Source organism: Cannabis sativa, chromosome 9 (genome assembly GCF_029168945.1).
Source record: "Cannabis sativa cultivar Pink pepper isolate KNU-18-1 chromosome 9, ASM2916894v1, whole genome shotgun sequence".
In the NCBI taxonomy this organism is placed as follows: Eukaryota; Viridiplantae; Streptophyta; class Magnoliopsida; order Rosales; family Cannabaceae; genus Cannabis; species Cannabis sativa.
The window spans coordinates 18,539,261-18,611,349 of record NC_083609.1 but is presented as its reverse complement, the minus strand read 5'-3'; the positions used below and the strand labels follow the sequence as shown (position 1 = coordinate 18,611,349).

General features: G+C 34.5%; 2 protein-coding genes, 1 long non-coding RNA gene and 1 other non-coding gene across 5 annotated transcripts; 2 read left to right on the top strand and 2 right to left on the bottom strand.

Moving 5' to 3' along the window:
* Window positions 1-13,137: 13,137 nt before the first annotated feature.
* Window positions 13,138-14,490, top strand: LOC133030930 (uncharacterized). The gene is made up of 2 exons (XR_009684462.1): window positions 13,138-13,539; window positions 14,332-14,490. It is a non-coding gene; the product is annotated as an uncharacterized LOC133030930 (long non-coding RNA).
* A 15,814-nt stretch (window positions 14,491-30,304) lies between these two features.
* Window positions 30,305-51,309, bottom strand: LOC115722027 (fanconi-associated nuclease 1 homolog). Of its 2 annotated transcripts, none has more exons than XM_030651143.2 (15): window positions 51,044-51,309; window positions 50,753-50,963; window positions 49,929-50,434; window positions 49,725-49,829; window positions 48,938-49,202; window positions 48,788-48,850; window positions 48,564-48,638; window positions 48,353-48,471; window positions 34,636-34,709; window positions 34,443-34,530; window positions 34,209-34,349; window positions 33,887-34,107; window positions 33,307-33,580; window positions 32,976-33,209; window positions 30,305-31,183 (listed from the first exon to the last, which is right to left on the bottom strand). In XM_030651143.2, exons 1-15 carry the CDS (start codon window positions 51,134-51,136, stop codon window positions 30,737-30,739), a joined length of 2,916 nt encoding a protein of 971 aa, XP_030507003.2. In that variant the 5' UTR covers window positions 51,137-51,309; the 3' UTR covers window positions 30,305-30,736. The 2 variants fall into 2 exon arrangements, with proteins under 2 accessions (XP_030507003.2, XP_060959834.1); XM_061103851.1 differs by having other exon boundaries at window positions 48,353-48,465.
* Window positions 51,310-62,287: 10,978 nt separating this feature from the next.
* LOC133031280 (uncharacterized) lies at window positions 62,288-64,030 on the top strand. The gene has a single exon (XM_061104752.1). The coding sequence runs from the start codon at window positions 62,288-62,290 to the stop codon at window positions 64,028-64,030; it is 1,743 nt and encodes a 580-aa protein (XP_060960735.1).
* Window positions 62,861-62,967, bottom strand: LOC115711852 (small nucleolar RNA R71). The gene has a single exon (XR_004010720.2). It is a non-coding gene; the product is annotated as a small nucleolar RNA R71 (small nucleolar RNA).
* Window positions 64,031-72,089: the final 8,059 nt, after the last annotated feature.

The window sequence follows — 72,089 nt, the reverse complement described above, 5'->3', positions numbered from 1 at the left end:
CCCAAGAGTAAACACCATCCCAGATGTAGATTTCCTGTCTTCAAGACATGCCTGGAAATCTGAATCAGTATAGCCTATGGGATTTAAAGCACCACCCTTGTAGACTAACACAAGATTCCTTGTACTCTTTAAGTATTTCAGAATATACTTAACTGCATTCCAATGTTGTTGTCCTAGATTTGATTGATATCTGCTCACGATTCCAACTGCATAGCAGATGTCAGGTCTAGTGCATAACATTGCATACATTAGACTTCCAACTGGAGAAGCATAAGGAAGCCATGTCCTCTATCTCTTGAGGATCACTAGGAGACTGTTCCTTAGATAGACGGATACCATATCTAGAAGGCATATTCGCCCCATTGGTGTTGTTCATGGAGAATCTCTCTAAAACTTTGTCAATATAGGTTGATTGAGAGAGAACAAGAGATTTGTTCTTCCGGTTTCTGATAATCTGAATACCAAGAACATAGGCTGCCTCACCCAAATCTTTCATATCGAATTGAGTGTTAAGCCATTCCTTGATGTTAGTCATTTTCTTGATATTGTTTCCAATAATCAAAATGTCGTCAACATAAAGGACCAGGAATACTACTACTTGGTCTTCCTTGAGTTGGTAAACACAAGGTTCATCTTCATTCTGAAGAAAGCCGTAGGTCTTGATGATTTCATCAAACCTTTTATTCCAAGAGCGAGAAGCTTGCTTAAGTCCATAGATAGACTTATTTAATTTGCAAACTTTCTTTTCTTGCCTTGGAAGAACATAGCCTTCTGGTTGCTCTATATAGATGGTTTCTTCAAGTACCCCATTAAGGAAGGCAGTCTTGACATCCATTTGCCAGATTTCATAATCGAAACCAGCAGCTATGGAGAGAAGAATTCGGATGGATTTAAGCATGGCAACAGGACTAAAAGTTTCCTCATAGTCCACACCTTCTCTTTGGGTATAACCCTTGGCTACAAGTCTAGCTTTAAAAGTTTCGACTTCGCCTTCAGCTCCTCTTTTCTTCTTGTAAACCCACTTACATCCAATTGGATGATAGTCATCAGGTGCGTCTACATATTCCCAGACTTTGTTCTTTTTCATGGAATCCATTTCTGAATCCATGCCGGCTGACCATCGTTTCCGTTGCGGACTAGCCATTACCTGTTTATAGGTTAATGGGTCGTCTTCAATACCGTCACTAACGACCATATTGATTTCACCATCCAAGCCATAACGAGCTGGTTTTGTTGAAACCCTCCCACTACGACGAGGAGCGGTGATCTTCTGAACAGGAACTTTGGTAGTAGTTTTCTCAGTAGGTTCGACTGAGGGAGTGGGATTGTCCTCTTCTCAACTGGAAGAGGACAGAACATTGGAAGGACTTATATCTTAAAGCATTTCCTCCAACACTACTTTACTTTGTGGTTTGAAATTCTTAATATAGTCATCTTCAAGGAAAGTGGCATTTGTGGAAACAAACACTTTATCATCCTTGCGACTATAAAATAGTCCACCCCTAGTCTCTTTAAAATTTCCGACAAACATGCAAACTTCAGTTCATGATTCAAGTTTGCCTTCTTTCTTTCTTAAGACATGAGCAGGGCACCCCCAGATTCTGTAATGGCGTAAACTAGGTGTACGACCATTCCATAGTTCTAAAGGTGTCTTAGGGATTGATTTAGATGGAACCATTTAAAATGTCGGTTTCCATCTGAATTGCATATCCCAAGAAGGACGTAGGTAGAGTTGAATAACTAAGCATGGACCTAACCATTTCCAAAAGTGTGCAATTCCGTCTTTCTGCGACTCCATTTTGCTATGGAGTGCTAGGGGCGGTTAATTGGGATTCAATTCCAAGTTCAATTAAATGATCTTTGAACTGCATATCCATATATTCACCACCCCTATCAGTTCGCAAGATCTTTAATGTTTTACCCAATTGGTTTTGAGCCAATGCGTGAAATTCCTGAAACTTTTCAAATGTTTCAGATTTCTTGTGCATAAGGTAAATATGTCCATATCTAGAGTAATCGTCAATGAAAGTGACAAAGTACTCATAACCACCTCGGGCTTTTACATTCAAAGGTCCGCAAACATCTGAATGCACTAACCCTAGGGGTTGTTTGGCACGCTCTCCCTTTGCAGAGAAAGAACGTTTGGTCATCTTTCCTTCTAGGCAAGACTCGCAAACAGGTAATTCACCTAAGACGACATTTTTCAATGGACCATCTTTGGTTAGCCTATTTAGTCTGTCATAGCCTATGTGACCCAAACGTAAATGCCATAGATATGTTTCATTATCATCATCGATCTTTTGCTTTTTGTGGTTTCTAGGTTTAGCTACTTTAAAAAGTTCGTTATGTAGGGCAAATGGTGTTTCTAGTCTAAGAACATAAAGCCCCTATTCCATGGATGCAACACAAATATGAATGTCATTTTGAGAAATGGTAGAACCAGAACTCGAAAAATCTAACTTGTATTGTTGCAATTGTAAGCATGAAACAGAAACCAAGTTTCTACTGAAATTTGGAATGTGTAAGACATTGTCTAATTCCAAAATTTTGTTTTGAAACTTGAGTTTGGCTTTTCCTCTAGCTCTAACCGAAACCATTTCGCCATTACCAACCTTAAGTTTCAACTCTCCGGATTTCAAATAATTCCATTTCTCAAGCAATTGCAATGAACAACTTACATGGTTTGTAGACCCAAAATCAAGAATCCAAATGGATTTATCATTCTCTAAAACACATGATTCGAAGACTAAAGCATCACTGCTTATTCGTTTGTGAATTGTTGTTCTTGCTAGTTCATTTTGCTGTGAAGTATAACTCGAGGAAGTGGAATCACTTTCTCTTATCTTCTCAACTAAGCTTGAAATAGTAGGATTTATGGAGTTATGAACTATTTGCTCTTTAGAGTGAACAATTCCCAGCTTACCTGCTTTATGGAATTTCATGTTCATCGTGAGCATATGTGAAGTATTACTCTGACAAGGAGTTTATAACTTCAAGTTCATTTGCTAAGATATTAACTAGGAGTGGAATGGGATGAGGGTTATTGGCACTACAACACATCAATAAAACAGAAGTAAGGTTTTGGTTCAAATTCATACACAAGTTCAGAAAATAACGAATAATCACATATGTTATAAAAATACTAAATCTAACATAGTTTATTTTCCAAGGTTTCCAACATAATGAAATACAGTGTCCCGGTAGGCGAGAGTCAAAGATAACATTATTTGAATAGAGTAGTCAGCTCATCTAAAATAAAACTATTTTAGCAACCTTTTATTCGATCAAAATGAGAATCCAACGTTGTCCCGGTAGGCGAGAGTCAAGGTTATTCTCACTTTATGAGCTTCCACCATTGTTTCATGTTTTATGAGTTTATCTCTAAGTAGTCACCGTAGGGGAGAGTCTAATAGAGACGAAAACTCACAAAACACTTATCAAATGAAATCTTACGGTGTTAAAGCTTTTCAACGAATAACTATCCATAGGGGAACGAAGTCTAGCGTCTCGAGGTTATATTGAAAAAATTTAACTATTGTAAGACCAACAATGGAGATCGAATATCTTTTGATTAAAGCTCATTATTTAAACAAAATATGTATTTTATTTAATCATCTGTTCCATATTTTAATAATGAAAAATTACAAATTAAAGTTGGTTTAAATAAAAAATCAACTTTAATTAAATTTCAATTATTATTTAAATTCGAAATACAAATTCGAAAATAATAGAACAAATTTGAAAATATCTTGTTTAAGTTGTTTAGAAGAATCTAAAAAATCAACTTAAATATCTTTCAAATTAGATTTAATTAAATATAAAATTAAGTTGTAACCACTTAATTTAAAATATTCTATTTTAAGTTAATATTTGAAAAAATATCAACTTAAAAAATATCTAAAGAATCTTAATAACCAATTCTTAAAATTCCTCATCTTAATTTTGAAATTTGAAATTCAAAAGATATTCAGATTTAAGTTGATTAGTTAGAGATAACTAATTTTTAACTTAAATAGGAATATTTAATGAAAAATTTAAATTAAGCTTCAGAAAGAATCTAGTTGGTTATAATTCTATATTTAATTAAATACAAGAAAATACATATAGTTTAGCTTAGAATATAATTCTTTAAACTATGTTTTTCTTAAATTAATTTCAAAATAAATGAAATTAATTATGTTGCTAATCAATTTTATTAGGTTAAACTAATTTAATTAACCTAGTACAGTTATCCAAATCAGGCAAATGGACCTTCACAATTGGGGTAGTTCATGTGAGGGGGAGCTGGGTTCAGTATGTCGTACCCACTTCTATTGGTTTCCAACTCTCACACAAGGCCCAAAAGAGAGGAATTTAACCTTAAAATGAACAACTGTTATTAATTGAATAGGCCCAAAAACTAAATGGGCCTAAATAAAATCTATCAAAAACTATGATATTTTATTTAGCAACAACAACCTATATGCATCTATAATGAAATTAAACACATAGGCTCACACAGGCACACAATTTGGATGGATCCTATCATGTTGCTAGGTCATACACAGATGAAAGAAGATTGTAAAATTTACCTGTTACAAATTATTTACTTGACTAATTGAACCATGAGTTAAAATCAGATCATTGGATCTGTCAACAAGTTAACCATGGCAATTTAGATCAAGCAACAATAGGTTTTATAAAACTTACAAACAAGCTAAAACACATACTCCTGCAACAAGTAGAATTGGATAGTTGGATGTAGGATTTAATTAATTTTAAATAATTATTTTCGAAAATATTTAAATAATTAAAAAATTTCGGTATTTTAAAAATAATAATAAAAAAAAATTTAAAATTAAACCTACAATTTTTGAAAAATTAGGTTTCAACTGACCTAAATATCATTTCAAAAATAATTGTTAACTACCTTTTAAATTTTTAAAGTTATTTTATAAATTAAATATAAAATAAAAAAAATATTTTTCAGATTTTATAATTTAATTTAAATAAAAATCACAAAATTTAAAAGTTAGCAAAATATCTTACTTCTATTTAAAATTACATGATTATAGTTATCTTATTTTGAATTTAAATAAGGTCAAATAATTTAAAAAAAAAAATAATTTTAAAAAATATTTAATATCTGACCTTTAAATTTTTAAAAATAAGATAAAATAATCAAATTTAAAAATAAGATATAAAATCAAGCAAAAAAAATAAATTTTTACTTGTTTTCAAATTCAAATTACACTAATATCTAAAATTAAATTTAAAAAATTCAAATTAATTTATTTCTGATATTAGATTTGAAAATTGAAAAGTAAAAATCAAAATACAAAACTACACAAAAAATCGGAAGTTAAATCCATGAAATAGCATGAAAAATCGAAGGAAAACGAAAAAATTGTGATACTGTCCGCGCGCGCAAGACAGGGTGCACGGCCGAGAAACCTCGGCGCAGGAGGCTGCATGCAGCCTCTCCGCGCGCGCGAGGCTTGGTTTCAGACAAAAAATTGTCTGTGCGCATGCTGTCCGAGGGATGCCCCTCATCCGCGCGCATGTGTAGTTGCACCACCCTGATATTTTTCGAAACTTCAAAAAATCATAACTAATTCAAATTAAATCGAAATTTAGTTCTGTAAAAAAGTAAATTGCTTAATTTTTTCCATACTATCCAATAAAAATAATTCCAGAAACAGATATTCAATTATTTTTCACGAAAATTCACAAACATCAATCAATCATCATACAACACACAAAACAACATGATACCATCCAAAACACAAACAAATCGTTTTCAGTCCAAATTTCTTGCAAGAAAATCAATTACCATGGCTCTGAGGCCAGTTGTTGGAAATTATTTTACCAGGATCTTAGATCTACTCATAAGTATGTTGATTAACATCCTAAATATGAACTTCTAAAACGATTATAAAAATAAACACATATAAAGTATGAGAAACCTTACATTGGGTGCAGCGGAATAAAATGTCTCATTCCGTTCAGATCTCTAACCCTTGTATCCTTTCTATCGAAGAGTATTATCAAGATTTGAACCTGGATCTCTTTCTCTCCTTTCTTTAGTGCTAAAACTCCTTCTTGTTGAATGTCTTTCTTCACGATCTTCCTCACTATGATTGAAGTATCACTTGCTGTGTGTGGGCACTACTATAACACTAAGTGGTTCGAAATTATTCAAGGAAGAAGAAGAGTATGAAGGTGGCGACTAGGGTTTAGAAAGAGAAGGCTCAGGTTTTTCTCTGAAGGAAATCAGAAGTAAAAGTGTTAATTTCCTTAAGACTTCACTATTTATTTATAGCATTCCACATAGGGTTAGGTTTGAATTATTTGGCATTAAAATAATAAAAATATCAGATGATAAAGCCTATAAAAGTGGCCGGCCATGGCTATGTGGATTTGGGCCTCACTTTTTGCAATTTTACAGTTTTATCATTTCTGCATCTCATTTTCTCAAAAACGCCAATTTTCAAATTCAACCATTTAAATGCCAATTCTAACTATTTAATAACTATAAATAATTATTAAATAATATTGTCATTTATCATATTTATTAATTGAACCATACAAAGTATCATAATTAACAAATATGCCCTAAAAACTCTTTCTTTACAATTTCGCCCTTACTTAGTGAAAAATTCACAAATAGACATAGTCTAATTTGAGAATTATAATTGATTAATCAAAACCAATTAAATGAGTCTTACAAGTAATATTATCTCAACTAGTGGGGGACCATGGGTCTATATAACCGAGCTTCCAATAAGCAGATCAAGAATTTATAACCTAAATTCATTGACTTATTAATTCTTCGTTGAATCCACGCATAGAACTTAGAATTGCACTCTCAGTATATAGAACGCTCTATATGTTCCACCATATAAACACATCATTAGTTATCCATTGTTATAATCCTAATTTGATCAATGATCCTCTATATGAATGATCTGCACTATAAAGGGATTAGATTACCGTTACACCCTACAATGTATTTTATCCTTAAAACACTTAACCCCGTATAAATGATATTTCAGCTTATGTGAAATGAGTACTCCACCATATATTTTCGTTTGGTCAAGCTCGAAGGAGATCATCCTTTACTTACTATTCGCCAGATAGAAGCTATAGATTCCATGTTTATGTTAGCGCTCCCACTCAATTGCACTACCGTGTGCCCAAAATGTACGTATCACCCTGACCCAAAAGTAGGCTTAACTAACAAATCAAAGAACACGAATAACACTCTTGAGATTGAGCCTAATTATAACAGGATTTAGATCATTTGATCTAGGATCAACTAGGCGATATTGACTTGAATAGATATTACGGTAAGTTTGATAAACCTATGTCAAAGTTCAATATCGGTCCCTTCCAATGCATACTCCATGCACCCAACCTGAGCTTTACTTTAACCAATGCTCTGGAAAGAACATAGCATTTCTCCAAATGCAAGTAAACTCTGTTGTAGATTATCATATCAGTAAAACCCTATGTCTGATAAATCTAGGAATCTTTATTCACATAGTCATGTTTACTTTCCATTGTGTTGACAACACAATAAACAGGATCAAGTATGTGAAAAGGGTTTCAGCTGAATTTATAAATCAAATAGACAAGCAATTGATAAGATGAACCAAAACATACACAAATGAATGAAAAATACTTCTGTTTCGTTATTGATGTTGAATAAAATGGATTACATTTAAATAGAGTTTTATTTAGGGCATAAAACCCAACAGATCTTAGGTCTATGGATCTTAATCCTGATATGGTTAGATTCAACTTAGTTGTATTATTTATATTCTTCAAGCTGTTTGTGGATGCTAACCTATGGTTTTGGCGGATATTTACATCTTGGGAACATGGTAGTTCAATTGAGTGGGAGCGCTAAACATGAAAAAATTGAAGAACTACGTAGGAAATAAAGCACGTCCTGAAGGGTCGATAGTGAAAAGTTACGTTGTAGATGAGGCTTTGACATTTTGTTCAATGTATTTCAAGGGGGTTGAAACAAGATTTAACCATCTTGATCACAATGAAGATGAGGTTGTCCCATGAAAGCTTTTTGTGTTTCAATCTCAATGTCATCCTATTACAAAAGCCAATCTTTGGGCTCTTGATCGCGCAACTCGTGAACAAGTAGAGTGGTATATATTTAACAATTCACCTGAAATTCAAGCTTACTTAGAGTAAGTTTCCCTTTTTTTGAATTTTTTTCACCTGAATTTTCAATCAATTAATTCAAAACTATTTGATTTTACAGTGAACACTTGGAAGTGATTAGACAAAAATACCCGAATGGGGATCATAATGTTCTACACACAAAAAAATTGGTCGTGGTTTCACAAGAAGGTGAATATGAATGTAGTAAAAGTTTATTATCTTAAGTGGTGTTTGTCATTCTCTAATGAGGTATTTATTTTTATAGATATATGACTTGCAATTCATTATGAGAAGAAGCTATTTATTTAGTTGACCTTTGTGAAGATGATGTGAACGATAATTTAATTAATAGTGATAGTGATAAGGATGATTAATTTTCAGACACTTTATTTTGTAATACATACAATTATTAATTTCAAGTTAACATTATTAATTTCAAATCATTGTTACTATAACTAATAAATAGTGTATTTTTTTTTAAAAAAATAGTTATGTCAGCTGACATATCAACTTATCATGGTGGAGACGGTGGTGTTACCGTCGACATGTGAGTCAGCTCCACTGCCAAGAAGAAAGGGATGTGCCCTTGCTACTAACCTTAATGTTGAACAACAAAGGCGGGATGCAAAAACCATTATCACTAAAACTTGATGAAGTGACAGGCAAAGTGGTTGGTACGGAGAACAAAGCTTTTGTACGTCAAATGGGTGTTGAAGTCACGATGATGTTGCCAGGACACTACTTGAATTTTAAAGATGTACCTCAACACTTTAAAGACAAAATTGTACAAAAAATGAAGGTAAAACACATTAACAAGTTTAATGTTGCAAATTTTTAATTTCAATGAATACAAAATTCTTTAACAAATGCTATTTGTTTGTAGTATTTGTACGATATTGATGGTCATCCGAAGCCTGAAAAGGTGATGCAAACTCTCTATCATGAGATGAAGAGAAAGTGTTATGAGAGAAAGAATATCAGGCACACTCACTTTCAGGAACATTATTCTGGGGATCCAAATGATTTGGAAAGTGTTATCAATGTTGTACCTGATCACTGCTCTACAAAGAGCTGGAAGCAAATTATTGAATTATTTTTTAGCCCCAAGTTTATTGCCCAATCTAATCAAAACAAGAAAAATAGAAAGGAAATGAAGTATTTTTCCATGCAAGGTACAAAGTCGATGGCAGCGTCTCATAATGAATTTATAAGTAAAATTATTAACTTTCTATTTGCAAATTTTTTTACAAATTACACAAACTAACCCTATTTTTGATTAGGACGTCCCTGAAGACTATGTAATTCATAGTTGGAAAAAAAACCACCTTAAAAAAGGAACAAAGGACACTTGGATTAGTGAGACGTGCAGAGAACTATAAGTAAGTTTCAAATTTTTGCTGAGTTTTATAATATTTTTAAAATGAATGAATGAAGGTAATATTTTATTTGATGAGGAGCAAATGCTTGAAGAGGTTTCCAGCATGACGGGAACAGAAATGATTCCCGAGATGGATCTTCCACCAAATACAAGCAATTTCAAGCTATGATTAAAGTTCTTGGGAATCGATCAGACTATCAAAGAGGAGTGGGTTATAAATTGAAATACAAATCGGTAACAAGTTCCCGAACTCAAAGTTAAGCTCAATCACAAGGCCCTTCTCCATCCATTAGTCGGAAGATATGGGAGCCTTTGCTGAGTTTATGTTAAAAATGCGTGATAAGATTGATCAGTCTGGCACCTCTAGTGACCCTTCTCTACATGACCCACAGTTTGAAATTTTTTTACAAAAAATTTTACCATCACAATAGAAAGGTAGTGCATCCACTTCAATCCCACGTCCAATGTCAATGCCACAACAACAAGTTTTTCAACAACCATAATCGCCTCAAATGCCTCAGTTCTTTCAACAACAACAACACAATTCTCTCAACATGTTTGCTGGCTCCTCACAGTCGCCTCAATTACATTACATGTTCGGGCATCTCTCACAGTCTCCTCCTATATTTTTTCTGGATGCCACAGGAGGATCTCTGACACAACAACCTATGGTTGGCCATTTTGGAGGCTCATCGCAACAACAACAATACCATATGTACGGACAATTTGGGTCACCACAACCACAACCTGTGTACGGTCAATTTGGGTCATTGTTGCAGCAACAACCTGTGTATGGTCAAATAGGAAGATCTCCACAACAACCTATGTATGGTCAGATTTTCAGTGCACAAAGTCAGCAACAACAACAACCTACTTTGGTTCGTCTGCAGACTCGACAATTTGTGGAGATCTTACCTACGCAATAATCTGAACAACCTTATTACCCTACCCCGCCGGCTCCTCAATCTCGTGATAATCGTGATGGTTCAAGACTTAGCTCGAATGCAGATGACTTTATAGAAATCACTTATCTGAACAATGATAATTAGATTTTTTAATTAAGTAAATTTACATGTTTTAAAGTTTTTTTAAGACAATTTTATAATTTTATTTAAGATAATAGTGTATATTGTTATGGATTAATTAATATTAATGTTTGATTTCTGAAATTTAAATATTAACTAATAATATTTTTTTAAAATAATTATTATATATAATATATAATAGGGGAATTATCTCATATACTGTTTTTTCAATTTTTTTTTTCTTTCAAATTTACGGTTTGGGTTTCTAAAGTGATTGCAGGGCTAGTTGCAATAGGGGTTTCTATACGATTTTTTGTTGTGATTTAGGTTGTAGTGCTAGTTACAATAGGGGTTTCTATGTAGAATTTCGTAAAAATGCAAAAAAAAAAAAAAAAAAAAACTGTTTTGAAGTGTAAAAATAAAAAAGCCCCTATATACTATTATAATTATTATCATTATTATAATTATTTTTATTATACAAAAGTTAAAAATTAAAAAAAATATATAAAAAATACTAATATTGACGGAATATTAAAGTTGGTCTGCCGGTATTAATGTGTCAGCGTGTGTAAGGACAGACATTAATACCGGCAGATCCCACTGCTATTAATCCGCCGGTATTAATATTATTACCGATGGAAATATATTTTGGTCGCTACTACTAATATTAGCGACCAATTATTATCGGCGAATTATTACTGGCAGAATCCACTGGTAATACTCAATAATACTCGTGGTTTGTCTATTTAGTATTGGCGGAGGTTTCCACCGGTACTACTCTTAATTGTTGTAGTGAACCTAATTACCCACACTAATAAGTTTTATTTTCTTTTACAAATCTAAAACTCCTCTGGGACTAAAACTTAAAGAATCAGTTGTTGAAGGTATTTGGATAATTCAATTACTTTGTGTAAAAATAATCATCTATTAAAAGAGAATAAAGTAAAAATATCTGAAACTGGAAAACTCTTAATTTAATCAAGAACAATTATCATGACAGCTGAATTTAATAATGACTTGCAAGGGGCTTAATTTAATCTTGTCTTAAGATAAAGATGTATCGAATTGTTCTGATCTGACCAACTTTTTTTTGCCTAACTCTTCCAAACATTCTACAAGTTTGAAAAAAAAAAAAAAAAAAAAGAAGATACATATAGTGATTTTGAGTTATGCTTGGTGTTGGTGAGATATATAATATTATCTTTTTTATTTATTATTAAATCAAAGTTATAATAATATAAACAATTAGTTGTTCTTTGCTATTTCAGAAAAAAAAAAAAATAGAAAAGAAAAATAGTTGTTATTGGTAGGTAAGCCTATGAATTAGTCATATTTGAGCGACGCGGATTCCATTAGAACCCTTCTATTCTATACTAACTCAGGAGAATACATTATTTACTACGTGAAATAAGTAGTAAATGGTCATTATACAACTTTGAATTGGAGGCAGTGAAAAGGTCCACTCTTTTTTTCTGAAATCGTCCACTATTATACATTGGAAAATAAAAATTTAATGAGTATTGATAAGAATAATTTTTAATACTCACTCCTCTGTTTTATATCAAATTTACATGGACGAAATTTTAAAATAATAATACAAACAACTCCTCTCTTTTAGTTCTCTCTCTCTCTCTCTCTCTCTCTCTCTCTCTCTCTCTCTCTCTCTCTCTCTCTCTCTCTCTCTCTCTCTCTCTCTCTCTCTAAATAAAAACACTCCTCCATGTGTTTAAGGATCTTTTATATAAATATACATATTTATTTTATTTAAAATAAAATTTATTTTTCTTGAAAAATATTTAAAATAAGATTTGGTTGTTATATTTAATAGAATAATAACATCAATTAATTTTTTATCTCTTATCCAGACCTAAGAGTACTCATTCTAGTTTTACATATATAAAGTAACTAGGTAATATAATACCTATATAACTGTTCTTCGTGCGGCTAATACAATTATTGTTAGTATTATAATAAAAAAATAACTATATATTAATGTAAAAAAATAATCACTTAAAAATAATTCTAATTAATAATAATAGTAAAATTACATTATTTAATTTCATATTTGAATTACAATATTTAGAGTTATTTACTAAAAAGTTTAAAATTTATACTATCAATATATATGGATGATTTTTTAATAGGTAATACTCATTAATGGGTACTAAAAAAATGAATGAGGTGGCAATTTAGTGACTTGCTAGAGTAGGTTACCAACAAGTTTTTTTTTAAAGAAAAAATTATATTTTCTTTTTTAATTATATAGAACGATGATTTTGAGAAATTATTTTTAAAAATTAATTTATTTTACTTAAATTATTATATTATCTTTACATTAATATTAAAATGTATAATACAATATTAAAGATCTATTCTAGGTTAAAAGGTTTGTTCTTTCTTTTTTGGGTTTATGCATTATTATTATTTAATTTTATTTGCATTTTTTTAGGGAAATTTACACAGTTTACTGTGTTTTCCCATTTTTTTTCTTTTATACTGTTACACTCCAAAAATAACTTTTGTACTGTTTTTTTTTTTTTTTTTCTACTGCCAACTTTTTTTTTTTTTTTTTTGAATCAACAATATAGACTTTTTTGTGTACATATCTCTATAAGATTTTCTCACATCAATATTTAAAGTTTTTTGTTTTATTAGAAAAGTTGATTGGATGTGGGATGTGACAAAAGTGACAAGCATTTTAATCATTTTTATAGTTTTTTTGTTTGCATTTAAAATTTGAAAATTAATATGTTATAACATCATAACATTCATGCATGCTTGCCACGTACATCTCCTCTCCTATCAACATATATATATGATGTCTAACTCTACTATTATATATACTTAATTATATTGAAGGAACCATTCAAAAAAAAAAATTTATATTGAAGGAAAAGAAAGAAACTTAGAACACCGGCTGAGATGATGAGATAATTCATGGCTGAGATGATGAGGGGAAGGAAGACCATGAAGGTGATAGTTCTTAGTTCTTCTTCTTCATCTTCTTTTCTTTTCTTCTTTTTTTTTTTTTTTAATTTTTTGAAGTTCTTAGTTATGTTTTTTTTTTTTAAAATATAAGATTTAGTGTGGTTTTTTTTTGTTCTAATTTTCTAGAACTTTTCTTGCAAATATAGTGCATTTAGTATTGAGGATGTGCACAACATAGTTAATTTTTGATCATTTTTTTTTATTGTTTTTTTTTGTTTTAGTATTGTTTTACTGTTGTTTTTCATGATTTATTTATTTGAATTAATAGGTATTTTCTGGGTGTTCTCGTGTTGTTGTGATGGTTATGTCTGTGAGGGTGGAAGATGGAGGCTATAAATACATTTCTTCTTCGTTCTCTTTGGCTATTTTTGTGGTTTTTTTCTTTTGGTTCTCCTATAAATATATTTGACGAGCTCACTCACAAGAGAGTTTTGAGGTGTGTGTTTCTTTTATATTTTTCTAAGTAGTTATATTTGCTTCATTTGTTTTTGTGTTGTTTCAGTGTTGTTTTAGTAGTTTTTTTTTTTATAATTTTCTAGGAATAGACTTGCAAATATAGTTGATTTTGCATCTGGTGTTGAGGTTGTGCAGCAGATTGTTTGTTTTTTTTAATCATTTTTTTCTTTTGTTTTGTTTGATTGTTTTAGTGTTGTTTTACTGTTGTTTTGCCATGATTATTTATTGACGTCGATTTTACTGCTTTTGTTTATTCTTGCCGGTTTTAATGGTTTTTTCTTGGTGATTTCCGTCTCCGGCGTCTCCCCACACACGAAGAAGGTTGTTTCCCCACACACACAGTATAAATGTTATGCTGTTGGGCTTGGGCAGTACAAAAGTAATGAAATTGGGCTGGGGCAGTAAAAATGTTATTTTTGCCGTGTCCCAGTATAATTGTAAAGTTTTGGTCCAAAAACAGTATTTTTGTAAAATTCCCTTTTTTTATTCTTATTTCCTCCCTTCCTATCCATTGGACTTTGTGTTTTAAATTTTTTTTTTTTTTATTGCATTTGGGTCCAATTAACGGTTGAATCAGCTTTTTGAATAATATTTGAGAAATATGATTTTTAGTTAATAGTCTTTTCTATGTTCGAACTGTTACTTTATGTCATTTCTCTTGTAATCAATTTTCTGTGTTCATTTCACTTGTGGGTGCTTGACTTTTGAGTTTAGGGATATAATAAAAATTTTGGTTAAGATTTCATAGCCCATAAAGTGGAAAACGGAGAAAATTTTCATTGTTTTTGTATTTGAAATTGTTCTAACTTGGCTTTGTTGAGCTTTTTACTTTTAAGAAATTGAGCTTTTAGATTGAATAATAAATTAAAGTGTTCAAATTAATCAAAACAATTATTATAAATTAATATTTTCTTTAATTATTTTATAATTATTTAGAAATGATAAGGGAATACAAAGAATAGAATTTAAAAAATAAGATGACTGCCATGTCATCAGGTAAAAGGTGAAAATAAAAAATATTAATTTTAAAAAAATTATGAATAACTAGAAATATCATTCATTTGATCAAATCTAATGGTCAATAATTAAATACTCATTCATGGATAATATCCATTAAAAGTGCACCCCAATGTATATATATAGAATTTTAAATTACTTTGTTAAAAAAAATATTATCATAAAATAAATAAATAGGATGGTGTAGGAAAAACTTGAAATATTGTCATCACCGTATCTCACTCGTTATCTCATTGTCTTACCGTATCTCACTCGTTGTCATTACCGTATCTCACACATGGTCATCTCATCTATTGTTATTACCGTAACTCATGTGTAGTCGCTATTATTGTTCTTCCGAAATCTCAATCTCAATCTTAAATTTTATTCCGAATTTCAAACATTTTCTTTACACACATTTTAAATATCTAAAAACGACTATAATATTAGTTTCTTAATCATATACCATCAAAAAAAAAAAAATACAAACTTATTACTTAATGTGTTTAATAATTAGTATTGCTTACTTAATAATTTTCTAATTATATATCATCAAATACAAGTATGTCGATCTTTTTTTTTTTAAAACATAAAACTAACTCTAACCTTAATTGAGCCCTTTTTCCTTTAATTTAGGCTTAGACTCTACTGAGCCTTCACTTATTTTCTTAATACCTTTTCTAAATTAGAAACTTGAGTTAACTAAAAATATTTAATATATACATATCATTTTGTTGCACTATCAAATTTAAAATATATAAATACACATAATACACAATTCATTATAAATAGTAAATTAATATTTAATTCATTAGCCTAAAATTAATTTTTTTTAAAATTTAACTTTGCATTAATAAAATAATAAATTTTAGCTATAATTAATTTAAATTAGTTATTTAAAATTAAATAATTAATCAATTAATTGTAATAAACTAATTTAAAATTACTTAGTACGTTATATATAAATATAAATATATTAATTTAGTCACTTAGCTATATAAATGTATATAATTATTCTATTTTTTTTAAAAAAAATTGTTTTGCACATGTTTTTATATATTCTTGTTTAATTATATGTATTTTTTCTTAAAAAAAATATTGGTTTTAAATTTAAAATTAATTTTTGATATTTTAAATAATTTTAAAATATTAAAATTATGAAAACATCAATTTAGAATTATAGTTTATTATAATATACTGAAATTTTAAAGAATAACTTAGTTTTACATATGGTTAAGAATTATAACTTAATTTATCAACCTATACATAATCATAATTTTTTAAGTAATAAGACTAATTATTTTAAAAATATTATATACGACTATTAATTTAAATAAGTAAAAGTATAAATTTTAATTAAAATTATACTTAGATATACATGTATTTTGTATAGACTTTTATTTATTTATTTATTTTGCAGTTATAGCTAATAGCTCTACTAATTTTCTAAAGTGAATTTAAGAAACATACATAATAACTACGATACAATTTCTATTCATGGTTTACAAATAAAGATTTGAATGATTCATAAACGAAGTTAATAAAATACATATTAATTAAATGGTGTTATGTAATAAGGTAACAAAACATAAGGGAAAAAATATTAATAAAATAATTATTTTAATTAAATATCTAACCAAATTTAAATTCAAATGATTCTTGAAAATAAGAAAATAAAATCACTATATATATAAAAGAGAAGTATGAGGTGGTGACAACATGATATTCTAAAATCACTCCAAAAATTCTCTCTTTAATTCTGTCAATTTTAATATTTTATTAAAGCATAAATCTACAAATTGATATTTTACTATTATTTTAATAATTTTTCTATTAAAAAAGCACAAATCTACAAATTAATATTTTACTATTATTTTAATACTTTTTCTATAAAAACATAAAACATAATTCTACAAATTAATATTTTACTATTACTTAATAATTTTTTTATAAAAATATAAAAAGTTTAAAAGAAAAATTAAAAAATAAAAAATAAATTCCAAAAAAATATTAAAACTTAAATGAAATATAATTAATCATAAATTTCGTTTATATACATACATAAAATATCAATCAATATATATACCTTAACGCTTTTGGCTTTTTTTTTTTTTTAAAAAAAAAATATGATAATAATAGTAATAATATAAAAATAATAACTCTATAATAATAATAATAATAAAAGAATCGGTTGTACGTGATACTTAAAATAATATTTCAATTGTTTTTTACTACGTCTAAATTTTTTATTAAAAAATATTAATTAATTTTTAACAAAAGTCTACTTTACGTCTTTTTTTGAAATGATAATTTTAATGTCAATTATCACATAATTATAACTAAAGAGCATTGCAATTGGGCACCAATGATGCTCAATACCTTTTATAAATGTCACCCTACGATTGCTTAGCGATATTTCTTAAATCTTATTTTTTTAAATTATATGTGACCTGCTACTTAATTATACTAATAGTGGTATGATATCAAGGAGGGTTGCCTTTTAGCATTTTTTATAACTAAAATATCACTTTTATATGTATATATATATATATATATATATATTTCTTTTTAATCACTTTTTGAAAACATTTTAATTAATAATAACAGAACAAACTAATGAAGTTTCTCCAATGTCTAAAAATATAAAAAATTCGAGATAAAATCTAAGATTAAGATATAGATTTAGAAAATATAATAGTGACGACTATAAGTGAACTACGGTAATGACAAGGGATGAGATACAGTGATGACAACGGGTGAGATACGGTGATAAATATAACTGAGATACAATTAGACAACAAGTGAGATACAATAATAACAATAGTTTTGAATGATCGAAATATAAAAATAATGCATTATGGGGAACACCGTAATTTTTTTCTACACCACCCTATTTACTTATTTTTATAAAAAATATTTTTTTTAACAAAGTAATTTAAAATACTACATATAATAAATTTTAAACTTCTTAATAAATAATTCTAAATAATAATTAATAAAATTAGGCATTTAGTTTTTAATAAATAAAATTATTAATAATAATGTGAAATAAGATAATATATTTATAATTTTACTGTATATTAAAATTTTTCTTTATGTAACTATTTATTATAATATTAAAAAAAAATTAAATTATTCGCACCGCTATATTGCCTAGTTCTTAATAAAGCTAGAATAAGTATAGTGAAAATGTGAAAAATTTAGAGTAGCCACAATGAATTAATAGGTCATGAAAGCGAAAAGTATAATGTAGTAAAATTAGATTAATCTAAACCAAATTTTAAAAAAACTTGATATTTAATTAATGTGAAGAAATAAATAGAGGTATATATTTTAGGGTGATTCTACAATGCACCCTCTTAAAAGAGATGTACTGATGCACCCTCTACTTGTTTCGACATCTAAAAAAAAAATTTTAGTCTATTTTTTTTTTTATATCCATGTACGTTATAGCTATTTAAGATATCCTACAAAATTTTGAGAGATTCGGAATAATTTACAGTATAGAAAATAATATTCAAACAGTCTATTTTACACGCGTATAAAATAAAATAGTCACGCGTGCAACACACTGCTTGAACGCAACTTTCAGCATGTTAAACTTTTTCGAATTTCTTAAAATTTTGCAGGATGTCTTAAATAACTATAATTTACATGACCATGAAAAAAAATTTGATTAAAAAATTATTTCGGATACTAAAACAGATAGAGATATATCGATATACCTCTTTTAAGGGGGTGTATTATAGAATTTCCCTATATTTTATATTAATTAATATTGGGTGATTTTACAATGCACCCCCTTAAAATGGGTGTACTGATGCACCCTTGACTTGTTTCGGCATCCAGAAAAATTTTTTAGTCTAATTTTTTTTCATATTCATGTACGTTATAACTATTTAAGATAACCTACAAAATTTTGAAAAATTTAGAATAATTTACAATATAGAAAATAATGTTCAAACAGTCTATTTTACACGCGTATAAAATAAAATAGTCACGCGTGCAACACACTGTTTGAACGTATTTTTCGGCGTGTTAAACTTTTCTAAATTTCTTAAAATTTTGCAGGATGTCTTAAATAACTATACGTACATGACCATGAGAAAAAATTTGACTAAAAAATTATTTTCGGGTGCTAAAATAGATAAGGGTGCATCAATGTATCCATTTTAAGGGGGTGCATTGTAGAATTTTCCATTAATATTTATGAAGTTAATAAAAAATTAAAACAATAAGAGAATTAATTATTTTTTCACTAAATAATTAAGAAAATAAGAGAATTAAGGGGAGAAGAGAAAAATAACTTTGGAGTAATTTTAGAGTGTCATTGTCACCGTCTCATATCTCTCATTTATATATATATTGATAATTAAGTTAAAGAAAGTTTTATTTGTACTCAACAAACTCTACAAAATTATAAGTATACTTGAATATTAAAAAATAAAATTAAAAAAATAACTCTTAACCTTTTTTAATGTTTTTTACATTATTTAATGTTAATTTAATTTATTACATTAAATTTTATATATATATATATTTTTAAATTATGTATAATTTTTTTAAAATTTTATCTAGTAAAATTTTACATAATTTTTTATTTTACTTTTTTATCATAATATTTAAAATATATTTTAATTTTATTTAATATGTATATTTTTTTAATAATTTGACAAGAAAGAAAATATTTAAAAAAAAAACTATGTTGATGCAATTTTTCGTCAACTGATTTAAGAAAATTGTATATAAAGAATGATTAGACTCAAACTAAATGATTTTTGAAAATAAACGTGTTTAAATAAGAAATATAATCAGACACAATATTTTTATAGTGGTTCACCCTTTGATGTGGCAGTAATTGACTAGTCCACTTGTTATTTTATTGATTAATGCTCAAACACACTAGAATTGTATTCTCAAGAATATGTTTGAGTGATTATAACGGGCGAGATCCTTAATGTATATCTCTTTAGTGTGTCTTTGTAAGTGATTTCTTAAGAATCGCTAACAAACTCTATTCTGATGAGTAAGGACAAGGGATTTTTGAAAAATTGCGAGGAGAATACTTTTCTCAATGTCGTTGTCAATGAGTATGTGAAATGGGATGTCAAAAGATGATTCTCTTGATAATAGGAGAGTCATCGGAGAATGTGTAAGGTATGAAAGTCAAAGAGTCGATCCCTTTTCTAGGTCTAAATAATATGCCTATAGGTGTAAGGTTTTCTACCCATTCCTCACAATCTGGGAGATTGATTACAATTATTCTGCACTTTACATTTAATAATAATAAAAGATCACATAAAAAATAAATATCTTTTTCATTCCTAGAAGTAGATAATCTTTGAAAGTCTTCTAGAAGCTTCCATCGTCGAGAGATAAGTTAGAATATGTTGAAGGGGCCTCTCCCCTTGGAGAGAACTCACCATGGGCGAGTATTGAAACTGAGAGAGTGTCACTACTCATGTGGCATGTTGGTGAGTGAATAGTGACAATCTGACACTAATTAGGTGTCAGTACTCGTGCACATCTTCATTGTTGGACATCTTTATTTATCTTGAACAAGTCCTTGAAGGTTAGCAGACATCTCTTAGAGTTTTGAACTTAAAATCACCCAAGAATCTCTTCTTCATTGAATTACATGAGTAGGGGTGTTCATAAAATAGTCGATCCAATCCAATCCAATCAGCAAAGTGCGGATATCTGCACTTGTGCGGATTAGATTGGAGTGGAAAATTTAAAATCCGTACTTGTGCGAATTGGATGTTGATTGACATATAAAAGTAACCGATCCAATCCAATCCACACATATTTATAAAAAAAAAATAAAAAATTATATATACAAATTACATTTTAATGTAAAGAAAATAGTAATTTAAAAGTCTAATACATATATAATACACTTAAATTTCAAAATTTAATAAATCAAATGTGTATTCTGTTCTTAAAATTTTTTTTCTACATACAATTTAAAATAAAATTAAATATTTCTATACATACAATTTTTTTTTCTTTTGAATTTGTTATTTATTATTTTATTTATTTTAATGTGTTGTTGAAGACATAAAATAACTATAATTTGTTTTATTTTGTTGCTAGTTATGTGAAGAACAATTTTTTTTCATAAATATTAAATAATTTAATATTAAAAAGTAACCAATCCAAAATAACCGATATCGGATTTGAGCTATTGTGCGGATTGGATTGAATCTAAAAATTGAAATCCGCACTTAGTGTAGATCAAATGCACTATGAGGAAAATAGTGCGGATTGGATTAGATGAACACCCCTATACATGAGTACTGCCACCAAGAGAGTGTCAGTATTCATGTGAGCTAATTTTTCCCCTTAATGGACTTTTCTCATTTGTTGTGTGACCATTGATTTTAGAAAGAACCATTGACCACCAAACCCCTTCATTCTTCTTCGTGGCGAGTATTGACACCTTGGGAGTGTTAGTACTCTATGTTATGCGATTAATGCTACTTGGGGAGTGTCAAGGGTTGTGTACCACCATTTTTTTCTTTTTCTTGTGCAATCTTGACTTTAGGGTTCCAAGTCTTAGTGCATCATGAGTAATTTTACTCGAAGGGCAATTCCCTTTGGGGTTTCCTTAATACGCAACTGTTGACACTAGGGAAGTGTCATGAGTCGTGTATGACTATTTCCCTTAGCATTTGGTGATGGCATCTTGTTCTGTGTACTCTTGCAATCCCAACAAGTTAAGCATTTTAGCCCCTTATTGGATTTTCTTTTCAGAGTAGAGTTTCAGAATGAGTAACTCTTTCTCGGATTTGTTCAAAAGATAAATTCAAAGGATGACTACTGACACCTTGGGAGTGTCAGTACTCGCATGTTTCCCTTTTGTGCACATAGTACTTCGTTTTATCTTTTGTCTCTTGGGCAAATTTTCTTCAGTTGACCTTCATATCCTCAATGTGTAATATTGTCTTATGGACCCTCATGGGAGAATGATAATACATATTTATTATTACTTTATTTTTTTGTGAAAATTGGGTATGACAAACTAATATAAATTAAAGGTATACTTTTTGTTATACTCAAAATTCGGCTACACTTCAGAGAGTGACACATGTCTTGCAGTAGAATATGAACCACCTAATATAATGTAATTATATCATTTAATGCAGAAAAAGAATAACTCGTTAATAAATGATTAATAAAAAATATTCATAACTCACTGACTATATAGTCTTAAGCGAGACAAGGATAGAAGACTATTAAAACTCATATTGAAGAGACACATACTTGCCTCGGAGTACACAAGCCCAAGAAGATAATTCATTTATTCAAAGGAGTGAATACAGTTATGCAAAGCAACCTCGGGTTACGAATAGCGAGACAACAACCTCACTATTCTAAAGAAAGTTGACGAGGCAAGGATAACAACTCGTAGATAAGCGAGATAAAATTGTCCAAATCAGCATTAACCATCTATAAGGATAAGAAGAAAAAGCAGTTAAGAAGTTATTTTGTATTATCCCACATGTATTTAAATGAAACGTGAGAATTGTCCACGTTTCATGAACGGTTACATTTCAAATAAATTCATGTAAATAATTTCCAACCTATATTCCTATAAATAGGGACAGATTCCACAGAAAAAGTGAACATAGAATCTTAGAGAGAAAAAGGAGATATGATCAATTGTAACTGGTATTCAGAAAATATCTTAAATAAGATAGACTCGTAAAGTATGCAGATTTAACTGCAAAACTACGTAAAAATATGTGGTGTCATTTATACATTTATTATTTCTTATTATTTCTGTGATATATTTATTATGTAAAGGCTAACTATTTTTGGTTAATGAAAATCTGCGTTAACAATTTGGTGCTTTCATTGAGAGCCTAAGTAATAAAACTCAGAAAAATCCCTCCTTACAAATAGAAATTTATCCATGGTTGATCATAATCAAAACGATGGAAATTATCATGAGGAAACTACACATCGCCCTGGGAAAGAGCCAATGGGTTCTCAAAGACCCCATACTTCTGGAAAAACACGTTCAAGAAGAAATTATGGTGGTGATAATCAAAACCCAGAAGGAAAGAATGAAGAAACTAATACTTCTGCAGGATATGTACCTAGACATGAGGATGCTTATGATCCAACTAGGTATGTACCGTTAGTGGAATTAGAAAATCGACAACTCCGGCAATGCTTAGCCGAGTCTAACCAATGAAACACTGAGTTAGAAAGAAAGGTTGCAGCGACTAGGGCGACTCAAGGAACTAATACACGGAATCAACCTGATTCTGGGGTAAGAAGACCACGAGGCAGACCTTGGGGTTCCAGAACCAGGAGACAGGAAGTAAATCAAGGAAATCCCCAAAACACTCAGGAGGAGCAACCTGGGGGTACTAGGGATGTTCTAGTGGATGAACAACAAAATAACCACGAACAACATCGAGAAGTTCCTCAAAGATCCTAAGAATTAACAAATCAAGGGAATGAGTGTAATGATGTACCAGAGGCCTCTCGCAGGAATGAGGACACAAGGCAACCCCAAACTAGGGAACAGGAAATCCCTCGTAATAACGAGAGAAATCCTAGGACTCAACCTAGGACAAGTGGGCTACCACCGAGACACCCCCAATGTCCTTCTCGATCCGAGAGAGAAGATGTATACACGTACCTAAATAGAGGACGTGTATCTAACCTCTTCCGAAGGAGAAGGTCAGTACAAGACAAGGCACACTCGAGGTCTCGCGGGCACAGTCAATTAGGAAGGAAAATGCGAGAAGGAAGCAGACCTCAATGTTATGCTGATCAAGAAAGCATGAGCAATACGAGAAGTTATCAATCTGAGAGTTACTCAGATACGAGATCTGTGAGCAATTATGAACGAAGACAACCTGATCTTTGTGAGCATTTGAATCGAAGACAACTTGACCTTCGCGAGCGACTAAATTAGAATACACCTGACTTACGCCATCAACTTAATGCTAACCAGGGACAAATGGACCCCATCCAAATGCGAATCATTGAGTTTGAGGATAAGTTTAGAAAATACCAAGATGGGGAGCATGGGAAGTTACCTGGCTATGACTCGGATAAGGAAATCAAGCCATTTCATCCTGATATTATGAATTCTAAATTCCCTTAGGGATTCAAAAATCCACACGTCTCGCAGTATGATGGGACTATGGACCCAGTCGCTCACATAACTTCAATACCATAATGCGAGCCAGCAACGTCTCGAATAATTTGCGATGCATTTTATTCCCAACATCATTGACTGGGGCAGCGAGTAGCTGGTTCGATAAATTCACTCACCATTCGATAACTTCTTGGGAACAACTGTTCAAGGACTTTAAGAAACAATAAAAAGCTGCCAGAGATAGGCGACCTGAAGCATCATCCGTAACTAACATAAAGCAGCAACCAGGTGAGTCACTTAAGGCTTACCTGAGTCGCTTCAGCACTGCAGCTACAAAAGTTAGAAATTTGAATGATAGTATTCAACTTACGGCTCTTCAAGCAGGGATCACAACTGACCTCTCAACAGCTGGAGGCGAGTTGTGGGACGACTTACAGGGTCGCCCAGTAAGAAACATTAATGAATTCAACGAAAGAGCGTAAGTGTTTGTGCGTAAAGAAGAAGCAAGGAATGAGATGAAGTTGTTGAAGACTGGCTCGGGAAATAAACCCAACACAAGTACTGCTACAGTAAGTACCGTCTCGACAAAAGCTGATAATCCAAGTGGTTCAAACACTAAAAGAAAAGATGACTCGAGAGAATCATCTAAGAATAAGAAGAAACAGAAAAAGCACGACAAATATGTTCTGATTTATACCGTGTACACCGAGTTAAATAAAATTCGTGAAAACATTTTTCTCGTAAATGAGCACAAGGTTACATTCCGCAAGCCTGAACCAATGAGACATGCGAGACATAAACTAGATTCAACAAAATTTTGTCGATTTCATAAAGACATATGGCATACAACCGAAGAGTGTCGGCAACTAAAAGACGAGATAGAGAGCTTGATCTCGCGTGGATATTTTAGATAGTATGTGAAGTGACAAGGGAACGAGCCAAACCAGCCTAATCAGCCCAACAACTCAGATAACCAAAGATTGCAACCTCCCCCTGTTGAGGGTGAGGATATATTGGTTGACATTGCCCTTCAACATGAGGGGTGGAATCGAGCCATGACAAATAAGTTTATGGCCTTAAAAAAGAATGATATCTGGGTCTTAGTTCCTAGGTCTGAAGCTTACAATGTGGTTGGGTGTAAGTAGATCTTTAAAGAGAAATTCAATGTCGATGGAAGCTTTCAAAGGTTTAAAGCTTGTTTGGTAGCAAAAGGTTTTCATTAAAGACTTGCCCTTGACTTTGGTGAAACCTTTAGTCCTGTGGTAAAGGGTGTTACTGTTCGGGTTGTGCTAACTTTAGATGTGGCTTATGATTGAGAGGTCAGGCAGGTCGACATTAACAATGCATTTTTAAATAGAGTTCTTAATAAAGATGTGTTTATGTCTCAACCTCCCGGTTTTAAAATACTCAACACCCAAACTATGTTTATAAGTTACAAAAATATATTTATGGCCTAAAACAGGTCCCTCAGGCCTGGTATGACCAATTGAAAACAACACTTATTCAATGTGGTTTTGAGAACTCAAGAGCTGACCCCTCATTCTTTATTTTCAAACAAGCTAAGTTTGTTATAATAGCACTAATTTATGTAGATGATATAGTTGTGACAGGTAATAACTCGGGTGAACTAGACAAATTCATTACCAAATTAAACAAAAGTTTCTCCTTAAAAGATCTCATGCCACTTCATTATTTCCTTGATATAGAGGTCTTCAAGGATAACACAGGAATATATCTCTCACAAGGTAAATACATTACTAAGTCATGCAAAAAGTGCAAATGGAGAATACAAAACTGAGTGTCACTCCCATGACAACGGAAAAGCCATTTTCCTTTACAGATGGAAAACTCCTGACTCAACTAACCACATATAAAAGTGTAATGAGAGCTTTACAATACCTGTCACACAAGACTTGACATTTTGTTTGTTGTCAACAAGCTCAATCAATTTCTCAAGAAACCAACAAATGTTCATTGGGGAGCAGCTAAGAGAATTCTCAAATATCTTAAAGGGACCTTGTATCATGGTATTCATATACCTCCTAGTGATAACTTAACACTTATTGGTTTTTCAGATGCTAATTGGGCGTGTTGTCTTAATGATCGCAAGTCAGTTGCAAAGAAATAAATTGTTGTTGCTAGATCGAGCACAAAATCTGAATATAGAGCATTAGCTCAACTTGCAGTAGAACTGTCTTAGTTACAAGAACTTCTCAATGAATTAAAGTTCAATTTCTCATCAATGACTGTTATCTGATGTGATAACTTAAGTGCGAGTGCACTGGCTTCAAATCCAATTTACCATACCAGAGTAAAGTACATAGAACTTGATGTGCATCATGTGAGAGACAAAGTTATAGAGAAGAAATTCAAGATCAAATATGTCCCTTCTCATGATCAAATTGTAGATTGTCTCACAAAGGATCTTACACCAAGAAATTTTCATTTTCTGGTGGACAAACTCAATGTGACTCAGTCACCATATCGTTTGAGGGGTGGTGTTAGAGAATTAGAATTCACTGGTGACGTGGCAGAGCAAAGCATGATTAAATGAGAGGATCTCAAGACAAATTTCCTAATCATTTTTTTGTCATAACAAATTTTTGTTATTGCTTGTATTTTTTTTTTTTGTTTGAGTATAGCGTAATGGTATTTTACAATCAATTAATAACTTGTAGCTTAAAGGTCTTGGGTTCGAACCTATGACCTCTCTTTTTTCTCATTCCTCCCTCATCACTAAGCTAACGTGACTTGTTATTGCTTGTATTTAGTATAATATTCCTTTTGCTACGTGTATGACCTGTATGGGTACTCTATACCTTTCTCTGTAAGTGTCGTATGACTATATAATGAAATGCACCTCACAATAGTAAGCTAGTTTTCCAATCATTAAATTACTCTATATTTTCAGTTGGGTATTTTTGCTTAGTTAACTAACTCATGAGAGTTATAGTCTTTAAGAATCTAGGACTCAATTTCTAAGGTGGTGCGAGACAGATTTAGGAGTAGACAAATGTAGGAGTAGATCATCCAATTAATATAGCTTTACTTATGTGCATTGATATTAGACACTAGTAATTTTCATAATTATTAAGAGGTGATGTTTTACTATATTAATAATTATTAAATTAAAATATAAGAAATTAGATAATTAATTACCGATAATAACAACTAAAGTAATAGCATCACTAACTTCACTCAGCATTATCTATTTAAATTAAATAACAATAAATTGATAAGAAAAAATAGCTCACAATTATTATGTCAGACAATATCAATATCAAAAATGTAGATTGAGATTCCGCATTAATCAATAACAAAAGATTTTCTTTTCAGAATCAATATAATAAGTTTGAGCACTCATATCTTTGTTTTAATTTCATAACTAATAAGAAGAAAATATATGGTAATTGTATGGAATACATCATGACTTATATAGGTAAGAGAAGTTAAATATTATATTATTTGTTTGTTTGTTTTATTTGGGGAATCATGTAAAGATGCATTGAATAATGCGACAATGTATCGTTTTATTTCTATTCCAGTAAATATTATATTAGTAATATCTATACGGTATTAGTCTTAGTCATCCAATAACTCAATGTACAATTATTTTATGAAGATCAGGAAAATATCATATCCAAAATATTATATAATCTAGCAATATTCCAATTTTTTTAATGGGTAAGAGACAAAAGCAAATAAAATCGTTTCCTTTAAAACTAATAATAATAACAAATAACAACAACAATAATAATAAATTGGGATATAGAAAACAAAGTATGGCTGGCCTAGCAATACAGCATAATGAAGTGTCAGCTACAAACTTTGAAATTCCATGCATAAAGCAAACTTGTAATTAAGTGGTTTTGGTTTTAGTTCTGTAATGGGCATTATTACAGCTACTTGTATACTCCAAAAAGCAAATAATTCTATATTATTGAAAATACTATACATCATTTTCCTTTCGAATCATTGTATTGTAGTAATGGAAAAGCATGCATGCTCCCACTTTCTAGAACGACTCAGCCAAAACAAAAGTGTTCCTAAAAAATTTGTATACAAAATAGAATTTCAATAAGTAAACCCATGTTTGGTTTCTCTTCCACATGACATTGACAATGATCACTATTTCAACTCTTCCATTAAAAGACCCCAACAATTATCTTTCTAACTTTCTTTTTGTCTATTTTCACAATTGATGCTCAGTTTTCTAATTGGGTCATTACTTAAATAATTTTTTCTTTTTTGCTTTGTGTAGAAATACATTTTCTAATGTATGGTCATTTGTATGGTAATGGCATGCGTATGGAATTGCTCAATTTGATTAGTCGTGAGGGAGCCTACTTTATGACTATTTGTATAGATTGTGTACAATTTCAAACTCTTGCCTCGACATAGTTGAGGTTTTCAACTCTTATTATTGTCTTTCTCAACCGATTCCCTTATGTAACTTCCCTTTTCCCTCTTGATTTGAACCAAATAGATCAGTAATAAAATAAACTATTTCTCCCTTTGCCACTAATGGTTTTAATTACTATTTTACCAAAGTAAGCCATGTTATAGGTAAACTATTCAAAAGATGAAATATCACTTTAGGCAAAAGTAGTTATAACTGTGCTCTTAGAAAAATCAATTATAATAGAACTGTAAAAAAAAAGTTAGGCGTGTGGTAAATTATAAATTTTAGAGTATTGCAAATTGTTAAGATAATATTATAATAATGATAATGTTATAATCTAGTTCATTATAATCACAAATATTTATAAAAAATTATGTTATATAAAATTTTTATTTTCTATATATTTTTAATTATTTTTTTCCATAGTACAAATTTATATGTATTTTATAAAAAATAATTTATTATATTTTTATCACTTGTAAGAAATTATAGTTTATAAGAAATTCTAAGTTGATGTGGTTTGTTAATAATATAAATATAAAATATTTTTTAAAATAAAATTAAAAAATTAAATATTATTTTCCTTCAAAAAAATATTTTTATTTTTTGTAATATATAATGAATATTTAAATAATTTTAGTGCAAAATAATTTATTATAAAGGCTTTTAATCAAAAACAAATTTTTCTTAAAGTTAGGTTCTATCAGCTTTAGCTCTAACTTCTTAATAATTTTTTCAATAAGTTGTTTTTTAACTGCTTACCAAATATTTTTTTTTTATACAACTTTTTTAAAAAAGTCGTTTTTAGCTTTTCCAAAAGCTGTGCCAAACAAGCTCTTTGTTTCTATGATGGCAACTTTAGCCCCAACTGCTCTCTTGTTGAGCAACTTCAATTATTTGAGGGCTCGTTTGGTACACCGTGAGATATTATGTTCTATTGTACTAATATGATGTATAAAATTATATATTCTTTACAATAAACTCAACCTCGACCACAACCTAGTCAGGACTGTGATCCAAGGTTTAAAGTCTGGGTCTGGGGTCCGAGTTCGAGGTGTGGGGCTAGAGTCGAGACCGAGGTTGATCCCATATCCTTTATCAACATTATAATACAAACTAATACGAGTCATTTGTTATGTATTAAATAATACGACTCACATTGTATTAAAATTTATAATCGTAATTATTAACACAATACAATATTTTATTCAAACAGTATTATTTATTATTTAATACAATACAACCTTGCTTATTAAACGAGCCATGAATGATAAAAGGTGTATGAGATGAGCTTTTTAAAGTACCGAAATAAATGCTTAGAAAGAAATTTGCTAATGTCCTAATCCATTAAACTCTCAACCAAACGTTTCAAGTGTTTCAACGAGGTTAATCAAAACTAACCCATGTCAAAAACCACAAAAGCTTCCTTCAAAACAAAGTCAAAAACCACAAGCGCATAAACTCTACAAGAGAAAATAAATGACAAAAGTTAATTATACAGTGTAATATTTTTTTTTCACAATTATATATATATATGTACTTTACTAATCCTGGTGAAAGGAAAAAATGGTTGTAAACTATTTGTGTAGCTTTTATTATTTTGTGTGAGGCCTTAAACTTTGTTATAACTTTCTTGTGTTGATCTCTAGATAATCATTCCGTTTCAATCAATAATAGCATGTGAATTATAATAATTGTTTCGTTTCATCAATCCTCAAAAGCTTCAATTAAGACACCACGTTATTCCAAAGCTATTGTGTTGCACATCTGTACGAAATCATGAATATAATGTTGGCAAAATTATGCTATACTAAACTCTAAAAATCAAGAGCTAAAATCATATACAGAAGAATAATATTGGCAAAATTATAGCAAGTTTGACAGTAAATAAATACAACAGTGATGGTCGTATATGACATCAATGTCTCTCTATTTTCCACCTGAATAATCGTAAAAATAATGTACTCAACTATACACATCAATCAAATATTTGGGTTGGTTGTAGTGTCAATTATATCCTTTGACGTTTTCGGCATGCAATTATTATAAAGTTGAATTTGCTTGAGACCTGAACTTTACTTGCGAAACCCTCCGCTTGGATTGCCTACCAAAATCACTAAAAATAGTCTAAAGCATAATAGCCTGAAAGCCTCTCACCATGATTTTTCCTAGGATGTGGGAGCTTAAATTTGAAGCTGCAGCATGCATTAGGAAGTTGTTGGTTCAGGGCTGACTTTACAAACCTCTGTGTTGAAACCGCAATCCATTAGAAGCAATAGCCATGCTCGTTGCTGTTCGGAAAGTTTGTCCCTAGGGCCTTTAACCTCAACAAGCTTGGCTTCACCTGTGAAATCTCCGTTAAATCGCCAAAGCAACAAATCTGGCATTCCACGTGACCAGCTTTGGTAATCTTGTGCAAGATGTCTACAGAGTAAAGCTAAACAAGGGCCACCAATACATACAACAGCTGCTCGGAGCTCAGATAGAGTATGCCTATTCCAGTTTACTCCTCTGCAAGCTGTTCCAGTGTGTAATTCCCATGATGTGATGAGGAATTCCTCAGCCATGCCATCATGAATTTTTTGAAGATGAGACTCTATGCTGCTCTTTCTCACTAGATAAAAGCTATCAGTCTCCAGGTCCAACGGAGCAGTCTGCAATAACAGTTTTAATCCATCTGAATTTCTCATTTTCATCGAGTAAAGCACAACATAAAACCATAAGCACGTGGCAATTGAATCATAGTGAACATGATGAAATTGATAAAAGCAATAACGAGTCACTGTTTGTCCGTTTCAATTCTCCTTTCACTACACATCAGTCAAAATTATTAGGACATATTATTCTAAGTTTACATCTGAATAAAATTCTAAATTGTGCTAGTCACCGATTAAAAAATAGATGCAATATCAAAAACCTATTAAAATGCTTGTATCAACAAGATAAAACTATCAAGCAAATGTCAATATTAAATAAAAAGATATAATCGACAACTAACAGGTGTGACAGCAAAAAATCAAAATTGGTTTTCATAGATTTCAACCAAAAACTATTTATACGTAAATTTAGATCAAAACCAAATCGATTAACACTTTAAATAATTTCAAGTATCTATCAGTAGCAAGATTAACAGAATAATTACATGTCTAGAACAACTTTCCTTTTCAATTTCAAACTCCACTTCAAGAACACATCGAAAAACTTGCAACCAGCTGTACCACAAAAATTTTGAGCTAACTTGTGCTTGTTTTTATGTTCGGAGACAGAGACAGTAGAATTATAAATATACAAATGCATTCATAATTTAATGGTTATTTTTATAATTTTACTATGCATATGGCATTTTATAATTACATAGTTACTTGCTTTAGTTTTACTTCCTGTTTTCTGTTGTGGTTGATGGTTCGGTAAGAGTAGGAGAAAATATGGATTAATTTATTTCATTTTTTTGCTGGGGATTGTTACAGAATGTAATGGGGTGTTTTTTTTTGGTTAATAGAATGTAATGGGGTGTATATAGATGCTAATTAGCTTAATTCTAGGGATATAATTGTATAGTTTGTATATTTGTGCATTATAATTCAATAAAATACAAGAGAATATTGTGGAAATTATTCACTTATAATTTTTATTTTTTTTGTAAGGTTATTCACTTATAATTTTATGCAATGAGAGAATACCTTTAAATAGGTACTGTACAGAAAAAGGAAATATTGGTAAATAAACACTGAAGATTTTGGTGATGACAAATATAATACACAGCCTATCAAATAAACTAAACATAGAAACAATACAATCTGTACACAGTGGTTTCCTAATTGATAGGATACCGAGTGATAGACTAAACACCAATATCACCCCTCCCTCAAGCTTGTGCATAGAGATCCCATAATTTGTTAAGTTGTATTTTGTATAATAATTGATATTAAATAATAAATAATATGCAATATTTTAATTTTTATGTAATTTAATATTTTTGTACATGTAAGTTTTTTAAATAACATTTATTTTCACATTAGGAGATTTCTCGCCGTGGGACAGAGAATAAGCGGGGATGGGATGGGGATTAAAATTCTAAACGGGAATAGGGACGGGAGAGCACTCCCCGCCAATTCCCCGCTCCGTGTGCATCCCTAGCCACAAGTGAGGATTTTCAATACATAACCGGGGGAGCAATCCAAGACAAGTGGCCTCTTTCTTTTTTCAATACTATCTCAATAGAAGACAATGCGCTTATGTTGGTTGCATTTTCTAGTCTAATACAATATAATACCATAACTAATTATTATTATTATTTTTCTGAAACAAAAAAAAAAATGAAGATAGAGATCACTTGTCATCTGAAATACCATAACTAATTTCAAATAAGAGCTTAAAAAAGAAAGAGACGTGAACCCTTACTTGGCATCCAAATCAAGAGCTGAATAGCAAACATAGAAAATTTACCTGAAATCTATTGCGGAAGACATTTGGTACATCAGAAAACATAACATCCCACATAAGTAGTCCAAATATAGTCAGCCATATGCCACTTTCTGTATGTATGCCATGCCATCCACCTCCTTCTCCAGCATAATATTGGAGGGCAAGCTGCTCCACCCCACATTGCTTGTCATCTTCTCCATAGAACCTGCTCTTCAGTCCAATTACAGAATTCAAAGGCCTCCCTTGAACATGAACCTAACTTGTATGCCAAAGAATGAAGTCAAAGATTAGAAGGTAACCACTTCATATCTAGGTATCAGATTTAAAATGCATACCACAGCTAAGATATTACCTCGTCGATTTTCCTCTTCACCAAATTTGCAAAACTAGGAGTTTTCCATCTTCTTGGTGGCTTCCCTAACCGAAGGACCCGCCTCTGCAATGCCATTCTTAATCCAGCACGCACCCAAGTATCTAACAATCCACTTTCAGCAACTGAAAGGCTCTCGTCATGATATCCTATATGCTCCAAGTCAATTGACAATCTCAGGATCCAATATCCCCTTCTACCATCACAAGTAAAACATTCTAGCAACCGTTTTAGTAAATTTATTGCTTCATTATACCTGTGACCAGAACAAATAATTCTCTTAGCATTCAACAGAAGAACCAAACTGGAGCTAGAAAACTAGATGAATGGCACATGTTTCAAAAAGATTTCAGCTGCATAATTGGTGAACATGATGAGAAACCTTATAAGTAATTGTAACTGAGATAGTACATTTATCATGTCTACCCACAGATAATAAATCAAACATTACAACCAAGTTAGTAAAGTCTAATAGCTATCCTTGCCAAAACAATGAGAAAAATGCTAACTTACAAAGGAATGCAATCATAAAATAGGGAGATTTGAATTCCCAAATTTATACCTACGCTCACGCTCAAGAAAGGAAGTTCCTAGGGTAAGAACTTTAGAGTAAACCAATGATGCAGAAAAACATGTAAGAGGGGTAACCATCGTTTCAGACATTGAGGTCTCCGTTGCTTTTGCATTGCACATACGTGATTCAGATATCTTTATGCATCTCAAAACCAATTCATTGTCATTTTCATCAAGAGCTTGATCAATCATTTGTGCCACTTCAATGGCCTGAAAGTATACCCATGTGTCATAAAGGGAACTAAAAATTACCATATTTCTTTTTTATTAAATAAAATTACAAAAGGACTTGAAAGAAAAAAGAGCACCACCTCCTCATAAGCAAGCAGAGCATTTCTGTTTGAGAAGATCTGTTCTGTAATTACACAGTTGTAAGTCGGATACTTAATAATTCCCAAATCAGCCAATAAAAAAGATGACAGATCCTGCTCTCCATTCAGAAAGAAAAGCCTCTACATAGACCACAAATGCAGTAAAGAATTTAGAATGCATCGAAAACAATTGCTTGGGTGCTGGTGCACTTTGGATGAGCAATAGAAGACAACCTCAGCACGCCACAAAAGCAATTCAGCCTTGGAAGATATCTTCACACAGGTACCTGTTCTCTCCAAAATCATACTCGGTAATGTTGAGCTGCAAATAACAATCACAAACATGACAGGAAAGGAAAAAGTTGAATGATTTGTGAACAAGAAACAACTATAATTTTATAATTATAAATAGAGAATAATTATATACCATAGTTCGTTGTCTTTATACGAAGAAAGGAGAGATGCAATAAGTTCCCGTTTCCTTGTGCCAAAATTACAACTCTATAACCTCCACGGAAGCGCAAACAAATATTGAAAAAGTAACACCCATCAGATGACCATATAATTTTATGATAAAAATACAATCATATCCAAAGGTTAACAAAAGTAAACTCAATTATCCTGGGAAAGTGAACAAAAAATTCTTTGTATGGCAATGCAATCCTCATTTAGTTTAATATTAGAGGGGGAAAAAAGTTGCATTAGAAGTGGACATAAATGTATGGAGAACAAAGTAATGAAATGCACATGGTTACTTCAATACTGTTTAAAGAAGGAAATTAAAGATTCAAAACGGCAAATATGACCTTTTGAGTTTGTTGAATTATTCAATTAATCCATTAATCATCTTTAGTTAGAGAGGTTCCTAGATATTAGAACGTTAGGTGTTTTGTTTTCTTCTGTTCTAAATATCTATGTTGTATCGTTCTATGTACATTGAAAAGATTATTCGCTTAATAATATTCAAGTACACTTCAGCAGTGTATTATTGTTCTCTTCTTGATTTTAAATGCTTTTCCTTGAAAAAAAAAAATGCCTTAGAGGCATCAGAGAAGTATTTTTTTTCAGTTGAAGAAAATCAAATGGATCCCAATGGTTTGGGAAGAGGTCCTGGTTCTCATGCATATCAGCATACCTATAAAATCATTCCCACTGCCATCATCGAAAACAACCTTTCACTTCAGATTACTGGCTTTACATTTATTGGTCCCATTTACCTACAATGGAATCCCTTTGTTCAGCTTATTTCTTTTTTGAAAAAGAGAAAGAGGCCTTTGTCTAAGACTGACCCTTCCCCCGTTATATATAGATAACCTCACTTGTGGCGGAGGAAAATCGTGGTTACAAATGCCATATCAAAGAAGATTTTTTTTTTTAAAACAACAGCAATCAAAGAAGACATAAACATATCAGGTACTATTAAACAACATTACACGACGTTCTCCAATCTCTACTCAACTCTAAAAATGAAAACTGCCCAAAACTCTTGGTTTTGTAAACCCAAGTAGCTGTCCAAAATCTGACTTTTTCCCATAACTCTTCAACTGAACCTTCATTCCCTTTAAAGATTCCGTTATTCCTTTCAAGTCAAATTACCCAAATGATTGCTAAAATTAGCAGTCCTCCATCGGTACGATCTACGCTTACTACCCTCCACCTTGCTCACAATCATTAGAGGGATTGATCCGGGGAGTACCCAATGAATCTCAAAAATATCAAATAGCTTACTCCATAATCTTTGGACAAGGCTGGCACCCCAAAAACAAATGTATCACTTCTTCACTACTTTTCTTACAGCAAACACACCATCCCGGGGACATACAGAGGAATGGTCGCCTTTTTTGCATCATCGGGTGCACATAAATTTTTCCAAACGCCACCAACCACCCAAAGACATTAACTTTAAAAGGACATCTGCTTTTCCATAAGGTCTTTGTCCAAAATAACTTGCCAAAATTATGATCGAAAGTAAACCAGCTGAATGCTGACTTACAAGAGAAAGTCCCACCAGGATCTGGTTTCCATAATCGGATATCATCCGAGATGTTGAGCAGTCTAATATGTTCCAGTAGTTGTAATAATACCATAAGACTAGGCATTTCTCTCTCCATCAAGTTCCTTCTAAACTTAATATTCTAGCTCGCTAAACAGTTCTTCACCTCACCTTCAATGGCAACAAGGTCTTTTATGCTCGTATTTTTTTGCCTTGGATACCACAGCCAGGTCCCGGAAGCAACTCTTTAAGGATGTTTCTTCAATCCAAACATCCTCCCAAAAATGAATAGTTGCGGCATTGCCCACTTTAAATTTTACCAACTGCAAAAATTCACCATAAAGGTCTGAAATATCCTTCCAAGGGCCTCTTGGAGATAGCCTTTGACTTGAGTTAGTATCCCAAAAATTTTCTGCTCTCCCATAACGGCTTTTGATCACTTTATGCCAAAATGAATTTGATTCTAATGGGTACCGCCAAAGCCATTTCATAAGCAACCCTTTATTTCTCATATCTAATCTACCAATAGCAAGACCTCCCTCATGTTTAGGTGTACACACCTCCTCCGAAGCCCCAAATGATCCCCACCCAATCAATCTCCTCCTTCCCATAGAAAATCTCTCATAATTTTTTCTAAAGAGAAAACCGCTTTTGGAGCTTTGTATATATATTTATATATATATATATAGAGAGAGAGAGAGAGAGGGAGGGAGGGAGGGAGGGAGGGAGAGAGAGATATTTCCACCTATCATGCCTTTTAGCACATTTTTCCAAGACAGGTACCCAGAACAACTTTTTCCTGGGCGAACCACCTAAAGGCATACCAAGATATGACATAGGCCAATTACCCACTTCACAACCAATCTGACCAGCACAAAGAGCAACCACACTCTCATGCATAGAGATACCCAGCAATTGGCTTTTATTCATGTTACTTTTAAGCCTGAAATAGCACAGAATGCCTCGACAATTCTTACAAATATTTGAAGTGAGGCTTCATCATTCGCAAAAAGTAGTGTATCATCTGCGAATTGCAGATGACTGACTTGAATCTTATCTTTCGCCCACTAAAAACCCCGAGAAAGTACTTGATTTCACTACTTGGTCAATCATCCTTCCAAGTACATCTACCACTAGCGTAAAGAGAAAAGGTGAAAGTGAGTCACCTTGTCTAAGGCCCCGAGATCCTATGAATTTTCCCATTGTTCCTCCATTCACGAAAATAGAGAATGATGTTGACGAAATACATCCTCTAATCCATTTCCTCTAAGTTTCCCCAAACCCCTTTATTGTCATAACCAGGTCTAATAAAATCCCATTCTACTCAATCATATGCTTTCTCAAAATCAATCTTGAATACCAACCCACTCTTAGCGCGACAACGATAATCTTCTACTTCCTCATTAGCCACTAGAACAGAATCCAAAATTTGCCTCCCTTCTACGAAAGTCGATTGTGTTGCTGAAATCGTTTCTCCCAATACACCTCGAAGCCTTGCGGCAAGAACTTTAGCTATGATCTTGTACACACTTGTTGTGAGACTAATAGGCCTGAAATCTTTTACCATACAACTATTAAGTTTTTTAGGTATAAGACAGATGAAAGTCTCATTAATGCTCCCCTCAATTCTGCCCTCTATTTCAAAAGCCTTAAAAACTTCCAAAAGGTCATCCTAAATGAGTTCCCAATTTAACTGAAAAAATGCCAAACTAAATCCATCCGAACCAGGTGCTTTGTTACCTTCACAGCTGAAAATGGCTTCTTTTATTTCATCTTCTTTGAAAGGTCTCTCTAGATCTGTAGTTAAAAATTCTAGAACTGGTTGCCACTCAATGCCTTCAATTTCCCACCCCGGTCTCCTCTCGGATGTTTATAATTTAGAAAAGAAATAAATTAATTCAGCAACTATTTCTTCCTCCTTGCCAAGTGTAGAGCCATCAGTTCTTTCAATTCTTGAGATAGTGTTTCTTGCCTTCCTTGCATTTAATAAATAATGGAACATTCTTGTGTTTGCATCCCCTTCTTTTGCCCATTTACATTTCGACTTCAGTCATACACTCCTTTCTTCTTCAGATGTATACCGCTGCCACTCCCTTTTAAGATTTCTCCTTTCATCTGCAAGAGATTGATCCCACAAATTGCTCCCTTCTATTCTCTCCAGTGACAATACTCTTCTTTCTAAAGCATTCTTGGCAACCTTATTGTTCCCATAAACCGATTTGCTCCATTCCTTATTATTCTTTTGCACTTATTTCAACTTGCACATAAGTTTAGTGCCTGGCCACCCGATTGCACTTGCATTTTGCCACCGACCTTCAAGGAGCTTAGAGAATGAATTGTGTTCCAACCATAGATCGAAGTGCAACGGGCCAGGCCCCCATTTGGGAGGATTAGAGTCAATAATAATTGGGTTGTGGTTGGAGCACGAATGGAAATAATCCATTCCATTTGCTAGTAAAGAGGAATCTATCCAACCTACTGCAAATAGGAATTGCTCTAAAATTAGACCGCGTGAACCTTCCATTATTTAGATTAGGATCAATCAATCTCATTTCCCGAATCAACTCATCAAATATCTTCATACTCTTAGTACATGAACTGCTATTCAACTTCTCCCCCAATCTTCGCACCACATTGAAATCCCCCCTCCCCCCAAACACCATGAATCTCCACAGATTGAATAGAGCCCAGCCAACTCATCCCAAAAGTCGGGCCTTAATTTATAGGAACAAGGTCCATATAATCTTGAAAACCACCATGGATCTATACCTTTAGCTTGAATCAAAATTGAAATAGAAAAATTACCAATCAATGAGTCCAATACCTTGATACTCCTAGTGTCCCATATTAACAATGTGCCTCCAGATCTTCCAATGGCTAGACTTATAATCCACGCCTTAAACCGTGATCTCCAAATACTGCCAATGAAACTTCTATCAACAGCTTCCTTCATCACCCCTTGTAAAATTACCAAATCTGGATTGGCCTTACATATTGCCGCTTTAATTACACTTCTTTTATCCTTGTCCCCACTACCTCTGATATTCCACAAGAGGATCTCCATTAAACTTTCTTCACCAACCCTGATTTTTTGAGGCTTTTCTCATAATTTATATTGAAAGTTAGATTACTCAATTCTCTGCTTTTCTTTCTCGTTGACTTCCTTTCTCCTTCAATCGGAATGTTTTCATCATTGTTTTCAAGGATCTCCATTCCCATCTCCGCCATAGATTGGACAATGTTAGACCACGAATGATCCTCAAAAGAAGTTTGTCTTACGTTCTATCCGTTCCCGAGCGGCTCAGTAAGTGTCTGAATGTCATGTTCGTTCTGTTTCCACAATTCTTTAATATCACAAATAATATCTTCTCGCTCTTCATTATTGTTAGATTCAGAAGCCTCCCCATCCCCCTCCGAATATTCACTGTCTGAACTAAGACCCAACATTTCATCTTCAATTGGAACTACATCAGCCTCCTCCCCCTCAAAATAGAGTTCTTCAACTGTTTTTTTTTTTTTGAAAAAGGAGAAGAGATCCTTATGTCATTGACAGGATCCTCCCCGAAATATATTAAAAGTCTCCCTTATGGTGGAAGAAAACCATAATTACAAATAATAACAAAACAAAAATTCTAAGGCAAGAGTATTCCCCCACTCTGCCTCAGAAGAAAAAGAAGTAAATACATCCACATTCTGGCCCTATACAAATGAATTCCATTCTCTACACAAATCTAAAAAAGATAGGTCCTCAAAATGTTTAGTTCTAAAGACCCAAGTAGCTGTCCAAAATTTGACTTGCTCCCACACATCCTCTTCTGATTTAGTAGTCCCTTCAAAGATTCTGGCATTTCTTTCAAGCCATACGGCCCAAATTGTTGCTAATATCGTTGTTTTCCATAACTTTGTTTTGCGTTTACTTCCATTTAACTTGGACACTATCAAATGTGATACAGACCTTGGCATAGCCCATGATAATTCAAATTCTCCCAAAACATATGTCCATATTCGACGAATATATTTGCATTCCAAGAAAAGGTGGCCAACAGTTTCTCCGCTGCCTTTACAGCAGACACACCACCCCGGGGAGATACAAAGAAAAGGCTTCCTTTTTTGCACCTTATCATGGACATTTACTTTTTCCAAAACCACAAGCCATCCAAACACCATGACTTTTGATGGAACACAACTTTTCCATAGGGACTTTGTCCAATCAAGACCCCTAACTAATGGATTTGATGTCAGCCAGGAGAAAGCTGATTTACAAGAGAAAACACCAGAAGGATCTGGTCTCCAAATACGGCTATCCTCCGAGATACTCAGTACTTTAACATGTTCTACTTTTTGCATCAATGAAATAAGGCTTGGTATCTCTCTATCCATTAAGTTCCTTCTGAATTTGAAATTCCAGCTCTCCACCCATCCACCTGGTAATCCCTCGTCAACTATCATTTCCTTAATAGGATCGTTTCTTCCATTTGAGATCACTGCTAAATCAGGGAATGCACTAACCAAAGGACGATCGTCAATCCAGACGTCTTCCCAAAACCGAATTCTATCCCCTCTTCCTATTTTAAAATGTACCAATCCTAGAAACTCGTCATACAAATCTGAGATATCTCTCCACGGACCTTTAGGAGATAGACGACTACCTTTCTTAGAGTCCCAAAGATTATCAGCCCTACCATATCTACTGACCACCACCCTATGCCACAACGAGTTTTGCTCTAAGGGAAATCTCCACAACCACTTCATAAGCAAACTTCTGTTTCTTAATTCTAACCTCCCAATTCCTAGGCCTCCCTCATGTCGAGGCCTACAAACCTCATCCCAAGCCACTAAATGCTCCCGCCACATTGACTCACTTTGCCTTCCCACAAAAATCTCTCATCATCTTCTCCAATGCTTTAATTATCGACTTAGGTGCTTTAAATAATGAAAGGAAATATAAAGGAAGGGAAGATAGACCGACCGAATGAGAGTCGGCCTACCCCCTTTAGATAAAAATGCACATTTCCATCCATCGAGTCTGTTGGCGCACGTGTCCAGAACTGGTTCCCAAAAACTCCATTTCCTAGGCGAACCCCCCAAGGGCAGCCCCAAATATTGCAATGGCCAGCTTCCTACTTCACATCCAATCCTCCTTGCAAGCCTTGAAACCATTTCCTCATTCGTACAAATTCCCAACAATTGGCTTTTGCTCAAGTTAATCTTTAATCCAGATAAAGCACAAAATGCTTCTACTACCCTCAACAACTTGTGTAACGATTGTTCATTCTCAACAAAGAATAGCGTATCATGCAACCGAAGGTGACTAACTTGGACTCTCTCCTTTCCTACCAAGAATCCGAAATATTTTGCCCGATGACCTTATTCGTCATTCTCCCCAAAGACATCCGCAACCAAGTGTAAATAGGAAGTGGCGAAAGTGGGTCACCTTGTCCGAGTCCTCGCGACCCGTAAAACTTTCCCCTTGGTGCTCCATTGACGAAGACTGAAAATGAGGTAGATGATATACACCCTTTGATCCACTTCCTCCAAATTTCTCCAAAACCTTTCTTGCACAAGACTAAGTCCACGAATTCCCATTCGACTCGGTCATAAGCTTTTTCAAAATCAATTTTGAAGACCAAACCGCTTCGACCTCTACTCCTATAGTCTTCTACTGTCTCGTTAGCGATAAGAACTGAGTCCAGTATTTGTCGACCCTCAACAAAGGCCGACTGAGTTTCAAGGATAGTCTCACTCAAAACGCCCCTGAGTCTGATGGAGAGCATCTTAGCAATAACCTTATAAACGCTTGTTATCAGACTGATTGGTCTGTAATCTCTAACCCTGCAACTACCAAGCTTCTTAGGAATTAAGCAAATGAATGTTTCGTTGATGCTTCCTTGAATAATACCATCTCTTTCGAACGACTTAACCACTTTCATCAAATCTTCTTTGATTACCTCCCACTGAGACTGAAACAAAGCCAAAGGCGAAACCATCCCACGGCCAGGTGCTACGCCTTCACGGTCGAAAACTGCCTCCCTGACTTCGCTTTCATCAAACGGTCTTTCTAAATGCCTGGCGGAGTCATCTGGTATTGCATGCCAATCAATTCCTTCAATACTCCTACCCACTCTTCTTTCAGAAGTATACAAACTTGAGAAAAAAGAAGTTATCTCCTTGACTATTTCTTCCTTCTCCTCAATAATTGATCCATCTTCTCTCTTAAGTCGTGATATTGTGTTCCTGGATTTCCTTGCATTCAGCAGGTTATGAAAGAATCTTGAATTTGCATCGCCTTCCTTAGCCCACTTGCATTTAGATTTCAACCATACAGCTCTTTCCTCTTCGAAGACCAGTTGCTGCCATTCTTTTTTGATTGCCCTTCTTTCCCTTCTTTCCTCCATTAATGATTGGTTCCACTCATCAGAGGCTTCCAAACTGTCTAGCTTCATCAGTCTTCTTTCCATTGCAATTTTTGTCAAGTGTTTATTACTGTATATCCTTTTGCTCCATTCCTTAATGTTGCCTTTGACTTCCCTCAATTTACTCATAAACTTAGTGCCCTCCCAACCAGCTCCTTCAGCCTTCTGCCACCAACTCTCAAAATTCTTGGAGAACGTACTGTGCTCTAGCCATTGATTATCAAAGCGAAAAGGGCTAGGACCCCAGGAAGGGGGATTAGAATCAAGTACAACTGGACTATGGTCCGAAACAATCCTGACCAACATCTCTTGTCTCACAAAAGTGAACGCATTACTCCAGCTATTGGTGAATAAAAATCTATCCAGCCTGCAGCAAATAGGCTTGTTTCGAAAATTCGACCAAGTAAATTTTCCATTATTCAACTGCGGATCCATTAACTTCAATTCTCGCACCAATTGATCAAACATCTTCATACTCTTAGTCCAAGAGTTACTATTAAGTTTCTCTTGCACTCTCCTCACCACATTAAAATCCCCTCCTAAACACCACATATCACCACAAATTGCACTTAGACCCGCCATCTCATCCCAAAATACTGACCTCTCTTTATATGAACATGGTCCGTAGACCCCCGAGAACCACCACGGTCTTCGACCTTCTGCTTCAATTAATACTGAAATGGAAAACTCACCGACCATGGACTCCAACACATTGATACTTCTAGTATCCCATACTACCAACGTACCTCCTGATCTTCCTATGGCAGGCATCAAAATCCATGCTTTAAACCGGGATCTCCAGATACTGCCAATGAACTTTCTGTCAACAGATGCCTTCTTCACTTCTTGTAACACCACCAAATCCGGATTCACCTTACTGATTGTAGCCTTGATTGCCTTTCTCTTCATCTTGTCTCCACTTCCTCTAACATTCCAAGTTAGAATTCTCATATTGATCTTTTTGGAAGCCCCTCTGATTTCTGACCTTTCTCATAATTTATGTTAAAGGTCAAATTTTTAAGCTCTCTATTGCTCTTCCTTCCACCTTTGGAGCGCTGATTCTTTTGATTCTCTTCCTTCTCTTTAAGTATTAGATTCATGCCCAATTCTGCCATGGATTCAACTAGCTCCGATTCAGAAAACAACAAATTATCTCTCTCGTCTGGATTGGCCATTTCCATTCTAGCTTGCTCTGTAACTAGCTCATGAGGCTCTGAATCACCTTTAACTCCATCATCCTCTTGCCAAAGCTCCTTGATATGACATAAAATATCTTCATTTTCTTCTACTGCTTCTTCATCTTCTTCTACATCTTCTTCTTCGTCTTCCTCTTCAGTACAAGAACCATCTTCCTCTTCCGAATTGTCATCTTCTGAGCTGATTTTGTTAATTGGTTCCACACTTGGTTCTTCATCCTTGTCCAACTCCTCAAGGTGATCTTCCCCACCTATCTGCTCCATTACATCAACGCTGCCAGGAGAAATGAATTTTCGTTTTCTAATGTATACTTTCAGCATTTTTTTGCTAATAATTTCCTCCCCAAGTAAAACTTTTTCTGATGCTTGTAATAAGCTTGAATTTTCAAATGTTGACGCCACTATTTCACTTCTTGTGTGGCCAATTGAATTTCTTTTTTTGATATAAACCTTCGTAAAATGTATAAACCCCTGTTCTTCTTCTTGTTCTTCCTCTACTGTCTTATTCAGAATAGAAGACCACTGTTTTCTTTTTTAATTCAAAGTCTTCCCAAAACATCATAATTGCAGATCTAAAATCGACTCAAGACTTTGGTGTAATCGATCTTAATCTCCCTTCAAAAAAATCATTAATGATCTACTCCGGTTTTTTCTTGACACGTATGGCGAGATCTTCGTTTCCTTTTCTAACCCACGAACTCCATCTCTGAGGCTTGAGATTGAGTGTAGTCTTAAATTCTGGACTCATCACAATCTTTTTATGGGCCAAAAAAATACTAAATGGCCCATTATTGTAATAAATCAGTGGCCTCCTCTCCCTAATATGTTTTGAAAGGCGGAAATGGGTTTTGAGGCGTTTTGCCATTGTACCGCGAGGCATAAGCCTCGAGGCGCTCCGAGGCGTAAGCCTCGACAATAAGAATAAAAAATTCATAAACATGATATATATCATAAATTCATAACAGAAAACACATAATTTCATAATAGCTATAAGTCTAAAAATATAACTAAAGGTATAAAGGGTTCAAAATTAAAATCCTAATTAATAGACATGATAAATTTGAAATCTAAAGCTTCAAACATAAAGATTAAAAGACATATTCCAAGTTCTAAGGGGGAGAGAAGAGCCTTGTGTTGGTGTTGCTGCTGCATGCATGAAGAGAAGGGAGAGAGGTGGAGAGTATTGTGCAAGGCAAGTTATGGAGAATGAGGGAAAGTGATGAATGTTTAGGATTTTTTATTTAGTTTTGGGCTTTCAAAATTTACAAAATAAAACTCAAAATAGCCCAAGAAAAGTTTAAAAAAAGCTCACTTAAACTCTTTTAAAAAGGCACTCTGAAACTCTTTAAAAAAACTCCAATGAAATTCTTTAAAAAAATTCCAATCAAACTCTTTTAAAAAGGCCCAAAAAAACTCAATTAGCTGAGGCGTAAGCCTCACACTCCTCGGAGGCTTAAGCCTCAAGGCGTATGCCTCACAAGGCCGAGGCGTAAGCCTCATGGACAGTGACTGAGGCTAAGCCTCATAGGCGTTTTTTGAACGCCTCATTCCAAGGCGCGCCTCGAGGCGTTTTTTGAACGCCTCGTTCTTGCCTCTAACGCACTCTTGTGTTTGGTTTTATGCGCACACTTCTTGATTTTCGACATTTTCTCCTTTGATTCAACAATATTCAGCCACCAAATTTTATCCCAATACAGTGCAAACCCACACCAATAATCCAAACTCACAGCGAAAGTGCGAAACAACAATTTCAAAGATTAAGATAATACCAAGTAACTTTCCACCACACAATTTTCAGAATGCACAACCAAAACACTAATCACTTGATATTCACTTCAACCAAATAACTTTAAACATTGCTCACGACTCATACAATACCTCAAGGTGCTGCTGTGTTGAGGTCCATCCACTGTGAGTGGCTTCGGATGTGGACAGAGTAGAGGTGCAGAGATCGGCAGTGGTGACAAAGATTGATGATGGTGTTTCGTCTGTTGGTGATGGAGATGGTCGGAGATGAGGATGGCGATTTGGGGAAAGTGGCAGTGGTGGTGCGTCTGGTGTTTCTCGTGAAGATGGATGGAGATGAGGATGGTGGCATTGATGCTTCGGGTGAACGAAATGGAAGCGGAGCTTTGTGGTAGCCGGTGAAGGTTACGGCTGATTATGTTCAAAAGATTGTTAGAAAAGCTATAATTGTATAATATTTAAAAGTGAGTACCGAATTATATGTTAAACTCCATCTCATGATTTTACAAAGTATGTTGAAGTTGATCGTCATTTTATTTTATTAAAAAGATTGATTTAGGCATTTGTTAAAGTCTTAAATTCCTACTACTCAACAAGTTGTTGACCTTCTCACAAAGGCATTACATGTGTATGTTCAAAAAATTGTTAGAAAAGCTTCAATTGTATAATATTTGAAAGGGAGTATTGAATTATTCAAATTAATTAATTAGTCAACCTTTAGTTCGAGAGGTTCTTAGAAATTAGGAATTTTTTTTTTTTATTTGTTCTATACAGTATCTATGTAATAAATATGTTTTACGTACATGGAAAAGATTATCTGAAATAATCAAAGACTTAGGCATTGTATTATGTTTTTCTTCCTGTGATTTAACTGCTTTTAGTTAGACATAGACTTTAAATTTCTTTGATTTAAGTTATATTTGAAGAGCATTTGATTTTTACGGTGACTTAACTTTGACACAAAAGACTTAGGCCTAGTGGTTACACCCATGGTTTACTCCCGTGAGATATGGGATTTGATTCCAGTTAGGCTTTCCTAACTTCCATACATTCTAAGGTTCAGCAAGAGGATGCATATACTTATTTACCTACACATATTGTGGTCCTTTAAACAGATTTTACTTTGGTAGACGTACTCTCTAAATCACTCTGTTTCTTCTTCCCCCATTCCCAATGATACCTCTCCCTTATATCTTTGTTAGAAAAAACCCTTAAAAGATGAAACAAACCATAGGATTAAGAGCCATACTTTTTTGGGAAGAATTAGATTCTTAATAGACAGTTTGAGTGAGAACTAATTGACATTTCACCAAACTATACGATGAGAAAGAGGTAACAAATAACCTAGAATAACAAGACAAATGACTTACTGTTACAGGATTAAGAACCATATTTTTGACAGAATCAACAATAAAAATGACAAAATCATTCAATGAAAATAGACAGGTAAGCCAAGTTATTTCCATAAGGAATTTTCTTACATAAAATAGAAAAGAAAATTTAAAAACTTACTTTAAGAAAAAAAATGTACAAATTTTTGGGGAAAGACATTTAAATTTTACAACTAAAAAACAAGAACTCATCATGATCTGGATTAAAGAGAAGTCTCTTAACATCTTCTAGCAAGAAAAACAAAACATAAGTCTATTTAAGTAAACTACTATTTGCTCTAATGGCACAACTATAGTCAACCAGTTCAACTCAAGGGAAATTTAGGAACAAAAAAGGAAGGAGCTATGTATATTATTTCTTAAATTCACATCTAATTGCAGAATATAATCTTGCACGTCCAAGTGGCTTATATGTTTGACCCGTATCTGTCCACACAGAGATCTTGTACTGTGTAGTCATCGAAAGCCAATTACTTAATTTAGGAGCATAAACTAAGGATGCAACCAAAACTTTGAAGGATCCACCCAAAGAGCTCCAACAATAGTATGAGATGGGAACAGAAAAAAACTAAAAAAAAAAAAATTAACATCACAAATTTGTGTTCACTTTCAACAGACGGAAACCAAACAATTTACAAGAAGATAGAAAGTCGTACATTAAACCCTAGTTCATAGGTAATATATTTATAGTCAACAGTCAAACACAGGCTGTTTACGGACTAAAGTATTGCATAAGCATTTGAGACTAGAAAGAACAATGCATATCATGTCAAGAGAATTATGTTTGCATAAATTTCCTAAACAATATTCAGAAAATTAATATTACTTCCACCTATTGTTTATCATAAACATAAGCTCATATTACAAAACAGCCACAGATAAATGCATCAGAAACTGTTCAAGTACAGTATGAAGTTTGAAATGTTATTTTTGAAATATGTTCCGTGTGGCTTGTGTTGAAGTGAAAAGCCACAGCCTCATAAAGTTTCTAAAACATCCCCAACCTTGAATTCTCCAAATTCCAAGTACAATTGAATTATTGGATATTTCTAAGAAAATTATTCAAAAAACTGTCTTAAAATGTCTAGATCTATAGAAAATGAAGTTTTGTTTTTGTGCTCCTTCGTTGTAAGGTCTTATCTTTGTGGTAATCAATTAGGTTAGCTCATAAGCCAAACTGAAATTAAAACAAATTATCTTCCAAAATTATCAATCTCTTTCAATGAACTTCAGCATACCAGAGCATAATTCCACATAAAAACAGTGTAACCGTCTCTTTTAAGGCAGTGCCTGAGATGTAATGTCCTGTATGTCAACTACTGATTTTGCAAACACAATTAACACATGATTCACTACAGATCATTTTTCAATACAACATCATAAGCAAACATCAGTAGAAGCTAACCTGTTTAAGTAAGCACATTATTTCTCGTAGCTCAGATACATTGAGCAAGTTTAATATATAATTCATATCATCGTAAAGCAGTTCGTTTGTATCTTCAAATGAACAGAAATAACCTGATGCTGAGGAAAAAGAAACAGATTTAAATTGGTCTCACTCTTAAAATTTTGGCAAAATATGTTAACACACACAAAAAAAGTATATGTTAAATCACCAGATAGCTCTTTTATCGCCTTCACTAAATCCAATATTTCTGAATAGAATACATTTGACATTCGAAACCATGGGCCTATGCAGCAAGAAAAACAATAGAATAAGTTAGCATTTAGAGAAAAATGGAGGTATTTTTCATAAATTGTATAATAAAACCAGACATGCATCTGGAAAATAAGCAGCTAAAAATATATAATGTTTGAAGTCTACTAAAAAGGAATAAACCTTTTCTTGTGTAGAGACGAACAAAAAGCCTCTGGCTGTCATCAGAAAATGAATTAAATGACTCTGCCAATTGAACAAAAAACATAAACACTAAGAAAAACACACAAGTAAATGCCAATGACTTGAAGACCAAATCAGCTAGTTTAGTACCTAAAAACCCTTTTTCATCATCTAAGAAGAGGTGAAGATTATTTTTTAAAACTTCTTGCACAAGAACACAAAAGTTTTGCTGGTATTTTGCTGTACCAGATCGACCGTGCTTTGTGGATCCAATTACTTGTTTAACATTTCTCCATAAATATCTGAAAAGCTCAACATTATCATCCTCTAGCATTTCATTTGATAGAGCCTTGTGACAGAAAATCTGAATTGGTACAGCATCAAGGGTGTGCTTTGGAACAACAGTCACGTGTCCCTATAAGAAATTCCATGTATCTTTAGCAAGAAGAGAAAGGGATTATGAATAACAAAAGGGAAACTACTAAATTAAAAAGTCAAATATCCTAGGCTCCTAGCTAATTGGGTCAAAGATGGATGTTCAAAACAACCGCATGTTCTATTGAGAAGTACAATAACAGATGAATTTCCTGAAGGATGTTTCTGCAGTATGTTGGTTAAAGTATTCATTATATTTAAATAATCTAACTCCCATTAAAGATATTGGATACAGAAGTAACAGAACTGATCAGTATATCTCAGAAGATGTCAAAATATAAATTTCCTTATGTTTATATTGGCTAAACAGTATTACACATTCAATAGAAGCTCAAAGACAGCTCTTTTTTTCTTTTTCTTTTTCTTTTTCTTTTAAAATTATGTTTCTTTGCCAAAAAAATTCCTGCTTATCTATCCAACTAATCTTACTCTTGTATCAATTGATATTATGCCTGTGTGAAAAAGGAGTGCAGAATTATCATCCAGCTTGATAAACATTTACCTCAAAGCTTAGGCAGTACTTCTCAATTAACGGAGATAGATATTGAGCTAATTCTCGAGGAACAAAACCAAACACTTTAGAGTCATTAGAATGGGCAGAAATAACCTAATCCAAGAAAAAATATGTAAGGCCTCAGCATAAGAATCAAAGAAACAAAAAGTAAGATCTAAATCACAAATAGAAGCAAAGAAAATGGAAATGAACCTTGATAGCATTAGGATCCTTGACATTATGAGGGTCTCTTTGAAGAAGTATGCCTGCCCTATCATTTATTTCCTTTTCATCACTAAACTTCCGACCAACAATGAAAGTTTCAAGAACAACACCAGATATGTCATCCAAAGTAGTGTGCACGTCACAACAGTTGTTTGTGTTAGAGGCCTCATTCTTGACAGATATTGAATGCCTGTCAATCATAGCATCATCTGTATTGTTACCATAGTTTGGGTTCTTTGATACATCATCTATTTGAATCTGCGATGCAGACTTTAGACGCAGCACGGAATTAGAAAGGACACTGTTATTTTCTTCAACACCCTTAAAATTATCCAATACATGATTATCATTCCTTCCTATATTCTCATCACAACTAGCAAGTAATATGTCATTTCCTATGTGTCCACTCTCGGACTGCGAACAGAAGTTCATTTGAAGAAGCGTGCGCTGGGTCAATTTCCGCTTTTTAGCTGATTTGCTTGATAAACACATGTCTGGAAAACATAAGAACCTATATAGGTTAAGAAAAAAAGTATGGCATTCACGAAACATAAATAAATTTAAGCTTGGAAAGCCTAGGCCAGTAAATAATTGTCTAAAATATAGCCATAGGTAGGACAAGGTAGGCACTACATAGGAATATATCTCAAGGATCCAAACAACTACCATAACAAGGAGTTGATGTGATTGATAGCTCAAATAGCTTTTTGTTTATTTCTTTTATTTCCCTTTCCTCCTCAAATAGATTAGAAATATCTTTGCCAACATTCAAAACTCTGAAAAGCTAAAAGCCTAAAACAAACCAAGCTTACCCAGATGAGAGTTGACACTGCTGCAATCCCCTGTAATTTTATTGCCGCAAACAGGGCAAGTTACTTTCTCACTCTTGTCAAAAAGTTTTTTCCCACCTTCAAAATCCTCCATCTTGTTCCTCGTATCACTAATATCCACCATCGAAGATGCTTCAGAACTCTCAATGGACGCGAATTTTCCATCTTTATCAGTACACAGATTCAAAGGGCTCTGCAACTCACAACACATACACACATATTTACATATCCACAACGTCGAAAATGAAGAAAGAAAAACAGAATGGGGAATACCTGAATAGGAGTAGAGAGTATAGATTGACGTGTTGGAAGGAAGCGCCTACGTTTTCCCACCAATCGAATCAGGCTTTCTCTTCCCCTGAGCATGATTTTGACCTAATCGAACCAGAGGTTCAATGTGTCCAAATTTTGAAGCCCGTAGCTTTATATTTATATTGTCCCGCCAAACAACAGAAGAGTCTCCAGTCGAGCCGTTAATTTAATTTGTCACCTCAAAATGTAACTTATATAAATACGTAATTGTTCATAGTATTTTATTTAATTTTATCATAAATTAAAGGGTTATTTGCGGCAAAATCCCCTAAAGTAGGGAGGTTTTTGCAACTAACCCCTAATTCTAAAATTTTTGCGGTAAAACTCCCTAAACTCAAGTCAGTTAGCCATTTCCGTCTATTTTTAGCTGTTAACTGCCATGGTAGAATGTCCACGTGTACATAGTGTACACGTGGCACAATTTTATTGGTCCACGTAAATAAATATTTAAAAAAATAAAAAAATTAATTATTTTAAAAATAAAAATAAATAAAATTATTTTTCTTTAAAAATTAAAAAATTTAAAATTTAAAATACAATTTTATAAAAATAAAAATTAAAAAAAAAAAAACCTAACTCCCTTCTTCTTCTTCTTCTTCTTCCTTCTTCTTCTTCTCTGCTAAAAACGACACACACACACACCCGCCTACCCTGGACACACACACACACACTCCCTCTCACCGATTCAGTCCGCGCAGCCACACCTCACCCTCCTCATCTAAAGCCCTAAACCTAATCCACCATAACCCTAGAATCCCCAAATCCCCCAAACCCAGATAACCGAATCCCCCAAACCCAGATCCCCGAATCCCCCAAACCCTCGACGACCCAGAACCGGCTCCATCTCCTCGAACCAGCGAGAGCAATCTCCACCTCTCCGAGACCGAGGCTTTCATCGTCAGAATCTCCACCTCTGCCATCGCCGGTTGGGTGTTTGAAGTGGTTGATATTAGGGTTCCGATTTTGGAGGTCATGGATGGGTGTTTGAAAGAGATGAGGAAGACGAAGTGGTGGTGGAGATTGAGAAGGAGAAGAAGAGTGGGAATGGGGCGGCTTGACAGAGAGAGAACGAGAGGAATAGTGGGAATGGGTTAGGGTTATTAGGGTTTATCTTTTATTTTTTTATTTTTTTAAAATTGTTTTTTTAATTTTAAATTTTTTAATTTTTAAAGAAAAATATTATTTTTTATTTTTTATTTTTAAAATAATTAATTTTTTTTATTTTTTTAAATATTTATTTACGTGGACCAATAAAATTGTGCCACGTGTACACTGTGTACACGTGGACATTCCACCATGCCAGTTAACAGCCAAAAATGGACGGAAAGGGCTAACTGCTAACAGAACTTGAGTTTAGGGATTTTTACCGCAAAAATTTTAGAATTGGGGGTTAGTTGCAAAAACCTCCCTACTTTAGGGGGTTTTGCCGCAAATAACCCTAAATTAAAATGATATTTTTTTTTTTTGACATGAAATTGCAACTTCATTAAATTAGCATTCCGAATACAAAATAGTTTGAAGATCAAGGGGAATAGAAGTCTACGACCAAATAAAGACCGAGCGTGCCTAGCAATAAAGTGGGCAGCTTGATTTGCTGATCGTCTAACAAAACATAAACTAACATTGGAAAGAGAGGATAATAAATTTCTACAATCACTAACAACTAGACCAAATACCGAAGCCATTGGCTGAGTAGAATGAATTGCTTGAACTGCTAACATACTGTCGCTCTCAATCATGACGCCTTTCCAGTTGTTTGTTTTGATCCAACTGAGTGCTTCCTTGATGCCCATTGCTTCTATTGTTTCAACTGGAAAATAACCTCCATGATACATGGCTTGAATGTGGAGTGGGGAAGCATGATGATCACAGGCAATAAAATCAAACCCATAGGAATTTTCTTGCTCAAATACAGCGGCATCAACATTAATCTTAATGGTTTGTATCTCTGGTTTTAACCCAAAGCTCATTTTGATCACCTATATTATCAAAGAATATAGATGAAAGTGAAGTAATATCTTGAACTTTTCTCCAATGATCAAGAGAAGTAAATGCTGATACCATAATCTCGTTCAAAGAGGAAGTTTGATTTTTTCGAACTTTTTTGTTACGAGCTTTCCATAACGCCTAGCAAACCATTGCTATTTTGCACATGTCTTCGGTGGCAGCAGAAGAAAAAACCTGTTCGAGCCATGAAGCAAAGGTGGCAAAGGGAGTTTGACAGAGTACACCTAGCTGATGCAATTAGTAAGAGCATGGGAAGTGTTTTTTGATTGGGAAAGACACGTCGGGCAGAGATTATATATGTTTACATGTTTAGTGACAAGGTTTAGACAAGTAGGTAAACAATTTGTCAAGGCTCGCCACAACAGGCGGTATCTTTAGTTGCCAAAGCTCTTTCCAGAACCCAAAATTATTTGTTGCAGGTTGAGGAGCTTTTTCTTTCTGCAGCAGCAAATAGGCACTGCTAACACTAAAACTGCCATTGGATTCACCAATCCAATAGCAGCAGTCATCTTCATTTGTAGAGCTGAGTGGAAGTCCTAGAATGAGGTTGGCATCTCTAGGATTGAACATATCGTGAACCAAATCATAATCCCAGCTAGTCGCACCAGTAGTAAACAAAGAAGAAACTTGCTGGTTTAAGAGGTCGGGGGTCTGAGTTGTGACATAAGGTTGATTCTTATCAGGAAGCCATGGATGATGAAGGATACTGGTATTCATACCAGACCGAATTGTGCGACGAGCTCCTAACTTGATTAGCTTTTGAGCACTCCAAATACTTTGCCAAACAAAACTAGGATTGGAGCCAAGTTCAGCATTGAGAAAATTAGAGTGAGAAAAATACCTTGCTTTGTAAACCCGGCTAGCTAGAGTATTGGGATTACATAACAAGCGCCAACCTTGCTTAGCAAGCATAGCAAGATTGAAATCACTTAAATGTCGAAATCCCATACCTCCAAGATGTTTATGAGTGGCCATTCGATCCCAAGACATCCAAATGACCCTGTTACCTTTACTTGAACTAGTTTTCCACCAAAATCGGGCCATAAGCTTTACAATCTCTTGACAAATGCCAATAGGAATGAAAAAAATACTCATGGCATAATTAGGAAGCGATTGAATTACTGTCTTAAGAAGAATTTCCTTGCCTGCTCTGGAGAGAAACTTATTGTGCCAACTATTCAGGCGATTAATGACTTTATTCTTGAGAAAACTAAGAATAGCATTCTTGTTACGACCGATAATGTTAGGGAGGCCTAAATAGTAGTTGCCTTCAGAAGCTTCCATCATGCCAAGCGTGTTGCAAATATTACCTCGAACAACAGTGTCCATATTAGGACTGAAAAAGATATTAGACTTAGAAACATTCACATTCTGACCTGAAGCATTCTCAAAAGAGTGGAGCAGAAGGAGCAGGTTAGAAGCAGCCTCATGAGTAGCTTGACAAGTAACTGTCATCAGCGAAGAGCATATGAGTAATAGAGGGAGCAAGATTAGCAACATGGATACCACGTAAAATACCATTAGATTCAAACTGTTGAATTAAAGAGGAGAACCCCTCATCACAAATGATGAAGAGATAAGTAGAATGCTGGTCTCCTTGACAAATCCCTCTAGTAGGAGTGATTGGCCCAATGATTCGACCACCGTGAGCAATAGAGTATTTAACCGAAGATAAACACTGCAAAATAAGATTGACCCATCTGTCACCAAACCCCATTCTTGACATAACGGCACGAAGATAATCCCATTCAACCGACCATACTCATATCAAGTTTGATTGCCATATATCCTTTTTTTCTTTTTGTCTTCCGTTTCAAATAGCGCATCACTTCAAAGGTGACCATGACATTATCAGAAATTAATCTTCCGAGAATGAAAGCGCTTTGTGTTTCGGAGATGATCTTGTCAATGATATGTCTCATTCTGTTAGCAAGAACATTTATATTTACTTTTTACGTTAATAAATAATAGAATAAAAGGTTTATTTTTTCTATAATACTTTATATTTTTTGTTTTAATTTTTTAATTATTACAATAAAAATAGTAAAAGATATATAATTTACATTCATTTATAAATTATCATCTTCTGTTTCCCTTGCTTCACGATAAAATTGAATAGAATATGATAGAAGGATTATAAGCTATATTTTGAGAGGTATTGGGCAGGGCCAACCTTGAGGTAAGGCGAATTAGGCATGTACCTCAACTCCTCGCACACTCAGGGGCCTGAAATTGTGAAAAATATATATTATTAGTAAATAAATAAAATACAAAATAATAAGAAATACACAAAAATAGTATTTAGTGTAGTGGTAAAGAGTGTGATTTTAACTAAAGAGGTGAAGAGATCAATTCACAACCTTTACTTTTACATTTGCTATAGAAATATTTATTATGTAGTTATAAAGGATTGGACTTTGGAGCTCTTAAGAGTTTTAAAAATATTTACCACTACAATAAAATACTAAAATTATTATTTTAATAAGGGTAAATACTATTTTGGACCTTGTGTTTTACAAAAGTTACCAATTGGACCTTCTATTTTGTTAAATGACAAAATGGACCCTGTATTTTCTAAAATGGTACAAATAGGACCCTGAACTGATTTTTTATCAAAATAAAATTTAATAATAATCCGATCTAAAGTTGTTATGATAAAACTGTTTACATTTTCTGTATATGTTCATGTTAGGAATTGTCTTCAAGTTGGTTATATAAAAAAAAAAAAGTTGTCAAAAATTAAGCTCATGGTCCTATTTTTACCATTTTGGAAAATTCAGGGTCCATTTTTTCATTTAACAAAATAGAGGGTCCAATTGGTAACTTTTGCAACATACAGGGTCCAAAATAGAATTTACCCTTTTAATAATAATTAACATATTTATATAGGGGCTCCAAAATTTAATTTTGTCTTAGCCCCATATACTTTAGGACCGACTCTAGTATTAGGTTTGTTTGATAACACTTTTTTAATTAATTTTTTATTTTTCTTAATTAGAAAATTGATTTTTTTAAAAAAATATGTTCTATAAAATTATTTGTACTTTTCAATTTTTTAATTAAGAATCAAAATTTTGAGAAAAAATTAATTTTAAAATTTTTTAAACAAATTTTTTTCTTAATCAATATTTTGGACTCCGACCCCAACTTGAACCTTGGGACCCAAATCCTAAACCCGAACACCGGCCCCAGACCTCGACCCTAGACTCAACCCTAGACCTAAACCCTGACCCCAGACTCCGGCCCTAGACTCAACCCTAGACCCAAACCCTGACCCCAAGCCTAGACACGAACCCGAACCCAGACCTAGACCCAAATTCTAGCCCGGACTTAAACCCCGACCCCAGAATCCAGCCTTGGACTCGACCCTAGACCTAAACCCCGACCCTAGATCTCGAACCCAAAAGCGAACCTGAACCCGACCCTGGCTCTAGACCCCAGACCCTAGCCTCGGACCCGGCCCTTAACCCGTACCTCACCCCAAACTAGGATTTTAGCCCCAAACCCCAGCCCTAACCCCTGCCCCTACCCCAGACCTGGACTCCAACCCTAGCCCCTGCCCCAAAACCGGACCCAGACCCAACTTAAATAAAATCAACAAATGAAAACTACAGAACACACTTTTGGTTTTTGTTTTAAAATTAAAAAAATAAAGTGGTTGTAAGACACATTTTTGTTTTTCAAAAACAAAAATTTAAAAATAAAAGTGTTACCAAACATCACCATTATTAACGAGTCGTATACTATAGGAAGCCAACTGTTTTAAGGATAAAATATATTGAAGGGTAGTATGGTAGTTTTAGTCTTTATTCAATGTAGACAATATATAAAGGATCGTTGATTATTTAGATTAAAACAATAGATAATTTATAGCATATTGATCGTCAACAATTAAAGAAGTTCTTTCTGAGGTAAAACATTACTATTGGGAAGAGCCAATCCTCTACAAGCACTGTGCTGATCAGATAATTAGAAGATGTGTGCCTGAAGAGGAGATGTACTCTATTCTAAATCACTGCCATGCTCTACCATGTGGGGGACATTTCAGTGGGACAAGAACTATTGCTAAGGTGTTGTAGAGCGGATTCTTTTGGCCAACACTTTTTAAGGATGCTAGTACTTTTGTGAAGGCATGTGATCGTTGTCAGCGTACAGGTAATATCTCAAGGAGAAACAAAATGCCTTTAACGGGAATCTTGGAAGTGGAACTGTTTGATGTGTGGGGGATAGACTTCATGGGTCCTTTTCCTTCATCTTTTAGCAATCTATACATCTTATTGGATGTGGACTATGTGTCGAAATGGGTTGAAGCTGCAGCAACACCAGCCAATGACGGTAAAACAGTTCTCCTCTTCCTTCAAAAGAACATATTCACTCGGTTTGGTACTCCTCGAGCAATTATAAGCGATGAAGGGAGTCACTTCTGCAACAAACAATTTGAAGCACTCCTCTCGAGATATGGTGTCCACCACCGAACTACTCTATCGTATTATCCACAAAGTAATGGCCAAGCTGAAATTTCTAACCGGGAGATCAAGATGATTTTGGAGAAAATAGTGCATAGATCAAGAAAGGACTGGTCACGAAAGCTAGATGATGCACTATGGGCTTATCGAACAACATTTAAAACACCAATTGGGATGTCACCATATCAGTTGGTGTTTGGAAAAGCTTGCCATCTGCTAGTGGAACTAGAACATAAGGCTTTTTGGGCTATGAAGACTCTTAACATGGACTTGAAAGTTGCAGGGGAGAAAAGATTACTGCAATTGAATGAGTTGGAGGAGTCTAGAAATGAAGCTCATGAGAATGCAAAAATTTACAAGGAACGAACCAAGAAGTGGCATGACCAAGGCTTAGTCAAAAAGGAGTTTCAACCTGGGCAGCAAGTGCTACTTTTCAATTCAAGGTTGAAATTGTTTCCTGGCAAGTTAAAGTCAAGATGGTCTGGTCCGTTCACCGTGGTCAAGGTGTTTCCCTATGGAGTTGTGGAATTGAAAGGAGAAGGTTCAACAACCTTCAAGGTTAATGGACAGCGTTTAAAGCTCTACTTGGGAGGTCAAATTGACCAAACCAAGTCCGCCATTATTCTGGCGCCTCTCTAAACGAACAAATCAACGTCCGGCTAGATGACGATAAAGGCAGCGCTCTTTGGAGGCAACCCAAGTGTTTTCTTTAATTTTTCAGACTTTTTGTTATGTTTTTAGTTTATGTTTTAGTGTTTTTAGTATTTTAAATTTTTAGTTAAGTACCAGACATTATATTTTTCCAGTTGAATCGTGAAAAACGTGAAAAAATGAAAAAATAATTTTTTTCGGGACTCGGAACCCAATGGTCGCGACCACTAGGTTCTTGTGTCGCGACCCTTTTTTGTGGTCGCGACCCTGGTCGCGACTTGGACATTACAGAAACAACGAATTTTTTTTTGGTTCCAGTGGTCGCGACCAAGGCTTGTGCTAGTCGCGACCACACCATTTTCCAGAAACCTAGAATTTTTTGAATTCAAGCTAGTCGCGACCAGCTGACGAATTTCTATAAATAGCCCTAATTTTCACCCCATTAACCCTAAACCTTCAAAACCACTTTTCAGCCGTCCCAAACCCCTTCTCATCCGAAAATCCCCATTCTTTTCTCACCATTCTTCAATTCTTTCATCTTGAAACCAATTTCTCAATCCCAATCCATCCCAAAACCTAATTTCACTCATCAATCTTCACTTTCCATCAAAAACCACCCCAATAATCATCAATTTCACCCCAAATTCGAAAATACCATTGCTCTTCATCTTCAACCTCAAGCTTTCAAGGATATTCAATAATGGAGGTGGAGTAGTGGCGTCTTCAGGTTTGTAAGTATCATTCTCTATTACATTTGAGAAATTGCATGAGATTTTGAGTATTTTTTGTGAAAATAGTGATTATTCTAGGAATTATTGGTTGATAGAGGAATAATTGGGTTTATATTGTGATTTTGGACTGTGTATGTATTTGTCTGGATTATTCTGGTGTAGTTTTGAATTTTCGGGAAGTAGAAATTTAAGGGGAGGTGTTGTCCAATTTTTCTTAGAATTATTTTGAAAAATATATATATATATTTCTAAGATTATGGGGCCAAAAAGAACTAGGCACATAGAGGAAGGTGGTTCATCATCGAACCCGCCATCTACGGGTTTTGACCGAACCCGGCTTGCAAGTGAGGCGGCACAAAACTGCTTCATGAGGGTTAAGGTTAGGCCTTACATTGATGATAGGGGTATTGAATTCCCTGAGAACCCCTTGAGGCGTCAACCTAAGTTCGAAGCAATTTGAGCCCAAATAGAAAGGATGAAATGGGGTAGCTTTGTGGATGCTCGGGGCTGGGCCAATGTGACTATGGCATGTGAATTTCTTGCCAATTGGCCCGAGCGCAAGAATGGGGAGGTAAAGGTGCGGGGTAAAAAGGTTCCTGCCACTGCTGATGCATTTAATGTTATGTTCTCTGTCCCAGATTACTCTAGGGAGGAACAGCGCCTCCGAATTATTGAGGAGGAAGAGCAGTTTGATTTGGTGGATGTGGCAGAAACAGTGGGATTTGCAGGGTTAAGGTTCCACGATAATGATGGGCAAGACGGGTCGCCCAATATCCTGCATAGATGCGAAATAAACCCGATGGCAAAGACGTGGCTGTACTTCGTGAGTGCTCGGTTGGTGCCGAGTAAACATTTTTCAGATGTCCAAATGGATCGCCTCAAATATGTGTACGCCATCATGAAGGGGTACAACATTAATATTGGACAAGTCATCAGAAGCAGCATTGAGCAAATTGTTCAAGGAGCCACGGGTGGTGGTCTTGGTTTGGCGGGTGTGATAACTGAACTCTGCGGGGCGTACGATGTGCCACAACTGGAGTATGATAACACTGTGGTGCCACTACGAAAGATGGACATCACATTTGTCAACAGGCTAAAAGAGCCACATCCTTATGGACAGCCCCCACCTGATGCACCGCAAGGCCGAAGGCGGCAAAGAGAGCCTAGTGTCGAAGAAGAGGAGGAAGAGCCCCCACAATTGCCTGGGCCCATTGATCTGGCGATGCAATATACTCATGCACAGCTGAATTATATAATTCAGCAGAACAACCACATGCAGAACTATATGGTGCAGCGGAGTATTCATGATGAGGGACAAGTTCACCAACTCAACTCTCTCATCAACAGAATGAACATCGGGATTGATGACCCGAATTACTTGGCGCCACCTCCTCGGTTTTATTCGTATGATCAGCCGCCGCCACCCAACCCTTTTTGAAAGGGTCTCAGGTAAGTCTCTTGTCCTTGCTCTTCATTGTATACATTGGGGACAATGTAATATTTAATTTAGGGGGAGAGATTTAAAATTTTACTTTTGTGCTTTAATTTTTTATGTTTTAGTTAGGAATGACAATTGTTAGCCCAAGATATGTTTCCAAGAGGGGGGGTGAATTGGAAATTTATACTAATTTCGGTAAATCAAAACTTTTAACACAAAATTAAGCAATTAGCCACTTAATCAAATAAAAGCAAGTAATATGGCAAGCAATATATTATGACAAATAATCAAACTTGTAAAATAAAGAGTTTAAGGATTAGAAGATGCAAACTGATAACTCTTGAGTAAAGAGTTATTTGATATCACTTTAAGCATGTTTTTTATGTAATTGTGTGTCATTTAAATTATGTTTGTCTCTTAATTTGTGAAAGTTTCAGTGTTTTATGTCTTTGTGTGTATTGTGAAGTTGTTAGTTAAAATCAATAACTCTTGTGCATAAATTGGCAAAGAAAATAGCAAGTTAGTCATGTTCTTAATTTTGCTGAAATTCTGTGAAGTTTTTGCTGCAGCAAACAGATTTGTGGCTGATGTGTTTTATTTTCTTAGAAAAAGGGTGAGTTGGCATTTCATTAAAAGAGGTGGCATTTGTGGAGATGATGTGGCAATATAAGAGTGGTGGCTGGAGCTATTACATGGGGAGGCTATCTACATGACATGTGTAGGGTTTATTTGGGGCAAAAAGGTACAAAACCTAAGGAGAGAGAAGAGAGAGAGAGCCTCCATTTAGGGAAAAGAAAGGGGCTGAACGAAAAAGGAGTTTTGGCTGCCATTTTTACACAGAAAAAAAAGAAGATTGAAAGAAGAAGAAGAAGAAGGAGGAAAGAGGAGAAGCACAACAAGATTCAACATCCATCCTTTTGGAAAAATCCTCTATTATTGTTTGCTATTTCTTTCTTCTCTCTTTTAATTTCTTTAACTTAACATTCAAACTCCATGTCTAAGCTTTATCTTGTAATGGTGGTTCTTAAGTTAGCTATGAGCTAAACTTTTTAATGGTTTGAATTGTTGAAGAACCCTATGTTTAGTTGAATAATTTTCTTATGCAAATATTTAGTAAAAATTCTCATGTTCATTCAAGTGTGTGTATTGCTAATTTCTTGATATTGTTTGGCCACCAATAGCTTGATTATTGAGTTATATTTAATTCTGGAAAGGTTAAATGTAATGGACTTAGCTTGAATGACACAAGTTCTTAATCTTTTTTAGGTTAGATTTGAAATAACATAGGAATATGTTATATCCTTGTGTAACAATTGAGAACTATGCTTGAAATGGTATTCTTGAGCTTGCTTGGCATAGGAATATGTTTGAAAAGGTCCAAGGATTGATTGCATAAAATTTGGAAGAGTTTTGTGCACTTTAATGGAGTTCTTGTTAACCTGAGATTTTTGCTAAAGATTTGCTAACTTTTTGCTGCAGCAAAAACGCACAGTTTTTGCTAAACATAGGGGGATTCAATAGTTCAAGCCTTTCACATTTCAAAAGCTTACAACTAAATTTTATTTTCATCTTGCATCTACTTTTGAGTTAATTTACTTATTTTTCTTACTTCTTTAGTTGATTCATTAATCATTTAATTTTAGTTTTTAGTCTTGTTGCTTGGTAATTAATTTTTACAATAGAAATTTTATTTTCACAGTCCCTGTGGAGACGATACTCTTTTACTTACCATTGTATTACTTGTTTGTGACTACGTGCACTTGCGTATCTAATTTTAACACAACAAGTTTTTGGCGCCGTTGCCGGGGACTGTAAATATATTTTATTGTAATTGTCAATTAGCTTGCAATTTAGTCTATTACTTTGTACTCATTTTTGGTGACTCTGGTGCATTGGCAGGTGAAAATTTTATATGAACGAGTACCAAGAATTTGTTAATATTGATCTATATCCTATTGATCTCGAAATTGAGCGCACATTCAGAGAGAGAAGAAGAGCTCAACATAGGGCTCAAGGGGATATAGAAATGATGGATGACCAAGGAAATGGACGACGAGCTCAAGGGGAAATGGCCCCTAATAATGGTCAAAATGCAGTGATTATGGCGGATGATAGAGATCAAATCATCCGACAATACGCAGCACCTCTTTTCAATGAGCTCAATCCGGGCATTGTTAGGCCAGAAATTCAAGCTCCACAGTTTGAGTTGAAGCCAGTTATGTTCCAGATGCTTCAAACTGTGGGACAGTTTAGTGGCATACCCACCGAAGATCCTCACCTTCACCTTCGTCTATTTATGGAGGTGAGTGATTCTTTCAAATTGCCCGGAGTTACGGAGGATGCCTTGAGGTTAAAGTTGTTCCCCTATTCTTTGAGAGATCAAGCCCGAGCTTGGTTGAACTCCTTGCCTTCTGCGTCGGTCACAACTTGGCAAGAATTAGCGGAGCGGTTTTTGATGAAGTATTTTCCTCCCACTAAGAATGCCAAGCTCCGGAAGGAAATAACTTCCTTTCAACAATTTGAAGATGAGTCTTTGTATGAGGCATGGGAGAGGTTCAAGGAATTGTTGCGGAAATGCCCCCACCATGGTATCCCTCATTGCATCCAAATGGAAACATTTTACAACGGTCTCAATGCTCATACTCGAATGGTGGTTGATGCTTCGGCAAATGGTGCTTTACTTGCCAAGTCCTATAATGAGGCCTATGATATTATTGAGAGAATTTCCAACAACAATTATCAGTGGCCCACTACTAGAGTACCTTTGGGGAAGAAGGTTGCCGGTGTTCTTGAAGTTGATGCCATTACTGCTTTATCTGCCCAAGTTGCTTCTATGTCAAATATGATCAAAAATATGAGCATGGGTCAACAAATGGGTCAACAGAATGTTTCCTCACCTGTGGGACAACTTGAGGAGGTTTCTTGTGTTTTTTGTAGTGAGGCTCATACCTTTGACAATTGCCCATTCAATCCTGCATCTGTGTTTTACATGGGAAGTCAGAATGCCTACAACCAAACATACAAGCAACACCCAAACTTGGCATACAGAAATCAAGGGGCTGGTACTAGTAATTCATCCATGCTTCCTAGATCCAACTTTCCACCTGGTTTTTCTCAACAAGCCTTTCAACAAAGACAACAACAAGGTGTCCAAACAAGTTCTCTTGAGAGTATGATGCGTGATTTCATGGCCAAGACAGAAAATTTCATGACAAGAACTGAGAGTTATATGGCGAAGAATGACACTGCGATCCAAAGTCAAGCAACCTCCATGAGAACTCTAGAAAATCAAGTTGGGCAACTAGCTAATGAGCTTCGAAATAGGCCACAAGGTACTTTGCCTAGTGATACTGAAAATCCAAGAAGAGATGGAAAAGAGCATTGCAAGGCGGTAATCTTGAGGAGTGGTAAAGTTCTGGAGTCAAACGAGGAAGAAGCTAAGGATAAAAATGAGCCCACTTCAATCCAAAGTCGAGTAGAGAAAAATGTTGAACCTTCTAATATGGCAAAGGAGCAACCTGAAGAAAATGTCCGCAAAGAATTCCTCATCAAAATGCAGCAGAAAAGTTACTTAGCAAGCCACCCCCACCATTTCCTCAAAGATTTAAAAAGCAGCAAGAAGATGGTCAATTCCGAAGATTTCTTGATGTTCTAAAGCAGCTCCACATCAACATACCATTAGTGGAAGCTTTGGAGCAAATGCCCAACTATGTAAAGTTTTTGAAGGACATTTTGACAAAGAAAAGGAGGCTAGGAGAGTTTGAAACAGTGGCTTTGATTCGAAGGGTGTAGCGCCATGTTGAAGAGCAAAATTCCTCCTAAGTTGAAAGATCCCTAAGTTTTACAATCCCATGTACCATTGGCGGAAGAGATGTGGGTAGAGCCTTATGTGACTTGGGAGCTAGTATTAATTTAATGCCCATGTCTATTTTCAAGAAGTTGGGAATTGGAGAAGCAAGGCCAACCACCGTCACTTTGCAATTGGCGGATCGTTCCATGGCCCATCCGGAAGGAAAAATTGAAGATGTCTTGGTGCAAGTTGATAAGTTTATTTTTCCGGCCGATTTCATCATTCTTGATTATGAGGCGGATAGAGAAGTTCCTATTATTTTGGGAAGGCCATTCCTTGCTACCGGGAGGACCTTGATTGATGTGCAAAAAGGGGAACTTACTATGCGGGTGAATGATCAACAAGTGACTTTTAATGTGTTCAATGCCATGAGGTTTCCGGATGAGATTGAGGAATGCTCTCGCATAAGTGTGATTGACTCTATTGTTGCTGAAAAATTTCACAAGGAAGCTTCGAAAGAGGAAAAGATGATAAGTTCTCTTGAAGAGCTTGAAGCTTTAAGTGAAGATGAAGAAACCAAAGTTACTTGGGTAGAGTCAAAGCAGCCTTTCACTAAGTTTAGGAGGCCATTTGAATCTTTGGAGTTGTCAGAGAACAATTTCAAGCCTCCTAAGCCTTCCATTCAAGAACCACCCGAGTTGGAGTTGAAGCCATTGCCTAGTCACTTGAAGTATGTTTATTTGGGAGATGGAGAGACCTTGCCGGTAATTATTTCTGCTATGTTGGGTGCCCAAAGAGAATGCTTGTTAGTTGATGTCTTGAAGAAATACAAAAGAGCCATTGGTTGGACCATGGCGGACATCAAGGGTATAAGTCCTTCGATTTGCATGCATAAGATCCTGTTGGAAGATTTGTGCAACCATTCTGTAGAGCAGCAACGACGGTTAAACCCCATCATGAAGGAAGTGGTTAGAAAGGAGGTAATCAAGTGGTTAGACTTTGGCATCGTTTACCCCATTTCAGACAGTTCTTGGGTAAGCCCAGTTCAATGTGTTCCAAAAAAGGGTGGAGTCACGGTGGTAGCTAATGAAAACAATGAGTTGATCCCTACAAGAACGGTGACGGGATGGCGTGTTTGTATGGACTATCGGAAGTTGAACAAGGCCACGCGGAAAGATCATTTCCCGCTGCCATTTATTGATCAAATGCTTGATCGTTTGGCGGGAAAAGAATTCTATTGTTTCCTTGATGGGTACTCTGGCTATAATCAAATTGCCATAGCTCCGGAAGACCAAGAGAAAACAACATTCACTTGTCCATATGGTACCTTTGCCTTTCGGAGAATGCCATTTGGGTTATGCAATGCTCCCGCCACTTTTCAAAGGTGTATGATGGCGATTTTTTCAGATATGGCAGAAAACATTCTTGAGATCTTCATGGATGACTTCTCGGTATTTGGGGAGTCTTTTGACACTTGTTTAGTTAACTTGGAGAAGGTTCTAGCAAGATGTGAAGACACGAACTTAGTTCTCAATTGGGAGAAATGCCATTTCATGGTTCAAGAAGGAATTGTTTTGGGTCATAAAGTTTCTAACAAGGGCATTGAAGTGGATAGAGCGAAAGTTGAAGTTATTGAGAAGCTGCCACCTCCTACTACTGTCAAAGGAATTCGAAGTTTTTTGGGGCATGCAGGTTTCTATAGGAGGTTTATTAAAGATTTCTCAAAAATCTCCAAGCCTCTTTGCTCTTTACTTGAGCAGAATAGATCTTTTGAGTTCACCAAAGACTGTCATGAAGCTTTTGTAACTTTGAAAAAAGCTCTTGTGTCCGCTCCCATTATTGTAGCTCCCGATTGGTCACTTCCTTTTGAGCTAATGTGTGATGCTAGTGATTTTGCAGTTGGTGCTGTTCTTGGTCAAAGAAGAGAGAAGGTGTTCCACTCAATTTATTATGCAAGCAGAACACTAGCTGACGCCCAATTGAACTACACTACTACAGAGAAGGAGTTATTGGCTGTGGTTTTTGCCTTTGACAAGTTTCGAGCTTACCTTGTTGGAACCAAAGTGGTGGTGTACACGGATCATTCCACAATCAAGTATCTCATTGCCAAGAAGGACGCCAAACCGAGACTGATTCGTTGGGTGTTGCTTCTTCAAGAATTTGATTTGGAGATTCGGGATAAAAAAGGAGCTGAGAATCAAGTGGCCGATCACCTTTCTAGACTAGAAGGTGATGATGAGATAAAGAAAGTTGAGCCGCCAATTAAAGAGATGTTCCCCGATGAAGCTTTATTGATGGTGAGCTTAGTAAACCAAGACTCCACTCCTTGGTATGCTGATTTTGCCAACTACTTAGTGAGTGGGAGGACTCCATCTGATTTAAAAGGGCAACCGCTCAAGAAGTTCTTCCATGATGTGAGGTCTTATTATTGGGATAAACCGTTTCTTTATAAGCAGTGTGCTGATCGTGTGATAAGGCGTTGTGTGCCGCAAGAAGAGGTTCAAAATATTCTTGAGCATTGTCACTCATCACCTTATGGGGGGCATTTTGGGGGCCAAAGAACAGCTGCCAAAGTACTTCAATCGGGGTACTATTGGCCTTCCATGTTCAAGGATGCTTATGAGTTTGCTAGACGGTGTGATAGATGCCAACGGGTTGGTAATATTTCTGCCCGAAATGAGATGCCTTTGCAAGTTATCCTCGAGGTAGAGTTGTTTGATGTTTGGGGCATCGATTTCATGGGACCCTTTCCCCCATCCTTTGGAAATTTATTCATTTTGGTGGCTGTAGATTATGTGTCAAAATGGGTGGAAGCAATTGCAAGTCCCACCAATGACTCTAAGGTGGTGATGAAATTCCTACACAAGAATGTCTTCACTCGTTTTGGGACTCCAAGAGCTCTCATTAGTGATGAGGGAACTCATTTTGTTAACAAAGTGTTGGCGGCTCTTTTGGCTAAGTATAGTGTCAAGCACAAGATAGCTACAGCTTACCATCCTCAAACAAATGGCCAAGCGGAGATTTCCAATCGAGAAATCAAAGGAATTTTGGAGAAAGTGGTGAATCCTACTCGAAAAGATTGGTCTCAACAGTTGGATGATGCTCTTTGGGCCTATAGAACCGCTTTCAAAACTCCTTTGGGCATGTCTCCTTACCGTTTAGTTTATGGTAAGGCTTGTCATTTGCCCGTTGAATTGGAACACAAAGCTTATTGGGCCACGAAGAAGTTGAATATGGATCTCCAAGCGGCGGGGGAAGCTCGAAAGTTACAATTGAATGAGCTTGAGGAAATGAGGTTGTTTTCGTATGAGAATGCCAAACTTTATAAAGAAAATACCAGGAAGTGGCATGACAAAAGAATTCAACCTCGAGTGTTTGAGAAAGGGCAGCGAGTTTTGCTTTTTAACTCGCGGTTGAGGTTATTTCCGGGCAAATTGAAGTCTCGTTGGTCGGGCCCATTCACCATAACCAAAGTTTATCCTCATGGAGCTGTGGATGTTTGTAATGAGCAATCCGGAAAGGAATTCAAAGTGAATGGGCAGCGTCTAAAGCATTATTTTGGTGGTGAGGTCGATCGAGCAAAAACCTCAATCACTTTGGAGGATGCATGAAGCGGAAGGTGGTTGGGTTGCCTTGTGTTCAAATTGTCAATTCTATTTTTAGGCAACCCAATGTTGGAAGAAGAACAAGTATTGTAAATATTTTTGAAAAAAAAAAAAAGAAAAGAAAAAAAAGGAAAAAATGAATGGAAAAAAAAAAAAAAGTATATATTTCTTCATTTGCCTTTATTTTTATTTTATTTTATTTTTTGTTCATTTTTCTTTTAGGTGTTTGGGTGGATTTTACACTTTGTTTGATGTTTCAGGTGGTTTTGGAACACAATTTGGAGCCTTGGAGGTGATTTGGAAGTTTAGAGATTTTGCTAAATTTTTGATGGACTTTTGCTGCAGCATTTCTGTGAAGCACAAAAGGAAATTTTCGTTCATGTGGAGAACTTCCGCCTGCTGCAGCATTTTTCTAGCAAAAATTTAGCAAAAGTCATACATGTTCAAAGAGCACTCAGCAAGATTTTTGCTGAACTTTTGTGGAAATTTTGCTTCAGCAGGCGTAATATCACTCACATTACGAGATGAAAGGTCCATCTATTACATATTACTCCTATTTTACTTATATATATTTATATTATTATTACAAAAAAAAAAAAAACATAAATTATTATTATTATTTATTTTTTTTAATCTATCCTATTATTACATTAAAAAAAAAAATTAATTTCAAATTTTTTCCTACCCTACCTGAATCCCACCCAGCCCTATCATCTCCTTCAACCTCCATCACCACCACCATTCTTCCTTCTGCCAGAAAAAACCACCTCCGGCCCCTGCTTCGATTCTCCAGACCCGACCGCACCCCACGCCCAGCCGTCTCTGTCCACCTCAGAACCAGAACCCCACCTCCGTCCTCCATTTTTCCAGGCGAACCCAGCTCCAGCCGAGTCGAACCCAGCTCCTCTCCGCCCCCTTGCTCCGATTTCACCAGACCCGACTGCCCTTCTTCTCCAGAACCTCGTTTCAACAATGAGAACCACTCCCAAAACATCTCGGGCTGATTTCAGACTTCATTCTGTGGATTTTCAATCATGGTGAGATCTTTCTTTATTTCTCTTTCCAGATTTGGGTTGTGATAAGGTTGGAGTAGATTTCTCATCACAAATGTGTTGAAATTAATTTTGTACATGCTGCCCATTTTTAGTTATTGATGATTTACCTAGTGTTGGGCAATGGCATTTTGAGAATCTGCACTGTTTAGAAGAAGGAATATCTAAATGCTTTAGGATTAACTATGGTGAACAATAATTTTTTTTTTCTGTTATAGTTGTTGTTGTTTGTCTTGTTGTTTTATGTTCGGGTTGTATCTTGTCTTTGTTAGTGTTGCCTAGGGGGGCTCGATGACGATGTTGTGTTTCCACTTAGTTCTTGAAACTGAATGTTTTTCTTTTTGAGTTTTAAGCTGCCTGTTTTAAGTTAACATGTTGGTTGCCCTTCGTTGTTGAAAGTTTGCCTCTCTTGATTGTGCTCATAGCTTGACTAAATAGTTTGTGTCACTAATTAGTTTGAACTAAACCTTTGTGAGAGTTTAAGTCTCTAGAATTACTTAGCAATTTTTCCTTGAGGCGAAATCCTAGACATCCCTACCCCGAGGAAGTGATATAGGCCATGTTTGGAACGTTTGAACCTTGAAGCCTACCCTTGAATATTTTATCCCTAGTTTTTCCCCTTTGAGCTTGATATTCACATTTTCTTTTCTTCGCCACTACATAGCCTAGCTAGACATAACTTCTCTTTTTCACCTCACCCCAAGACGCATTGGTCTTTATAAGATACTAATTTTTATTGCATATTTGGGAGTTGTGGGGAGCGTAGTGAGTGAGTGTCAATTGGGTGAGTATTTGCCAATTTTCTTTTTCTCTTTTTCTAAACATTGAGGACAATGTTGTTCTTTATGTTTGGGGGGGAGTGGTTCTCACCTTTATTGTTATCTTGCCATCTAGCTAGTTTATGTCATCTCTATTTAGTTTATATAAGTTTATTATTCAAAAAAAAAATGAAAAAAAAAAGTTTGTACTTAGAATTGTCCCCCTTTCTTGAAAAAAAAAAAAAAAAAAGAGAGAGAGATCAAAGTCAAAAATAAGTTTGGGGGTGCCAAAAAAAAAAATGCATGTAGATATATATATATTAGTAAAGAATTAAAGCTAGTGGCAAGAGTTATATGTGGTTTGTGGGGTTTCTTAAGGGAAGAATTTATTGTGCATTGCTTAGGTCCTATAAAGATCAATGTGTTTAGGGTGGTTCGAACCGAAACTAATTTTCCTTATCTTACCTTCACCCTAGCCTATCATTACAAGCTTGGCAAAGTCCTATTGATCCTTGGAGTGGTGTGTGTCTACATTAGTGGAGAGGAAGTTGTTAGGTAACCTATGGAGGCATCATTTGAACTTGAGGACCAATGTTTAGCTTACATGTTAGTTGATCGAAATTGTTTAGGAAAAGCTATGTTTTAAAAAACAAGAGAGAGGGGCACTTGACACCTATTTTGGGCAGCGACATTTAAACTTAAAGAATTTGGTTTAACGCTTGAGCAAGATCTTCATTCAGTTGCCTTTTGCAAAACATTATTCCTGAGAGCTATTTCCCCTAGGTGTGTGCATTGACAAGACAAGTTGCATCCTGTTTTTGTTTTTGGTTGAATATCTCTGTTCAGTTCAGTGTCGTTTGTTTTGAAATTCTGTGAGCTGTTTGTTGTTCTAGTTTGTGTGGTTTTGTTCTCATCACTCGAGGACGAGCAATGTCATAAGTTTGGGGGTATTTGATAACTCTTGAGTAAAGAGTTATTTGATATCACTTTAAGCATGTTTTTTATGTAATTGTGTGTCATTTAAATTATGTTTGTCTCTTAATTTGTGAAAGTTTCAGTGTTTTATGTCTTTGTGTGTATTGTGAAGTTGTTAGTTAAAATCAATAACTCTTGTGCATAAATTGGCAAAGAAAATAGCAAGTTAGTCATGTTCTTAATTTTGCTGAAATTCTGTGAAGTTTTTGCTGCAGCAAACAGATTTGTGGCTGATGTGTTTTATTTTCTTAGAAAAAGGGTGAGTTGGCATTTCATTAAAAGAGGTGGCATTTGTGGAGATGATGTGGCAATATAAGAGTGGTGGCTGGAGCTATTACATGGGGAGGCTATCTACATGACATGTGTAGGGTTTATTTGGGGCAAAAAGGTACAAAACCTAAGGAGAGAGAAGAAAGAAGGGGCCTCCATTTAGGGAAAAGAAAGGGGCTGAACGAAATTGGAGTTTTGGCTGCCATTTTTACAGAGAAAAAAAGAAGATTGAAAGAAGAAGAAGAAGGAGGAGGAAAGAGGAGAAGCACAACAAGATTCAACATCCATCCTTTTGGAAAAATCCTCTATTATTGTTTGCTATTTCTTTCTTCTCTCTTTTAATTTCTTTAACTTAACATTCAAACTCCATGTCTAAGCTTTATCTTGTAATGGTGGTTCTTAAGTTAGCTATGAGCTAAACTTTTTAATGGTTTGAATTGTTGAAGAACCCTATGTTTAGTTGAATAATTTTCTTATGCAAATATTTAGTAAAAATTCTCATGTTCATTCAAGTGTGTGTATTGCTAATTTCTTGATATTGTTTGGCCACCAATAGCTTGATTATTGAGTTATATTTAATTCTGGAAAGGTTAAATGTAATGGACTTAGCTTGAATGACACAAGTTCTTAATCTTTTTTAGGTTAGATTTGAAATAACATAGGAATATGTTATATCCTTGTGTAACAATTGAGAACTATGCTTGAAATGGTATTCTTGAGCTTGCTTGGCATAGGAATATGTTTGAAAAGGTCCAAGGATTGATTGCATAAAATTTGGAAGAGTTTTGTGCACTTTAATGGAGTTCTTGTTAACCTGAGATTTTTGCTAAAGATTTGCTAACTTTTTGCTGCAGCAAAAACGCACAGTTTTTGCTAAACATAGGGGGATTCAATAGTTCAAGCCTTTCACATTTCAAAAGCTTACAACTAAATTTTATTTTCATCTTGCATCTACTTTTGAGTTAATTTACTTATTTTTCTTACTTCTTTAGTTGATTCATTAATCATTTAATTTTAGTTTTTAGTCTTGTTGCTTGGTAATTAATTTTTACAATAGAAATTTTATTTTCACAGTCCCTGTGGAGACGATACTCTTTTACTTACCATTGTATTACTTGTTTGTGACTACGTGCACTTGCGTATCTAATTTTAACACAACACAAACTCTCAATTTTTACAAGGTTCGGTAGAACTATGCCACCTACGTCCTTGGTCTTCAAAGCTATGGACCTAGCTTTGAGTTCCAATATCGAGCCAAGTTAAC

Excerpts from the sequence above, each read along its gene's own strand:
- LOC115722027 (XM_030651143.2), bottom strand. The coding sequence starts at position 51,136 with ATGCTCAGGGGAAGAGAAAGCCTGATTCGATTGGTGGGAAAACGTAGG. Across the intron at positions 50,435-50,752 it reads CAGTGTCAACTCTCATCTGG|ACATGTGTTTATCAAGCAAA; the intron begins GTAAGCTTGGTT and ends TATGTTTTCCAG. Across the intron at positions 48,639-48,787 it reads TCGTCTCTACACAAGAAAAG|GCCCATGGTTTCGAATGTCA; the intron begins GTTTATTCCTTT and ends CTTGCTGCATAG.
- LOC133031280 (XM_061104752.1), top strand. The coding sequence starts at position 62,288 with ATGAACGAGTACCAAGAATTTGTTAATATTGATCTATATCCTATTGAT.